We start from the raw sequence: 60948 nt of genomic DNA on the forward strand, positions 1-60948 counted from the left end.
GGCGTGTAGCCCTCTGAAGGTGAGGACATGCAGTCCTCTGAAGGCAAGCCAATAGGTACAAGTACCAAAGGACTTTAACCTTACAAGAAAGAAAGAGGTTGACTCTTTGAGAGGGCCTCTCATCTATTCACTTATTACCTAATATGAACATGATGATTTTTTGGGGATGCAAATGTATGCAACCTTCATCTTGAAATGCAGTAAATGCAGGCTTTGTATGCAATAATGCAATGTTATGGAAAATTGTACAATGTTCATGACATTCTTTCCCTATTTTGTGATTTTGATTTTGATTTGATTTTTTTTGGAAAACACAAATTGATTGTCCTTTTGAAAGAGGTGATAGTCCATGCAACCTTATCCTATCTTTTGCAAATCTCTCTGAGAACTCCCTCAGAGTGTGTGTTTTGTTTGATTTAGTCATTTGACCATTTTGGAGTGACGGCAATGGAGTCGTTTGATGTTTAATCAATCCATTGAAATCCTAGGGTTTGTCCCCCTTTTTTTGTTGAAAACATCGATGGGTGAGAACTTTTGATCGGCCCCTATGTTCACTTGAGGCTCATGCACGGTGCCCCTCATTGCCCCAGTGTAAGGCTTTGAGGTACCAATCGTTGTCTTTCTTCATGACCTTGTAGGAGGGAACCTATTGGGTGAGAACTTCTAATCTGCCCCTAGGTTCACTTGAGGCTCATGCACGATGCCCCTCATTGCCCCAGTGTAAGGCTTTGAGGTACCAATCATTGTCTTGTTTTCATAGCCTCGTAGTGAGGAAGAATGAAAGAAGCAGTTGATTCTTGCAAAAAGAATTTTCCAAGGACGAGAAATAGTTGAAGGATTTTTTCAGTTGATGGATTAAGTCAAATGACTCCTATGTAGAAGCAAGATGTTTTGATGTTTTGATGATGCCGAAGGATCAAGTGCTTCTAAGTTTTATTCGAGACAAGAAATCAAGATATATGATCAAGTTGATCTCTAGAATCATAGGAAGAAGTTTCCAAATTGAAAAACAAAAGGTTTGACCAAAGAATTCTATCATTTCAAATTGAGATTTGCTCTCTGGTAATCGATTACCAGCAGTTGAAAATGTTTTAATTCAAATTTTTAAAACCTGTAATCGTTTACACAAGTCTTGTAATCGATTACCAGAGGGGATTTTCGGAAAATAATTTCCAAGAGTCACATCTATTCAAATGGTTTATGAATGGCCATCAAAGGTCTATTTATATGTGACTTGGAAACACGAATTCAAAGAGAGCTTTTATTGCCCAAAAAGTTTATCCTCTCAAAAGATTAAGAGTTTTTCTGAACTGAACTGTCTTATCCTCTCAAAAAGATTCCTTGGTCAACCACTTGCATATTCAATAAGGAATTTTGATTGGTCTTCATTGTACAATCTATCCCTTTTAAGAGAGATTTCTTCTTCTCTTCTTCTTATTTCTAAAAAGGGATTAAGAGACCGTGGGTCTCTTGTTGTAAAGGATTCCTGAACACAAGGGAAGGGTTGTCCCTGTGTGGTTCAGGCTTTGTAAAAGGAGTTTTACAAAGAGAGTGAAAAATCTCAAGTGGGTTGCTTGAGGACTGGACGTAGGTACGGGAAGTGGCCGAATCAGTATAAATCAAGTTTGCATTCCTCTCTTCCCTTAAACTTCTTTTATTTATTGATATTTATCTTTTTCTTCAAAGAAGTTTATTTTGAATTGTCTTTTGAGTAATTCATGTTAAGGGTGCATTGTTAATCCAAAAAGAAAGAGTGATAGTTTAATTGGGGAATAGTCTTTGCATCTTAATTCAACCCCCCCCCCCCTTTCTTAAGATAACTGAGGCCATTTGTCCAACATCCTATTCTTGACAACTCGCTTCTCTAAGAAGACAAACTTTCCGGCATGATAAAATGAGGCCACATGAACGTCTATATTTTTACTTGAAAACACAGTCAATCAAATGCCTTTTTTTCTTTTTGAACCCCTTTTTTACTTTACTCGTCGTTTTACGACACCCCCACCAACGTGCAAGATGAGTAATCTCTGATTGAACGGTCTTGGAAGTCAACACTCAGGAGCGCAGGTTGCATGAGCAAACAGACCAATGGCTTACACTCACATTCCTGTGGAAGTTGAATAAGCAAAGATGTGTTTGTGAGAGGATGAGGGACAAAGATATCAACTTTATCCATTTCATTTAACATTGTAACTGTGGTTTACAATAATGGCATAAACTTGAAAATCCTGTGAGTCATTAGAGACACCTAACAACAGCCTTCAAAATTGCCCCATGTGTGGAATCTCTTGTCAATGTCAGGATTTACATGCGATTCTCCTCAAATTTCAGCCAGCCCGCATCAATTAGACCTTGCACCTTACACTTCAGAGCCCTACAATGCTCAATGGAACGCCCCGGGGCTTCTCCGTGACAAGCACACGTTGCGTTCGAGTTGTATTCTCGGAGAAATGGAGGTTGATGAACCTTGGCTAGGGTTATGGCTACCATTGAATTATCAAGTAGATATGGGAGCAAGTCAGCATAGGACACTGGAATTGGGGTGAATTCTACAGGCTTTCTCGCTGCAAAATTCATTTTTGGTTGGTGTTTTTGGTTTTGCTAAAGGTGGTCTTCGTCATTGGAAGTGCGGTAGACAGGCTTTGTGGTTGATTTAGGGATGGCCTTTGTGGATAACTGGGCGGTGGGTAAGGAGAAGGTTTGTTATTGGCTGAGTAATGACATTGTTGGGTTGGTGGGAAACTTGGCCGTATAGGAATGGCAGTCACAGCATGGGTTTCTCCCTCTTTCTCACCCTCTTTATTTGCCCCAGTTTTCTCAGTCGTCCTAGTAGGATGATCAAATTTGCCTCTTTTCGGATCCACATTGATCCTTTCACTGGCGAAGACCAAATCTGCAAAGCTTTGAGGGTGCGCAGCCAACCATCTTTTCATAGTAGAGTACCGATAATGTGTCTACCATCACGATTATCTTCTCCCTTTTTGCACATGTTCTGTAGTTGCATCCTATCCGGAACCATATCAGAATAGTAGTGATACTGCCTAACGAAGGCAACCATTAGGTCCTTCCAAGTATGGACTCGGGAAGGTTCCAAGTTAGTGTACCAGGTAACAGCTACCCCAGTAAGACTTTCTTGGAAGAAATGTATTAGCAATTCCTCATCTTTGCGTATGCCCTTATCTTCCGACAATACATCTTTGGATGGTTCTTGGGGCAAGTAGTCCCCTTGTACTTGTCAAAGTCCAGCACCTTGAACTTGGGAGGGGTGATGATATTGGGTACTAGGAACAACTCTTCTAGGTTAGCAAAGGCATAATCTTTACCTCCTTCAATGGCCCTGAGCCTTTCCTCTTTCCCATTTCTGCCATAGCATGAGGGTTTTTAACCGCTGTGGAATGTGAGGGTTGTGGTTGTGGGTGACACTGAGGGCCCTCCAAAGTGTTTTGCAGAGGTATACCACCAACTGCTTGCCCTTCAGTGGCATATCCGAGGCAAGGCTCAAAGTCAGCTAGATTGTGGTGGGGCATTCCATGTGTCTCCTCCATGGGTCGAGAGATATGTGCATGATCAGATTGAGGTTGTTGGCTCTTAATGAGTATGGGAGTGGAGTTATTGACATCCTCATTGCGAATGTACGCCACATTGGGTGGTGTATAGTTTGGGAGGCAAGCCATATGGCGGGAAGGCGTGCTTGTTTTGAATTTGGACATCATGGGGTCATCCGTACTTCCTAAATCTTTGCCTACCATATTTGAGGTTGGATGATTCATTTGCTTGAGGCCAGATGGGAGCATCGGGTTCACCTTAGCGACAACGCTAGTAGCGGCAACTATAACCGCATTGGCTTCCATTATCTTCTTCATGCTCATCATGGCCTCCATCATTGTGGCCATTTGCTCTTTCATGGCCTCCATGTCGGCCTTCATCTTCTCTTGCACCTCCTCTGCTTCACCCATTACTCTAGCTCTAGCACGAGTTCAGTAAGGGCGCCGTAAAGCGTGTCCTTTTATTTTTTATAACAATGATTAAGTTCATTTTATTTTATTTTATTTTATTTTTCAAGGAAAGAATGCAATGAGCAATGCAACCAATGAAAAGCATGGATGTATGTGAATGATGTACAGTTGAAGTATTGTGAATTTTTACGCAGGATATGGGGTTGAATCAATTTAGATTTTCAACATGATCCATGACATCTTTGTCAAGGTGAAACTGGAAGTAACAAGGACATCAACAATCCTAAATATGTTTGGCAGTAGACGAAGCAGTGATGTGACTCGATTCATCTTTTGCCCCAATTTTGCAAGATGGTTACTTCCATATTTCAACTTGACTTGATGAACCTTTTTGTAAAAGCATGAGCTTGGTTCAACCCTATAATCCAAGGAATGGCAATTCTGATCGCCAATACTTCAACAACATCTCATAGGGATGAATGACTCGGGCATACTTTAAGCTATGCATGGAAAATGTAATTATGAAATTGAGATGCCCGAAGAAACACCATTTCCTAGTTAGCCATGCATTAGGTACCATGTTCAATTATTTTGTTTTGTTGTTGTGTGTTTTTTTTTTTTTTAGAAATGGGTTTATGATCCCAACATGGTTGGCTCATGGTGCCTAACACATGCAACTAATAATGTAGTGTGAAGTTTCACGCTTCCCCTTTTTTGTTTTTGTTTTGTAGAGGAAAACGCAAGGATGAGCAAACATGAAAACAAATGGTATGCAATTTTGCAGATCAAAAAGTTTGTTGAACGCATATGCATGATGATGCCATGACTCATGCAAAATGTGAGGCTGTAATATGATAACAGACAAATGCAGGAACGATATGTTCATTATGATGCCATGAAGAGATGTTTATGCGATGCATGATATGAATGCATTTACGGACACGAGAGCCCGAAAAATTATCTCTTCTTACTTGCGCATTTGGGGGCGCAATGCCCTATGTGTACAGTTAAGAAGGTGATATGGACCTTCCGGCTTCCCGTGACAAAGGACGAGACCAACATACAATGCATGCTAGAGATAAAATGCGGGAGTGACTTGATTCGCACTAATTTTTGGAGTAAAAACGTGGGATAAATTCATCTTATTCAAAAAGTTATAACTAGTCAAGATCTGAGCGACAATACAAACTTCCTAGCGGTTTCTAATCATATGGTCCATTAAGTCTATCATATGCTGACAATAGCTGAGAAGTCTGTGGATCTCCTCGGGGGCAGAGTAGGTATCCGCCATTGCTTTGGCCTTGGCTAGCAATCGGGGAAGTTCTTGACTCCTGTTCAAAGTAAGAGCAAATCGGTCCATCCACATTGTTGCCTCTTGGTGCAATGAATCAATTACCCTTTCCCTTGCTTCCCTTTCTGCTGATATCTTGGCGTACTCATCCTCTAGCCTTTGCTCGTGAGTCGCCGCTAGATTTAGCTTCTCTTTGCACTCATCGATGATGGCCCACATATTCCCTTCAGTCTCGCTTAACTGCTGGGACAAATTTCTTTTCGACCTAAGGCAAGCCTTTATCTCGTCCTTCAAGATCATGCCTTTGACCCGTGATGATTCCTTTCACCTCTTCGGAGCTTGAGCTCACTATTGCTGCCCTATAAAGCCCCTCAAAACTTTGCTTTGGTCGTGTTCTTCCTTTCAGGCCTTCTTGGTTTCTCGTTCCAAGGCTTCAGCGGTGGCCATATTGACGTCCCTTAGTTCATCATACTCTTTTCAGACTTTGATGGCTATGGACTTGAACTTCTCTTCGACTACCCGGGCTCTTTCAAGCTCTGCCTTTAGGGCTTGTACCTCATCACTTTCTTCCGAAGCTTTAACCTCATCGTCTCTCACAGTCTTTAGATTTGGGAGCCAATCCAATCCTTGTGTTCGGACTCTCAGCCACTTATGATAGCCGCCGATGATCCCATTACTGCTTCCCCTAAGCTCTCTGTCCTTTCTTCACGCCGCATCCCATGCCTTGCGAACTCCTTGGAGTACCCTCGCGTTGTGGTCACTGAAACCCCGTGCAATGAAAGGCGTGATGCTTTCGTCTGATGGCACTCCTCTCATGGGGTAGCCAAGCTGTCTTATGGCGAGGACGGGATTATAATTAATACAACCCCTTGTTCCATCAAGGGAACATTTGGACATCCTTTGCATGAAGATAGAATCCTGATTCTTCCTTCCTTCTAGCGAGGGAACAAATTAACAGACGCCCCTCCATGCTAGCCAAGAGTTGGTCCCAATTCGCCTTTCCTTTTTCGACGCACGAGCGGTGACCTTGTAGCGGATAGACGGGCCTACCTTCTTGGAGAAAAGGGTGTGAAACCAGCCACACATAGAGAGCCAGTGCACAACAAAAAATTCTTGCGTCGCTCTTTTCACATCCCCGGTCGAACGTGTCATACATGGCCAAAATGGCGACGACCGGGCTTTCCTTGCCATGATGAAAGGCGAGGAAAGCGTCAATCACTGCTAGGTCCACTAACCCTTCCATATTCGGAAAGAGGACAACTCCAAAGATCAAAAGCGCCAAGATGTTAATAAAAGAAAGCCCATTCGCCTTGATTTTCCAAGGCCTTTGCCCTTTCCTCCAAACACTTCCTTGATACTCCGACTACCCCATTCCTATTTTGCTTTACCTGGTTCAACTCTTGTGCTGAGATTTTCACTACCTTGGCAACTCTTGTCGTGGAGGGATAGAACTAGAGAAAAGATATGGCTTCCTTCCTCCCAGTGGGCATCCCAGGATTTCTTCAAAATCTTTCACAGTCGGCACTAACTGGAAGTCCTCGAATGTGAAGCACCTTAGGGGCTAGTCATAATACTGGGAAAGGGATGCAATTGGTTCCATGGAGACTTCTACCCTAGCTAGGTCCCAAATCTTACCATAGGCTTTGCGGAAGGCTTGCTGTTGAAGTTGACCCATTAATTGCCCAACCTCTCGTAAACTAGTGACCTCTAAGCTCTTGATTTTGACTTGATAGAACCTCTTTTTAAGCGAAGGCTTTTGACTTGATCCCATGTTTTACTAAAGTGAAATAAAATCTAGTCCGAATCAAAACTCCGACATCTATCATGGGTGGAATGGATGAATGCATGAAGAAATGCATATGACACAGATGCAATTTACGAATACGGGAGCCCGAGAAATTGTTTCCTTGTTGGATACAACGTTTGGGCAGCGTGGCACCCAACGTATGTTTTTAAGAAGGCGACACGGACCCTCCGTCGGTTTGCTAAAGTGAGGGGATCAAAGACAAAACCCACTCATGATGCATATGCGAAAGGCACAACACGGGGATGTACATAGTACGACAATATTCACAAACAAATATAAGCAAGAGGGTATATGATACTTATGCATGGCAATGTGAAAAATGGCAAGCAGCGTGTTTGCTCCGTGCCTTTATTTAAGGGACCTATAAGGGAAAGAGCTAACTAGGCTTTTAGTGATAACCCCCATGGTAGTCATATCTCTCTTGATGGTTTCTAGAGGTATCATCCCCTTCGAAGAACATACTGCAGCAGTAGGGACTACTAGCAACAATATGTTTCCAAAGAGAAAAACTCTAGATGAGGGTTCACTGTAATCAAGCAAGTCGGAGACCTAGCATGATCACGGATTCACCTCCACTCCTTATGTTCCCACGAACCCGGGTATAGGGCCCCTTTCTCAACTCACCGTGTGTGCAAATAGTGTTAGTGTTTGTGTGCATCAAATGAATAAATATTTACCTCATGCATACAAAAAATGCACTAAAAGCATCAAAGAGTTATATATACAAGAACATAATAAAGGGAAACCAACAAAGGAATAAGTCATGGCAAACCTTTGCACAAGATTAAATGGCCTAACTCTCTAAAAACATTCCCCAGTGGAGTCGCCAACTGTCGCAACCTACCCTTCGGCGGGAGGGCGACGCGTGACTTGCGGGATGCGTGTTCCACGAAAGGAATACGCGCGGAGTCGCCACCAATGTTTATTTGAGGAAAACGTCGGAAAAACTGGAAAAGATGCGATCTACGAACTTTTAAGTGAAAGGCTCGGGAGTTGTATTTACGCGCGAGGAAGGTATTAGCACCCCACACGTCCGTCACAAGGGACGACAGCCTTTAATCGAATGTGCAAACATGACTTTGATTTTTACGTTCCCTTTTATGTCCTTATATCCTTTATACCCTTTTTATATTTTTTTTTCTCTTTTTGTGGTCGACAAGGGTGTTTCCCTTTGCTCCTACGTATTCCTCAATTGGGATGAGAAAATCAGACCTACGTAGTTCTTTCTTATGCGTGAATCAAGTGATTCTTTTTACTTGAAAGGTGATCATTTTAAGGCGTTGGACCTTAAAAATGACCCATTTTACTTAATAAGAAATTGAAGTGATAAACTTTCAAAAACCTATTTTTGTGGACGAGCTTGACTAGGCGAGTTGATTTTAGCCTTAGTTTCACCTTAGTTATTAGTCAATTCGATTAAGAATGAGAAATCCCAAAGAGAAAACGTCCGATTGATTTTTCGCTTTACTTTACTAAAAAATATTTTTTTGATTATTATATTATTATTTTACCTCTTTTTTTTATTTCCAACGTGGTTACGGCACGACCGAACGGTTGGAATTCATTTTAAACGAAATTAACGGATGATACAATTCAAACGATCGGTGGAAATTTATTTTATTTTTAGATTAAGCGAGAAATGACTTAAATAAATGGCTTAAGCACGTCAAAAGGGAAGAAAAGAAAATTGAAAGTAAACGAAATTAAAGTGAAAGTACACAAAACAAGAAATGAATTGAAAGTCTCGGATTCGAAAACTTACCCGTTGAAGAACGAAGAACGGATGAAGAACGGTGAAGAACGACAAAGAACGATGAAGAATTTCCACAGAATCGCTTACGGAAGCGTTACAGAAGCACTTCGACTCGATTTTTCTTCACGAAAACGTGTTTTTTGCCCAAAATATCCAAAATGCATAGCCAAAGGGGTCTTGAACATTTTGAAACAGCTCCCCCTCCCCTATTTATAGAAAAAAAGGGAGGTGCTTGCCGCCCAAAGACTTAATGAAGAAGATTTCTTAGCGCACCCGAATTACTAAGTTCACCCCCCTTTTCGTATTTTACGGAAGCCTTACGGAACTGTTTTCGAATTTGATTTTCATCTTTTTTCTCTTCCCTTTCACCAATGTTAAGTGGAATATGCTTACCCAAGGTTTTCGGAAATTTTACGGAAGCCCCGGAAACCATTTTTCAAAAACGTGGAGGAGCTTGCCGCCCAGTTGCTTCCTCCTTAAGCAACCCAACTTCCAAAATGTTCCGGAAGGGCCTAGATTTGAATTGCTATTTACACCCCTATCTTGATAAGTTCACCCCCCTTACCTTTTTTGGTGATTCTTTTTTCGTAAAGTTACAGAAACTTACGAATCTCGTAACGATACTTGTTTTCTTTCCGTAATGTTACGGAACCTTGCGGATTACATAATCATCCCCTCTTTTGACTTACGGAATGTTACAGAACCTCACTAATTATGCAACGATGCTTCCATTTGATTTCCGGTGTGTCACAGAACCTTACGGATTGTGCATCAGTATTTTCTTTTGATTTCTGGCATGTCCCAGAACTTCACAAATTTCCTAATGATGGGTGCCAAGCACCTCACAAGGATCAAACAAAAGTTGCATGTCATCAAGCAAAGGTCCCCGGACGAAATTAGGGTATGACAGTATGCAAACAATGTCAATGTTCCGCCACATCCTCTGAACGTCATGTCCGCCCCTTAACCCTTTTCCATGTGGGGGATAGATGTCATAGGGGCCATCAAACCCAAAGCTTCGAACGGTCATCGCTTCATTCTCGTGGCGATAGATTATTTCACCAAATGGGTTGAAACGGCTTCCTATACCAATGTCACGAGGAGTGTGGTGGTCAGATTCATAAAGAGGGAACTGATTTGTTGATATAGACTCCCTAGGAAAATCATTACTGACAATGGCACCAATCTAAATAACAAAATGATGCAGGAAATGTGCGAGGATTTCAAGATCCAACATCATAACTCCACCCCCTATCGGCCGAAGATGAATGAGGCTGTGGAGGCTGCAAATAAAAATATTAAGAAGATTATTCAGAAGATAACGGTGTCATACAAAGATTGGCATGAGATGTTGCCTTTTGCCCTGCATGGATATCGAACCTCGGTACGAACTTCTACTGGGGCAATGCCGTACTCCTTGGTTTATGGGATGGAAGCAGTACTCCCATTTCAAGTAGAGGTCCCTTCCCAGAAGATACTAGCGGAATTGGGCCTAGAAGAATCAGAGTGGGCTCAAACACGCTACGACCAACTCAACCTTATTGAAGGTAAGCGTTTGATGGCCATGAGCCATGGACACCTGTATCAACAAAGGATAAAGAACGCGTTCGACAAGAAGGTGCACCCGCACAAGTTCAACGAGGGGGACCTTGTGCTGAAAAAGATATCCCACGTGGTTAAAGATAGTCGAGGGAAGTGGGCCCCAAACTATGAAGGGCCTTTCATTGTGAAAAGGGTTTTTTCTGGAGGGGCTCTGGTGCTCACCAACATGGATGGCGAGGAGCTACCCTCGCCCGTGAACTCCGATGTTGTCAAGCGATATTACGCTTAAGATCTGGGGCAATTGAGGAAATCACTGCATGTTCTTTTATTTTTGTGTGTTCTTCTTGGTTTCCTCCAGGGATTCCTGTCCGCTGTAATTTTCTCGTCACAGTTCTTTAAAAGAAGAGAACATGGGTTTGAGGCTTCAGTCCTCATTTTGGTTTTAAACCATATGCAGTTTGTGATAACCTGAGCCCTTTCGCTCAGTTCATGGGGTGCCCCAAGCGCTTAATTAAAACTGAACCTAACTAGCTTTCACTAAGAAGATTATTGCATTTGAAAACACTCATACATAGGCATACGCATGCATATTTTGTGATAACCGGGGCAGAATCGTCTTAGGCAACGGTCAGATAACGAGACAAAGCTAAAGGCAGAAACCAATCAAGGTAAAACGGTGATGCGGCCACGGTTCGCCGCGCAATTTCGTTTCCTACTTTCAGGTACTTAGGGATGGATGCAAGTAGAGGCTAGGGTCACGATCGATGGATCGTCGTCCCTTGCCCGGCTCTGGAAAAACGGAAAGCACTGCCGCAAGGCAACCCAGTATCCTTTAAATTCCCAGTAATTATTACTGTTATGTCTTTAGAGTAAATATTGGATGCCTAATATACCCTGAGGGGGGTTCGAGTAAGCGAACACCGACCCATAGAAAGGCTTACTTATTTCCTCCCAAAAAAAATGCAGGTTAGCTCGCCTGGGCGAGCAACCCCTGCACGAAATGGGTTAAAAAGGGGGAGGGGGAAGGTTTCTGCACCAAAAACTCACCCCTCTCATTCAATAAACCAAGAGCTCACGGGACTCACGGATTTTGCAGCCCTTAGGTCACCATTTTTCGCATTTTTGATTCCGTTTTGCTCTATTATTCATCTCCAACAAGTAAGTACCTCATTCTTGGGCTCTCTAGCTTTCCATTGATGTATTTTGGTGCTCTAAATTGCATGTATTTGCTCAAAAACGTGAGGGATTTATCCTTGGATTGTTGCTTGTTTTTGATGAATTGAGGGGTTGTAGGGGATGGCCCTAGGCCTATGGTGCATTCTGAGATAATGAGGCATGCCACATTGTCCCTATTCCCTTGATTTTCATGCTTAAACATGCGCCCACCAAGTGTTCGGTGAAATGCCTCAATGGCATTTGCGCATGATTTTGTGGAACTTAGCTTGTGAAACAAATTGTGCACATGTGGCTGTCATTGTGAGTGTGTGGGCAGTTTTGTAGAAGCTAGACTAAAGTGCTGGAAGCATGACTTACACCTAGGAATCTAAGCTTTTCGTTTTGAATGTAAAAGATGCATGAATATTAGGACATGTTTGAGAGGTTTTTGACTAGAATTTGGGTTGGCTGCCTCATGAGGAATACCTTGCATCTAGGTAGCATGGAAAATACCTTTCAATGGTATGTATATATGTGAATATGTATAGCATGGAAATGCCTTGCAAAGTGTGTGAATATATAGCAAATAATGCCTTTCAAAAATTTGTATATGTTGGATCAGTAGCGTAAAAATGCCTTTCAAAATATGTATATTTGTGAGTAGGTAGCATAAGGAGCCTTTCAAAAAAAATGTACACATGTTGAATGTGGCACGAGAATGCTTCCCAAAATGAATATATATGATGGGGAATTGCCTTTCAAGTGTAGATAGATGACATGAAAATTCCTTGTCAAATAAATGCAAGTGTGTGTATGACATGAGATTGGCTCACCAATGGGCATATATATATAAATAAATGTGAATGAAACAACACAAATTTTTGTATGCTAATAAAATACTTCCAATGTGCGTATGTAATTTTTGGTAGCAAAATGCTTTGAATATGGACATGTGCAAATTTTGGCGCAATACCTTAAGCATGCATATATGAATTCTTTTCAAAAGAGTATGTGTGGTAGCTAGAATGTTTTGAATGTTCTTGTATATTGATATAAATAGCAAGATATTTTGCGCGTATGCACGTTCATAAATGTTCTTCTTTAAGGAAATGTGTGCACAAGTTTGTTCTAAATTGAAAAGATTAGCATGTCGTTTTTGCTTTAAAATAGCATTTCCTTGTAAACTAACTTTCCGAATGTTTGTCCTCGCAGGAAATGGCTCCGAAAAAGCTTTCCGCAAAGAGATCTAGGAGGGACGTCGCGGCTGAAGGGACCAGTGCCGCCCCTGAGTTTGATAGCCACCATTTCAGGAGCGCTGAGCACCAGCAGCGCTTCAAGGCCATCAAAGGATGGTCGTTCCATAGAGAGAGACACGTCCAGCTCAGGGATGATGAATACATGGATTTTCAGGAAGAGATAGCTCGTCGGCGTTGGACGTCGCTGGTCACTCCCATGGCTAAGTTTGACCCAGATATAGTCTTGGAGTTTTATGCTAATGCTTGGCCCACAGAGGAGGGAGTGCGGGATATGCGGTCATGGGTGAGGGGTCAGTGGATTCCCTTTAACGCAGATGCCCTCAGCCAGTTCCTAGGCGACCCGCTAGTGTTAGAGGAAGGCCAGGAGTACGAGTTTGGTCAGAGGATGAACAGGGCCGATGGGTTCGACGAAGAGGCCATTGCTCATCTCTTATGCATACCGGGTCAGGATTTCGCTCGGACCGCTGCGGGGAGGCGGGTGCGGATCATGCGCACCAGCAAGACCACCTTGACCCAGATGTGGATGACATTGCTGCTTAGCAATGTCTTGCCTAGTGATCATAACTCCGACCTTCCTCTGCCGAAGTGTCAGCTGGTGTATGCCATCCTGACACGGATGAGCGTCCATGTGGCTCAGTTGATTGCTGACGCCATCTATTTATTTGCAGGTATGCCACCCACCAGGCACCCTCTAGACTTGGATAAGTCTAACAGGGCCCTGGGATTTCCAGCATTGATCACGGGCCTCTGCCAGTCATTCGGGGTTCTCGTCACGCCTAGTAAGGTGATCCGACCGCCGATCACCACAGGCCGCAGACGCACCACTACCACCTCATCAGGCTGATCCTGTTGGGTCATTAGGCATGGAGCGGTATGATGCAAGCTCCATTGGAGCTTGTAGGCCTAGGATCTTCTTCATCAATGGATTCCTTTGCTCCTTGGAAGATGAATGGCAGCGGAATGGAGAAGGAAGAGAGAGAGGAGACACCACTTCAAGGAGAAGATGAGTCTAGAAGAAGCTCACCACCATAGGAGGCCATGGATAAGAGCTTGGAGGAAGAAGGAGATGAATGAAGGGAGAGGAAGAGAAGAGCACGAAATTTTGTGCTCTAAATGAGCTTTGAAATCTTAATTTTAATATTCAAATGATCAAAGTTGAAAAAAATGCACACACATGACCTCTATTTATAGCCTAAGTGTCACACAAAATTGGAGGGAAATTCAAATTTCACTTGAATTTGAAATTGAATTTGTGGAGCCAAACTTTGGAGCCAAAATTTCACTAATTATGATTAGTGAATTTTAGTTATGGTTCTGCCCACTAATCCAAGATCAATTCCAAGATTCTCCACTAAGTGTGCTTAGGTGTCATGAGGCATGAAAAGCATGAAGGACATGCACAAAGTGTGACTATATGATGTGGCAATGGGGTGTAGTAAGCAAATGCTCACCTCCCCCTCTAAAATTTAATTGGATTGGGCTTCTACCAATTCAATTAAATTTATTTCCAACCACACACATCAAATATCCACTTAGTTCATGTGAAATTACAAAACTACCCCTAATACAAATACTAGTCTAGGTGCCCTAAAATACAAGGGCTGAAAAATCCTATATTTCTAGGGTACCCTACCTACATTATGGAGCCCTAAATACAAGGACCAAAATTAATGAAACCTTAATCTAATATGTACAAAGATAAGTGGGCCCGTACTTATCCCATGGGCCCAAAATCTACCCTAAGACTCATAAGAACCCTAGGGCCTTATCTTGCATCTCTGGCCCAATATACTTGGAGTCTTCTATCCAATACCCTTGCGGGGTAGGATTGCATTATTCCCTCCCCCTTGAAAAGGATTTGACCTCAAATCCCGAGGTTCTTGAAACTCATTAATTCTTTCCTCAACACCTGTAAAAAGAATAAAAACATATGTATTAGTTATGTTGGGTATGTTAGAGTACGGTAAGGACTGAAAACCCCTTTCCTGGCCATCTTCCGATAAGAGAATATAGTTCCTCACCAACTCAATAAGTGGTGCTACAAGTATAGAAAAATATGGGACAAACCTTTTGTAAAAGTTTGTTAAGATATTGAAGCCCCAAATTTCCCTTATACTTGGTGGAGTAGGCCACTCAGGAATGACCTTTATTCTCTTAGGATCCATGGGAAGCCCTTGATCACTATTTAAAAAGTTAAGGAAAGTAATGGAATAAAACATACCTTTTTCATTATTTTCATGTTGATTATTCCTACAAAAAATTACGACAAACCTAAGGTGTCCCACATGAGCACCTAGGTTTGCATTGAAACAAAAAATAAGAAAAAACCTACCTAATGAGTTCATATGTACACAAATGATGAAGATGTTGGGTGCATGAGTGATTTTACAAAAGAGTGTTGCACCACTCAACACATTCATCATACCACCTATCATAGGGATTTGGTGCCTAATAATACCTATTTTAGACACCAACAAAGCACAAGGATTTAAGCTCTTGCGAACCAAATCCTCATCCAACAACTCCTTTACTTGAGGAATAACCTCAAGCTCAAGAGGTATGGTGGTGCTAAGGGATGTTTCCCTTGATAGGAGAAGGTAGAAAGATTGTTTAAGAAGGAGTGCTCTTTTAATATCACATTTTGTTGCAAAATGATTTTCCTTGTTAACAATATTCTTGGAGGAATCCTTTTCCTCCTTTTCCTTCCTCTTGGCCTTTGAAGACAAGGCCTTACTATCCTTCTTTTTCTTTTGTTTTTCAAGTTTTTCTTCCTCATCCCTCTTATCTTTCATAGTTAGTTGATCTTTGGCCACCTGTGAAGGTGTTTGGGAATGCATCACAAATTTAGTGCCAAGATGGGTGAGGGTAATTTCATTAGTTAGGCCATTATAAATGATCTTCCTATCAAATTGCCACGGCCTTCCTAAAAGAATATGTCCTGCCTCCATGGGAACTATATCACAATTAACTTCATCCTTATATCTCCCAATGGAGAAAGGTACCTTCACTTGTTGGTTAACTATCATTTCCCCTTGCTCATTGAGCCATTGAAGTTTATAAGGTTTCGGGTGGGGAATGATAGTGAGGTTCAACTTGGAAACTAATCTTGTGCTACAACAATTGCAACAAGATCCACTATCCACAATGAGAGAACAAGTTTTATCTAAAATTTTGCATCTTGTATGAAAGATGTTCTCTCTTTGGGATTGAGATAGATCACAAGATTGACCTCTAAGGAGCCTTCTAGCCATTAAGAAGTCACCTTCTTCATGGGGGTAGACTTCCTCACTAGACTCTTCACCCCTTACTTCATCTTCACTTCCACTAGAGGAAGGGCAAGAAGTAGTCTCCTCTTGACTACTATAAATGTCTTGACCCCTCATGATCATGGTTTTCTTTGTGGGGCATTGAGAGGCAATGTGACCTCTCCCAAGACATTTGAAGTATTTAATATTGCTAGTCCTTTCTTGGGAACTAGTCTTAGGGGTGTATTTCTCTATGGTCTTACCCTTATCTTCCTTAGGTTTTGAAGGTGCAGCCCCCAAAATTCCATGGGCTTGGTCCTTCCTTGGATAAGAGTGAGAGCCATAAGATTTTGAAGAAGGCTTTCTTTTAAGTTGTTGCTCCACTCTTATAAAAAGTTGGACTAGCTCATCTAGGTCCCTATATGGAAGGAGTTCAACCTTGTCCCTCACTTCCATATTAAGTCCACTAAGGAACCTAGCTATGCTTGTTCTTTCCTCTTCCCTAAGTCCAGCCCTTAAAAGGAGTAGTTCCATTTGTTGTCTATATTCTTCAACACTCATACTCCCTTGTCTAAGCCTTTGGAGCTTGTCCATAAGCTCCTTTTCATAGTAGGAGGGAATGTGCCTCTTCCTAAGGGCACTCTTAAGATCATTCCAATACTCTACTGGAGGATCCCCATGAATCCTACGTTCCCTAACAAGGGAAGTCCACCAATAGAGGGCATACCCTTGAAAGCTAAGGGTAGCCAATGGAACTTTTCTTTCTTCACTAATATGATGACAAGCAAAGAGTTGTTCAACCTTCATTTCCCAATCTAAGTAAGCCACAACATTATCTTTTCCATGGAAATATGGGAGGCTAATGTTAACCTCTTGAGGCCTTTTATCCTTTTCACTTCTTTGGGAGTGATGTTTAGTATGTGAACTATGACGCCCTCTATAATAGTCGCTAAGTTATTCACTTAAACTCTTGCAAGAGTCATGACTACTAAAAGAGGCATGTTTTTCTCTTTTCATTTCTTTCATTATTTTTCTTCTTTCTTCCTCTCTTATTTTCTCTCTTTCATCTTGACTTATTTCTTCCACTCTTTTTTTACCTTTTTCTTTTCTCTCTTGTTTTTCTTTCCACAACTTAAGGGATCTCAACTCATCTAATATCTTATACAAGGGGTCCTTAGGAGTAGAACCCTCACCATTAACACTAAATGAAGAATGAAGACTCATGTTGGTTCCTAAGTTATGGTTCTTTCTTGTTGGGGGTTTGAAAAAAAAAGGTAAAAGAAACTATGGTTGAAACTAGCCAAAATAAACACTAAAAGAGGTGTGAAAGATAAGGTAAAAACTAATTGGTAAAAGGCAAGCTATCTAGGCGGTTTGACAATGGAGGGTAAAGGAAATATGCTATGAAAGTAAGCAAGAAATTAAAGTGCAAGAAATGCAAACTAGGCGGATCCTAAGAGTGTTTGGATGACCTCATTTAAGGTTCCCAACAAAACACTCAGTATCCAAAGGGAAAATTGCCTAAAATTATTACACATAAATGGAAGTAGGGTGACCTATTGGAGCCTCCCAACTTACTTCCAATGAAAGGCCTTTTTGTTACAAAATTTGAAAGCAAAACAAATTGTCAATTACAAAATTACAAAAAAAAAAAGTCCTCAATTTTGGTGGCTATTCTCTCTTTAGTATTTCACTCAATTTGGAGTGCTTCTTAGTCCAATATCTCTTAAGGTGGTTGGCCCCTTGCTTCTTGACTCAAATTCTTCAAGATATGGCACCAATACTCCTTTCCAATTCCCTATATGGCAACTCACAAGCAAGGAAACAAAGAGACAAGCAATAACCAAAGACAAAAAAAATGAAATGAAAGTTAAACCAATAGAGTTTTAACAAGACAAATTTCCAATGATTATTCAACAATTAAAGCAATGAAAAGCACAAAAAAAAAGCAAGCTAGGACTCAAAGAGAAACCTAGAATGGCTCTAGAGTAGAGTAGAAAAACTAAACAAAAAAAAGACTCAAGAAACCTGTAGTTTTGGCACTTGTTTTCACAATAATTTTCAATTAAAATTTTAGAACTAGGATTGATATAAAATAGGAACCAATTATAGAGCAAATTTTGAGCCAAAACAACAAGCACACTTTCCTTTCACTTTTTTTTTTCTGGACACTGATTTTTCTGCCAACTTGTGCAATTTTTCTTATTTTTTCCTTTAATCCAAATCGCTTGGTTCTTTTTTTTATAATTTTTGTCCAGATGTCTAGAAAATTCAGTAAAACTTTAAGCTCAAAAAACGTAGTGACCAATTCCCAGTAATTTATACAAGTTCGTATGTTTAAGCTGCCAGCACCAACGATTTCAACCTAGAAATCAAGAGTAGTGTTTATGTTGCTTAAGGCTTGGATTGTTACAATTTGTGTTTGCTTATGCTCAATTATCTTGAATAACACAATTCAAGAGAGCTTAAGACTTATTTTGATTCACAAATCCAGCCACAACTCAGCACCACAACTCAACTTCATCATAGGCATCATGTAGGAAACTTAGAAAACAAAAAAAAGTTCAAGAACAAGACTACTTCTAGGAATTGATTTAGAACATGTTATGAACTAAATAACATGCATGAATTAGACTCAAAATTCAAAAGATAGGCAAAGAATGACAAGAATACATGAACAAATGTATCTAGAATTCAATCAACAAAATAAAAATTCAACACAAACTTAGAACATAATGTGACAATTACTATGACTAAACATGACTCTAAGACAACATGGATTAAGTGATTTACACTTAGATTTTTGTGTTTTTTTTTCAAATCAATATTTTGGAACAAAATTTAGATCTAAAGGTTCAGCACAAGAATATTATGAATGAAAATTGATAGAACCTAAAATCAACACAAAAACAAGATTCAAGAGTAGATCTACAAAATTTGAACCATAGAAATGCAAGAACAAGTGTAGATCTAAGATTTAATCGGTTTATTTTTTTTTTGAATCTACTCTAAACAGCACCAAACCATAAGACAATGGAGGATATACATGGAGAATAAGATGAAGAACAAGGAATTAAAGAGAATTCACCGAACAAAAAGATAGAGGAAGCAAAAGAACATCACCTAGATGAAGATGCTCTTGATACCACATGATGCAAGCTCCATTGGAGCTTGTAGGCCTAGGATCTTCTTCATCAATGGATTCCTTTGCTCCTTGGAAGATGAATGGCAGCGGAATGGAGAAGGAAGAGAGAGAGGAGACGCCACTTCAAGGAGAAGATGAGTCTAGAAGAAGCTCACCACCATAGGAGGTCATGGATAAGAGCTTGGAGGAAGAAAGAGATGAATGAAGGCAGAGGAAGAGAAGAGCATGAAATTTTGTGCTCTAAATGAGCTTTGAAATCTGAATTTTAATATTCAAATGATCAAAGTTAAAAAAAAAATGCACACACATGACCTCTATTTATAGCCTAAGTGTCACACAAAATTGGAGGGAAATTCAAATTTCACTTGAATTTGAAATTGAATTTGTGGAGCCAAAATTTCACTAATTATGATTAGTGAATTTTAGTTATGGTTCAGCCCACTAATCCAAGATCAATTCTAAGATTCTCCACTAAGTGTGTTTAGGTGTCATGAGGCATGAAAAGCATGAAGGACATGCACAAAGTGTGACTATATGATGTGGCAATGGGGTGTAGTAAGCAAATGCTCACCTCCCCCTCTAAAATTTAATTGGATTGGGCTTCTACCAATTCAATTAAATTTATTTCCAACCACACACATCAAATATCCACTTAGTGCATGTGAAATTACAAAACTACCCCTAATACAAAAACTAGTCTAGGTGCCCTAAAATACAAAGGCTGAAAAATCCTATATTTCTAGGGTACCTTACCTACATTATGGAGCCCTAAATACAAGGACCAAAATTAATGAAACCTTAATCTAATATGTACAAAGATAAGCGGGCCCGTACTTAGCCCATGGGCCCAAAATCTACCCTAAGACTCATAAGAACCCTAGGGCCTTCTCTTGCATCTCTGGCCCAATCTACTTGGAGTCTTCTATCCAATACCCTTGCGGGGTAGGATTGCATCACGGTATCTACAGCACTTGGTTCGCCAGCAGGCGGCCAACCACCGGGGGCAGGTGCAGATACATGATTGTCTCTACCAGCTCAGCCTCAGTCAGCAGGGCTAGGGTTTCGTTCCTTTTGCGTGCCCTACTCCAGATCAATTTAGGGCTGAGGTCGCATGGCCCAGAGATTGGCCCGAGGCCCAGGAAGGGGAGGCGCCTGCAGAGGCTTCCGGCGATGCAGAGGAGGCCCGCATAGATGAGGAGATGATGGATTTGCTCAATTTCTTGGGAGGGAGCAGAGCCACATGACCATGGGATCCCCAGATTCATATTCTTTTTATGTTTCATCCTTTATCATTTACATGTTATTTTATTTCTATGACTTGAGGGACTAACGTTTGTTTTTGTTGTTTTGATTGTCATTTGTTTTGTGCATACATTTTGTTTGGACTGTTGCATTAGTGCTTACTTCGTTATTGTCGATAATGTTTGTTGAAATCGCGAAACCGTGTAGAGTTTTCATTTAGGGACGTCGTCCTAAAATAAAATGTACAAACCTCATGATAACCCCAAGAATAGAAAAAGAAAGAGGTGTTGTGAACAAAATGTCATGTCTGTATATAAAGGAAAGAAAAGAGTTTTTGTATATAAAAAGTGTATGAAAAGATTTTGTGTATAAATAATGTGTGAAAAGAAATTCTTGTGTATGAGCAATGAGTGTATATAAAGGATTTTTTTTTTGTATAAACAACGAGTGTATGTTGGAAAAAGAGAAAAAAGAAATCTTTGAAAAGGAATAGAGGTTTTTATATGGACCATGTTGATATAAAGAGAAAGAGTTTTTAATAATACGTGTGTATACAAAAAAAGTTTTTCGTGTATAGGAATGTAGGTGTACAGAGAAAAAGCTTTTCTCATAGATAGCGATGGATGTATAGTTTTTGCAAACATGCATAAGAAAAATGAAAAAAAAGAAAAGAGAAAGAAAGACCTCGAAGGTCGGCATGTTATGGTCATAGGAAGCACAAATCATTCATAGAGAGCAAACATATCTTTTGGAAACAAGAAACTGACGCTAAGAGTTTATTTTCCAAAATAACCGAGATAAGAATGGATGGATTCGTTGAACCAATGAAAGAACATAATTTGGAAACGTTGGGTCTACTTGCGTAAATCCCAAGCCTTAGTATCACAATGCCATAAACTGGATGCTTGAGTACCCATCTAGCTGTATGCATGACTAATTTTGCACGTTATTTCCAAATCATCATTGTTACGCGTGCCTTGTGGAAATGATATGGAAGTTTAACCCGAAACCGACACCCTGACACATGAATCTGTTTTGCCCCAAATATCAAAGTCAGACACGCACGATGAAAAGACCATGTTGAGACACAACCTTAAGCTACTTTGAACCTTGGCCTATGATGAGAATCCTCATCCTTTCCCCCAAAGAAAAGCACAGCAGAATCTCATCAAGGGAGAGCGAATAACGAATGCTAAAATCCAAATCAAAGATCGGAAGAAAATGAAAGAAAGAAAAGGAAGAAATGAAAAGAAAGAAAAGGAAAAGAAGGATTCTCGATCAAAGATCGGAAGAAAGTAAAAAGGAAAAGATCGGAGGAAAACATAATAATTTTGGATCAATAAAGGAAAGCAAGAAAGAGAACAGAAGATCTTTGGACCAGATAAATTTTCGGCGAGGTAAATAATCGCCGGCAAAGGGAAAACTCATTTTTAAAGTGGTTTTTCCTTTGGGATTGCCATTCAAGGTCACTCCCGACTGGCGATGTCCCGCCCCACATAAACAAAGAGGAAAAGACCGAAACACCTAGCTTCCTCTCCAAAAACACTACCCTCGAGAAAATCCTATTGATCCGTGATCACGCGTGTAATCTTTTGGTTCGATAGGAAATCATGTGCAAAATAAAGTCATGGTACAGCTATGGTTTGGAATTAGGGTAAAACACTTACCTGTGTGAGTTTTTATACACCATGAGTGATTTTATTCCCAATTTCAGTGTGACCCGACGTTTCCCTTGAATGTTCATTTAAAAGCTAAACGTTGACATCCTATCCTTCATTTTCAGTTACAAGGAAAAATATTTTTGCATAAGCATATTGTTTCTCTAAAATATGGTGCTCTCATGAATGATTTGTTTTTCCTTGCTAAAGCATGTTCGCCTTTTAGGTGAAAGAACCCGGTGGACCATTCGGTCCTAAAAACAAATCTTATCCGGAGCCCCATGAATTGATTGTCATTCATGCATCCTCCACCAACGAGACCGGAGCCCTACGAATTGATTTCCTAGCACTATTCGTGCGTCCTCCATCATCAAATCTTATCCAGAGCCCCATGAATTGATTGCCATTCATGCATCCTCCACCATCGAGTCCGGAGCCCCACGAATTGATTGCCTAGCGCTGTTCTTGCGTCCTCCATAATCTTATTCGGAGCCCCATGAATTGATTACCATTCATGCATCCTCCACCATCGAGTCCGGAGCCCCACGAATTGATTGCCTAGCGCTATTCATGCATCCTCCACCATCAAATCTTATCCGGAGCCCCATGAATTGATTGTCATTCATGCATCCTCCACCATCGAGTCCGGAGCCCCACGAATTGATTGCCTAGCACTGTTCGTGCGTCCTACACCATCAAATCTTATTCGGAGCCCCATGAATTGATTGTCATTCATGCATCCTCCACCATCGAGTCTGAAGCCCCACGAATTGATTGCCTAGCGCTGTTCGTGCATCCTCCACCATCGTATTCGGAGCCCCATGAATTGATTGCCTACCGTTGTTCGTGCATCCTCCACCATCGTATTTGGAGCCCCACGAATTGATTGCCTAGCGCTGTTCGTGCATCCTCCACCATCGTATTCGGAGCTCCATGAATTGATTGCCTACCGTTGTTCATGCGTCCTCCATTATCAAGTACGGAGCCTCCGGTGAGGGGAAAATATGGTTTTTTGTTATTTTTCCAATCGGTTCCTTCACCAAACATGTGTATACGTATATATATTTTTGTTTGTTTGTTTTGTTTTGTGTTGTGCAGGGAAAGAAGAAGGAGAGACGGGAGTCACTTATTTCAAATCGTTTTGGGTTGGAACTATTGTGATTAAGATCAATTAAATCCCCATGATGGGCAAAGGATGGCCTTCAGGAGTCATCATAGATTAATTACGGAAAGGGCTAAGACGGACGAAATCAGTGTTTTATCTTTGCTTTCCTCCTATCTCCGATAAAAGGTAAGTAAAGAGGGGCAACTGTCATACCCTAATTTTGTCTGGGGACCATTGTTTGATGGCATACAACCTTTGCTTGATCACATAGAGGTACTTGGCACCCATCGTTGCACAATACGTGAAGTTCCGTAACATGCCGAAAATCAAAAGGAAGCATTGCTACACAATCCATGAGATTCTGTAACATGCCGGAAATCAAAAAGAAGCATTGTTACGCAATCCGTGAGGTTTCGTAACATTCCAAAAGCCAAAAAGGGAATAATTACGTAATCCGTAGGGTTCCGTAACGTTACGGAAGGAAAACAAGTATCGTTACGAAAAAGAATCAGCAAAAAAGGGGGGCAGGGGTGTATTTAGTAAATAAGGGGTGCAAATAGCAACCAGGCCCACTTGGGCCTTCCAAGATATTCCTCCAGAAGGCGGTTGCTTCTGGAGGAAGCAACCTAGCTCGCCTGGGCGAGCTGGGTGGCAAGCTCCTCCCCCATTTTCCTATAAATAGGGGGAGGAGTGAAGGAGAAAAACGTTCAGCTCTCCTAGTATCTTCGGATCACTTGAAATTAGTGAAAAAAATCGTTTCTGTGAAGAAAATCCGAGCCGAGGCGCTTCCGTAACGCGCCCGAAACGTTTCCGTGGGTAATTCCGTGAAGATTTTCTGCCATCTTTCGTTCGTTCTTCGTGTTCTTCGGTCTTCAACCGGTAAGTTCCCGAAATTGAGCTTTTTTCAATTCATTCTATGTACCCTTGGTGGTCCCCACTTGTTTCACGTACTTTTATTTTCATTTTGTTTACTTTCCATACCCCCTTTTGACATGCTTTAGTCATTTATTTAAGTCATTTTCTCGCCTAATCAAAAAATAAAATAAATTTCCACCGATCATTGGAATTGTAACATCCATTAATTTTTGTTAAACTAAAATTCGACCGTTCGGACATGCCATAACCACGTTGGAAACCCAAAAAGAGGTATAATAATAATATAATAATCAAAAAATATCTTTTAGTAAAATAAAATAAAAAAATCAATCGGACGTTTCTCTTTGGGATTTTTCTTTCTTAATTGAATTGACTAATAACTAAAGTGAAACTAAGGCTAAAATCGACTCACAAAATCAAGTTTTGTCCGCAAAAATCACTGAAAAAACGTTTTAAGGTCCAACACCTCAACTTTTCTCACCAAGTAAAAATGGATCATTTTAAGGTCCAACGCCTTAAATGTCCACCTTCCAAGTAAAATAAAAATCATTTGATTCGCCCCTTTTTGAAAGAACTGCGTAGGTCTGATTTCCTCTTCGATGGAGAATACGTAGGAGCAAGAGCCCCGCTTTTGTCGATCTCAAAAATAAAAAAGAAATAAAAGTTTAGATACATAATTTCACACAATTCTAATCTAAGGTTGTTGTTCTTTGGGACAAACGTGAGAGGTGCTAATACCTTCCTCAAACGTAAAGATAACTCCCGGATCTGGAATATTCTTCATGACCGGTTTTCTTTGGTTTTTCTAACGTTTTCCTTTCAATAAACGTTGGTGGCGACCCCGCGCATTTTCCTCCTTTGGAAGATGCACCCGGTGAGTCTCGTCTCGCTCACCCGCAAAAGGGTAAGTTGCGACACATGTTTATGAATTGTAAAGAAAAAGTGACATTCCAATTGTTAGCTTGGTTGGGATTTGTTACATGGTCTTGGTTCTTGCCTTTCGGTTTTATATATATATATATATATATATATATATATATATATATATATAATCAAAATAGTTATAAAATTATTGCTTAATAATGACTACTTTTGCTACAATTCAATTTAATTGTTGTAGAGACTCTTTTTAATTGAAAATAATATAGTTTGATTTAATATATACATGTTTTGTGTCATAGAAATATTACTATTGTGTGATGTGTATATGATTCATGAGGCGTGATAAATTGTTATATTGGGATCATGAAATTGTGATTGAGATTGTGTGTAAGTGATATATTGAGTATATGATGAATTGTGACATACATGTGTATTAAGATGTTGAATGTATTGAGTTGTGAGCTATGAACTATGCAGTCACACAACTGTAAGACCCTTTAAGGGCGATGAGTTAATGCGTGACGAGTTTTGTGATGGGCTTCATTATGGAAACCCGACGAGTTTAATCACTTGAGGCGCGACGAGTTAAAATGATTTTGAAAATAATTAAGATTTTGAAAACAATTGAGCAATTGTATGTATTGGATAGTTCATAGGTAGAGTCTATGTGTTGAAATGTTTTTTGGGTTGGACCTGAATCAGGAGCGAGAGGCCCTGATGGACTCCTTGGAGTCTAGGCCTTAGGGGTAAAACAGTTGGTTTGAGTGCTCCTTTAAGCTTGTGTCGATCTCACATAGTTGGAGTATTCTTGCAAAATAGAGTGATTCAGACTGGTCTTCCTATGATTTCTCTTAGTGAGAGTGACTTGACTTACCCATTGTAAGGCCTGTATTGTCAAGTACTCCTAAGCACCCGACAAGGTTTTTCACTGAAAGTGGTATCACATTGCATGTAGGCTTGAGTCTAGTATATCTATTGCATAACACTTGTGTTTGACTTTCATTAAATTAACAATTGAGATTTCAGTGTTGTTTTCTGGAGTGTATGAACTTGAATGAGTATGAATACGTGTGTGTGATTTTCTGAAGGGATGATGTTTATGTAACTTCAGCTCCATATATTTATATGTTTCGCATGCTCTAGTGTTTTATTATATACAAATGTGATAACTCATTTCCGGTGTGTGTTTGTATTTAGGTTGAATGCCATTTTGTTTCAGGTGAGCCAGCATATGATGAGTTTCATGCTGGAGATGGATAGACTTAGCCTTTCTCAAGGAAATACTCTGGTAGATGTGACATCGAGGCATGGAGTTTTTATTTCATATGTTATAGTTCCATGAACAATATAGTTGTTTTATATTTTCCGTTATTAATTTGACTTCTTTTCATTCATTTGGACAGTCTTGTTTTGAACCGAGATGATTTTATTATTTATTTGGACAAGTTCTATTATGATGTTCGAGGAGTGAATGTGAATCTTAAACCTTTTTGAAATGCTTTTATTTAAATGTTTTTTAAAACTTTTAATTATTTCCGCATTTATATTCCTTTTATTATTTGTACATATATGTGTGGGGTAGAGGCTGTCACAACGATGACGGTGGTGATCGATGGTTATGATGATAGGTTTGATCATATATTTGGATGTGATAAATTAGATATTTGATTTTTTATTTAATTAATCTTATAGAGATTTATGGTTACATGAAGTTTCATTTTAAATTTGAAATATTTTTTTAATTTAGTCCTGTTATTTTAATCTAACTATTGATATTAATCCTTCCCATTCTCGATCATTCTCATATTAGTCATCCTCAAATATAAACATATGCATTAGAAAGATGTGCACTTGAATATGAAATTTTAATACCATGATCCTCATTATCTACCAATACATAATAGACCACAATTCCAATTTTTTTTCATTTGCTTTCTCCATTCTACTAAGGTCGGGGATTGAAGAGAAGTCTTATCATTATCATGCTTTCTATTTCCACTAGTTTGAATTTTAAATTAGATTTGCTATTAATTATTATCTTAACTTGCTAGCTGTTAATTTCTATTTATCTTTGGATGGGACTTGTAAGGCTATATAAGGTTGTTGCCTCTGAATCAATTAACAAGTTATCTTAGTCAATATACGAGAATTGCAGTACTCTTCAGTTCCTAACACAGATTAGTAAGCAATGGCCAAAATCCCCTCTGAGAAGAACATTCCCTATCAACTTTTGGGTTGTTATCGATGGCATGAACCCTAAGACTTTCTGGAATTGGTGGAGAACCTTCTCCTCAGAGTTCCCAAAAAGCCTCAGGTTCTTTCCATCCATAACGATCCAAAAGTTCTTGAATTCATCAAGAACATGTGCAAAACGTATCATTATCAAGGTTAGATACTTAAGATTTATTTTGTTAAATATTGTTTTAGAGAAATAGATAGAATCCTTTTTTTTGTCAAGAACTATAGTTATCACATTCACTGAATTTGCATTGATGAGATCATCATGGAGGTTCACATGCCAAACACATGAATGGCTATGACCTTCTTCAGTATGTCAGCAAGGGAATTAATGTTCCTATTATCAGCAAGGAGAATGATAACTCTGAATTTGCTTCTTCTTATTATTAAGCCAAATTCTTCTTATTAAGGTCCACTGCACTAATACTTAAAATTGATGCACTTCTCTCGCAAGATACGTCAACTCATTGAATCGAATGTGTGAAGCGAAAGATCCTTGAACCAATGAACACCAATGTTCCATAATAATTTTAATGACAATAGAAATTTTTCTGAAAGATAGAGAGTTTTACATGAATGTTTATGCTATTGTATGGTTTCGTGTATCTGAGAGAAGAAAACTAAATATTTATAGGAAAAAAGATGCACTAGCGTTACCCACAAAAGTGCAACGTTCAGCAAAAGAAACCAACTCAACTCAACATGCAGTAACAACATTGAGAAGAAAATCATAACTGAAATTGTTGCATATGATATTTGTAATGTTCAAAAACAAAAACACGGAGCGAAAAACTCCCCCCAACATGCAAATTAAAATATTAACATACAATATAGGTAACGTATAATAATATTAATAAATAAATAACTAAACCATAAAAAACTCAACATTTTATTTTCTAAAAACAAAATATGATTAACTTTAAATTTTAAATTATAAAATAAACATTTTCTAACATTCCTCCACTAATTTAAGATTTAAAGAAAAAAATAAAAACATTTTTAATGGAGCATATTACATTGGGTTTTTAGTACAAGGAACCTTCTAGGTTTGAGTCTTATACCTAGTGCATATGAACTTCTCAGGTGGAGGATGCAATGACGTGATTGTCTTGAACTACATCTCCTTTAACCAAGCTTTAGAGCACAACACTATACAATGTAGGTGTTCATTTGAGTTATAATCAGTGGTTGCACGTTACACGACCCTACACATGTATCTTGTTTCGTGAGTGTTACTTAAAGAATAGCCCATATCTCACAGTGACGACCCCACCACCACACTTACTAGGTGAGCCCTCAAAGGGTGGTTTGTGACCCATACCCCTACAACTACTACCATTAGGTTCATTAAGAGATATTTTAAATTAAACAATAATTTATAAATCAATGTAAATACCTTAACCTTAATATTACCATAATTTATAGTACACCTCACCATAGGAATGAGACATACAAATTTACAAAATAAATTGGTGTACTTTAGCTAACAACAACTTTGTTGTTACCTATTGAACTCCATTCATGGGATCGTCATTCATTTGGAGTTGGGTGTCCATTGTTTCAACTAGTTAATGGACTATAATCTCATTCCCCTTGATGATTCAAGTACATGTTGACGCGTCAATCCTTTTGTGAGCAAATCTGCAATATTGTTTTCTAACCTGACAAAATCAAGAGAAATAACACCACAAGATATCAAATTTCTAATAGACTTATGTCTAACTTGTTAGACTAAACCTTTTAATCTGTGATGTTACAAACTACAAAAGAAATACAGGTCATTAACAAAATGCGGAAAATAAAAATCAAATCATACCTCCAGCTATTGCCATGAAAGAGTTGTTTTGTTTTGGTTCTTCCAAGCTCTCTCTCTTTCTCTCTAGATGGTGTATCAGATGAATTGGAAGAGATGAGCTCAAGGGCCAAATGCATGTGTTATATATAGGCATTCTACCATCAAGAATGCATTTAGTAGTCATTACCACTCATTATTGGTCATTACAACCCATTAATGGCCATTACCACCCATTAATAGCCATTCAACTTGGCTTCCAAAACTTACGAGCGTTTCATTTTTTCAAAATGTTAAGACAAAAAATTATTACATAACTCTCAAGTGTCTTCTTTTTTCATTAAAGTTCTTGCTAACAATTTTAGCAATAGCAACTTGACTATTACAATGCATAGAGATAGGAGGTATAGGCTTATTAAGCATTAGCAAATCACAAAAGATCTTTTAGAAATTCAACCTCATTATAACTAAAAATCTATAAGTAGTACTATACAAAGAATATCCAAGAAATGCACAACCAATAGTTTTTGGTTCAATTTTTTTCTTAATAATAGGAATATCACCTTTGCAAGACACCCCACACTTTGAGATATTTCAAATATGGTTTTCTATATATCCATAATACATAAGGGTTTTTTTTTCTAAATTTGTATAGGGAATGTTAAGAATATGACATGCAATATAAAGAGCATAGCATTTATCATGTCTAGCATAGTACGATGTTTTCTTTCAACTATGTCATAAGATAGAGGAGCATGAGGTGGAGTAACTACTTGAGTAATACCATTGCTAACATATATATCACTATGGATAATCTCAAGCAAACAAGTTTCCTTTTGTATAGAATTTTGAAAAGGTTTTCTAGGTTGTTTAGCTTGAACACAAGCTTCACAATTTTTTTTCAAATCAATAAAAGATCTAGGAATAAGATCAAGAGACATCATTCATCTAATAGAAATCAAGTTAACATGTCCAAGTCTACCATGCTAGGTATCACAACATTCAACATTTAAAACATATGAAGAAATGCTAGAATATTTATTCATAAAAAAGGACATAAGATTAAGTTTAAACAAACCATCACAAATGTAACCTTTACAAATAAAAGAACCATGTCTTGAAATAACACCTTTATTAGACTAAAAAACAACCTTAAAACCTTGTTGGACTAACAGAGAAGAAAAAATCAAAATTTTCCTGATATTAAAAACATGAAAAACTTCATCTAAAATGAGATGGTTATCAAATGACAACTCTAGCTCTACTCGGCCTAAACCCAGATCGCATGCTAAGCTCCCATTCCCCATGTATACAGTATGTGTGCTTGATTCATGATATAAAGAAAACATTTTTTTATCAGCACACATGAACATAGCCCAGAGTCTATAAACCAATCATTTGTGTTACCAACATAGCATAACTCCATACTAAAAACATGATACCAATCAGATGGGGAATTGGAGGTTGCACCAAAAGTAATAACATTAGCCTCTAGTTTAGGTGTAGACATATTGAAAAGACATGAATACTATTGCAAAAAGTACTACTAACGTTGAAAAAGCATATTGCTACTACTAAAGGAACAAACAAAACAAAAATATGATATTTTTCTCTCAAAGATTGTTAGAATAAAAAAATAGAAGCAAAAGAAGAAATATGATAGAGAGAATAAATTAATAGACAACAATGTTATTTATTAAGAACAATTAGTTAACAACAAACAATAAAGCAAATAAAGAGTAAAATTAAGTTCAAAAAATGAGTTTAGAATAACCTGGGTTGAAGCGTGTAAAGCGTTATCCTTAGAAAGAAAATGTCTCGGTCCATTGGTACTTAAAATTGATGTGTTACTCTCCCAAAATACGTCAACTTGTTGGATCAAACGTGTGCAACAAAAGATCCCCGAACCAATGAATACTAATGCTCCGAAGTAATTTTAATGAAAATAGAATTTTTGCTAAGAAAGAGAGCTTTATATGAACGTGTATGCTAGTGTACTGTTTGTTGTGTGGATTTGAGAGCAGGAAGTTGAATATTTATCGGAAAAAAGATGCACTAGTGTTGCCCACAAAAAGGGGAATGTGAAACAAAAGAAACTCAATGTGTAGTAATAACATTGAGAAGAAAATCATAATTGAAATTGATGCACAAATTAAAATCTTAACATATAATATATGTAACTTATCGCAACATCTATCTATTAATAAAATAAGCTTTTGCCTATACAGGTGCCAACCATTAGGAAATTTTTTCACACCTATTCCTTACCCAAATTTGCGACATTGATTTTTTTTTTTACATCAGTGTCATCCAATGACTCAAATCAAACCTTTTGAGAGAAGTTTCTTTCCTCACGTCACCTCTTTTATCTCTCTCTTTACCTAAAACCCGTTGTATTGAGAAAAAAATCTCTGCTCCATAACCTTCTTCTCTCCTTTTCCTTTTACTTTCATCACATTTCTGAAGGTTTCTTTTTTTTTTTTACAGAAATGCACCTTCTCTTTCCATTTTTTTCCATTCTACACTAGTCTGTTCCTTTTTTTCCCATACTACACTGCTTTTGGCATGCATATAGGAAGTCGGGTTCGGCTACCCTAACTTCCGTGCTTGGCCTTTTTTATGAAAAAAAATTAATATTATAAAATATAAATATTTATTATATAAATTTTTTTAATTGGTTTTAAAATTACTTATTTATTAAATTCATTTTTATAATTTTGTTTTAAATTAATTTTTTTAATAAGAAAATGATATTATTAAATATAATTATTTTTGTTTTATTATTTAATTTACTTAACATATTTTTTAGGTGAATATTTTTTTTAAATCTAAATTTTGTATAATACTATATTTATTTTAGTAAAAAATTTAAAATTTTTAATATAATTATTTTACTAAATATAATTAGTTTGTTTATGTCATTAGATTTAATTAAAAATGATAAGACTTTTTGTTTAACAATTTATTTATAGAAGAACATTATACTACATTATCAATAAAATACTTAAACAATCACATTTGGCTAAGGAAAAACTTAAGATGAAGATATGTTAGAACAATTGTTTATGTTATGACCATATTGCCGGCAAATTCCACATTTTTTTCTACTTTGCCGTTCATTTTCGTCTTCGTCCATCTCAGTAGGAATGTGAGTTGAAACGGGATGACCCTTTGCAGTCTTCTTTCTCCTTGGATCAGGACCCCACTGATCTCCTTCATATTCTTGCCACATTGATTCGTGTGGCAGTAAACCAAAGGAGTTGTCATAGATGTGCAAAATGTGTTGTAAAGTGAATAGTGTCAGCACATAGTTCATGGGATCAACATTGACAAATTTATAGACAGTCATGACGTGAGAACACGGTAAGTGTTTAGCCTGATATTCACCACAATCACACTTTTGGGATTGTAACATTACTCTAAACCTTCTAGGTGGTCTGGGTGTTTGAAGTGGGGATTGAGTCTCTGTTATAATAAAAGTGTGATTGTGTCCGTCGAATTCATTTACAATGTGTGTGTTAGATTCTTGTTGACCGCTATTCATTGCATCATATACGACTTCAGAATACTATGAGCCGGAGTTGATCATTGCCTAAGTTTGTCGACCTCTAATAGCAAAGAGTTGTGCAGTCTTGAAATATGTCTCCTCAACCAACGATGACATCGGCAAATGTCTTGTGTTTTTGAACATGGAATTAACAGACTCAGACAAATTGGTAGTCATATGTCCCTAACATTTCCCCTCATCGAAGCATTGTAACTAATTTTGTTTGGGTAATTGATCAAGCCATTCAGTTGTACTTGGCTTATTCGCACGGATATCCCCAAGATGTCGCCAGTGCATCTTTTTCGTGTATGCGTAACCTATAAATATTCAATCAATCTATTACGTTATAAAATTTGATTGAAAGTAAAGTTTAACGAATAAATAAAATAGATTCTCACCAGCCAGCATGAGTGGTTTCTTTAAATGTTTGCAGATTGAGTTACCTCGAAGAAAGTTTTGTGCAATGCAATATGGTGCAGGCAAAAGAAATGGGATGTGTCCTGAACCTATAAGTTACTTGGGTTGTTGTAGGCACTTATAATTGAGGGGTGTCTATCTGAAATGAGATAAATGTTCATTTGCAGAATAACATGTCTTCTCAAATTCTTTAGAAAAAAACCTCAAGCTGAAGTTGTCTCCCCTTCTACAATGACGTAGGCAATGGAGAATGTTAGACAAGTGGCCTCAGATATCTTAAGAAGGGGGGTTGAATTAAGATATTCCAAACTGTTTCCCCTAATTAAAAATCTATTTTACTTTTTACTCAAGTTATGAATTCCCTTAATGACAATCTTCTTAAATATTAATTCAAATGAAGCAACTTGAATATGAATATAACGCAATAATAAATAAAGGAGATCAAGGGAAGAGAAAATGCAAACTCAGTTTTATACTGGTTCGGCCACACCCTTGTGCCTACGTCCAGTCCCCAAGCAACCCGCTTGAGAGTTCCACTATCTTGTAAATTCCTTTTACAAGTTCTAAACACACAAGGACAATCCTTCCTTTGTGTTTAGAGATCCTTTACAACAAGAGACTCACAGTCTCTTAATCCCTTAGAGAATAAGAAGAAGAAGAGGAACAAATCTCTCTAGAAAGAGATGGATTTTACAGATTTAGCACTCAATTAATTCCTTAATGAATTGCAATTGAATTAGCCAAGGAATTCTTAAGAGGATAAAATGAAATTTCTCTTTGAGAGGATAAACACTTTGTTGTTCTGAAAATCTCTGAGCAATTTCGTGTTTAAGTCACATATATATATAGACCATTGGTGGTCATGAGTAAAGCCTTTGAAAAGTTGTGACTCTTGAAATTATTTTTCTGAAAATCCTGTCTGGTAATCGATTACAGTAATTGTGTAATCGATTACAGCTTTTAAAATTTGAATTAAAACGTTTACTAACTACTGGTAATCGATTACCAAAATTGTGTAATCGATTACAGCTTTTAAAATTTTGAATTCAAATTTTTATAGCTGTTATAAAACGTATTTGGCCACTGGTAATCGATTACATCCTCTGGTAATCGATTACCAGAGAGTAAAACCTTTGAGAAACACTTTTTATTTTAAATCACTTGGCCAAACCTTTGCTAATTCAATTAGGAATTCCCTTCCTAATATTCTAGTGATCATCTTGATGTTGTGACTTGTAATCTTGAAGTATTGTCTTGAATTTTAATCTTGAAAAGCCCATTTGCATCAATTGCAACACATCATCATGATCATCATCAAAACATCAAAGCCAATTGCATCTACAATCTCCCCCTTTTTGATGATGACAATACAATACCTGAAATCAAAATTCAAGCAAGCAACAAACAATTGTATATAGATAAAATGTGCATCCGTTTACTCCCCCTATATTTCGGAATTCATGATCACTTGATTTCTAAGTTTGTTAAGCTTTTTCTTAAGCTTTTTCTACAACCTTTTCTCCCCCTTTGGCAACATCAAAAAGCCAAAAACCTCGGAAGACAAAGGAGTAGAAAATATATAAATATCAGAGTATAAAACACAAGAAGCCAAACTCACAAAGAAGAAATAATCAAACCAGAATCCAAATAACTGAAAATGTCAACAATCACAAAACATCCATGACTGAAATTTAAAAACCACAAGATAAATAAGCAAAGTACTTAGCATAATAATGTAAATTCTAAGAAACTAAAAGCCAAAATACACGGCTTATAAAAGATAAATAATCAGAAACTAAAATCTAAGAAGACGGAGGTGGTGGTGGAAGATCGAAACTCTGACGAATGTATCCGACATCCTCTTCAAGCTGTGTAAGACGAATGTCCATACCGGCAAAGCGTGAATCTAACGAGTCGAAGCGGTCACCAACATAAGAACGAAGACCCCGTAATTCGGAGAGGACTTCATTCATGAGTGCGGAATCTTCACATTGAGGGGGAGGTGAAGGAGTACGTTCATCTTGAGGAGGGAGTGCATCCTTCTTCAGCCATTGTCCATTCCGATCTTTACGATACCCAAAGGAGGTCACTGCACCAGCACCAATTGCAAAGGAACGCTTGACTTGAACAAAGGGTTCATCATCAAGCGGAATTTGAAAATGACGCAAAAACAGAGTAATCAAATGTGGATAAGGAAGAGGTGCATTGGCCCGTAATGCCTTATGTATTCGGTACCGAACCAAATGGGCCCAGTCGATCTGACGACCGGTTAGAAAAGCCCACATAAGAATCAAATCCTCCTCAGAGGCTTGTGCTAAATTTAAAGACCGAGGAAGCAAAATTCTAACAATGATATAATGCATGATGCGATTATCAAAAGTTAATGACCCGGCCAACAATCTACCGGTCATTTCAGCTTGATCATTGCAGACCATGCGACGAGCATCATGACTCGAATAATCGAATTTCCAGTCATCAACAATGGTGCCCTCAAAAGGTGCACCTTGACTGGGTAAATGAGTCAAAGAAAAGAAAAGTGACTGATCAATGACCATAGAAGTACCATGCACCTCAGACATAATAATACCATCCTGAATTTTTAAATTGCAGTAGAAGACCTTTACAAGTTCAGGATAATATGGCAATTTAAATGACATGAAATCAACAAGACCAGAATTTTGAAACACTTGATAGCAATCAAACGTTTCATCATTAAAGAACTCTATGTCTAGGTACTTAGGGTCTAAGATTATTCTAGAAGAAAATTGAGAAAGGTACCGTAGACGTTGATCATCGGATGAAAACAGTGTTGATGATCTTGGAGATGACAAAGAAGGAGGAATAGGTGCTGTGGGTGCTCCGGATGGGCCGTGACGGCGATGGGCAGCAGCGGTAGCGGTGGAGGATGATCCCTTTCTCTTCTTTGATGGCTCTGCCATTTGATGAAGTTTTTCTGGATTTTGATCGGTGGAAGTGAAAGAGGAGTGAAAAAGAGGAAGATTGGGCTTTACGGGACGTGATTTGGTGAAGAATTGAGTGAGAATCGAAGGTTTGAAGTTCTAGGTATGGAGGAAAACGTGGAGGAAGCTTTGGCTGCGCAGCAGCTCTGATTTCGTGAGTATTTATAGAAGATGACGCATTGTAATCGATTACAGGTATTGGTAATCGATTACAGGCCCAATAAGCCTTCTGGTAATCGATTACAGGATGTTGTAATCGATTACAAGCTGCCTGTTCATGTGTAATCGATTACACTGGATGGTAATCGATTACCAGAGCCTATCCTAGGCTAGTTTCTAAGAGAATATCTATATTTATGCTCAAATACATCCTATATGACTAATTTTCACTACTAATACACTAAATTCAATCATTCAGTTACTATATACACAAGAAATCATAAATTCTATCATAAAAACAAGAATTCAAACAAGATCAAACAAAATAATCTACAATCAAAAGGTAAAAAGTAAATCAACCAATCAATCAACCAATCAATTTCTATTTTTCTAAATCTCTTACATCTAAGAGACCTAATTCTCTTCTAATAGAGAAAAACACTTCCTTGGGGAGAGGTTTAGTGAAAATATCAGCAAGTTGATTCTTAGTATCAACAAATTCTAATACACAATCTCCCTTTAAGACATGATCTCTAAGAAAGTGGTGTCTAATCTCTATATGTTTAGTTCTTGAATGTTGAACTGGGTTTTTGGATAGATTTATGGCACTAGTATTATCACACTTAATAGGTATGCGATCAAGAATGATGCCATAGTCAGATAATTGTTGCTTCATCCATAAAATTTGTGCACAACAACTACCGGCAGAGATATACTCCGCTTCAGCAGTAGATAAAGCAACACTGTTTTGTTTCTTACTATGCCATGAGACAAGAGCCGATCCAATAAATTGACAAGTTCCACTTGTACTTTTTCTATCAGTTTTAGATCCGGCAAAATCAAAATCAGAATATCCTATTAAGTTACATGTTGAATTCTTAGGATACCATAATCCTAAATTGATTGTTCCTAATAGATATCTCATGATTCTCTTTACTGCACTTAGATGTGATTGTTTGGGGTTGGATTGAAACCTAGCACACATGCATATACTAAACATAATATCAGGTCTACTAGCAGATAAATAAAGAAGAGATCCAATCATACCTCGATATTGTTTTATGTCTATAGACTGACCAGATTCATCTTTATCTAAGTAACAATTAGTGCTCATCGGTGTAGACATGTGTTTTGCACTATCCATCCCAAATCTTTTGATCAATTCCTTGCAGTATTTGGATTGATTGATGAATATACCTTCTTGAGTTTGCTTGATTTGTAATCCCAGAAAGTACTTTAGTTCTCCCATCATTGACATTTCAAATTCACTTTGCATATCAAGGGAAAACTCCTTGCACAATGAATCATTAGTGGATCCAAAAATTATATCATCAACATATATTTGAACCAACAAAATATCATTATGCTTTCTCTTTATGAATAATGTGGTATCCACTTTACCTCTGGAGAATTCTTTTTCAAGAAGAAAATTACTTAATCGTTCATACCATGCCCTAGGGGCTTGTTTCAAACCATAAAGAGCCTTTTGTAATTTATAAACATGGTTTGGTTTATCAGAAATTTCAAAACCAGGGGGTTGTTCAACATATACCTCTTCTTGAATTAAGCCATTTAGAAAGGCACTCTTAACATCCATTTGATAAAGTTTAAAGTTCATTATGGATGCATATGCCAAAAGCATTCTAATGGCTTCTAATCTTGCAACAGGAGCATATGTTTCTTCATAGTCTATTCCCTCTTCTTGATTATACCCTTTTGCTACTAACCTGGCTTTATTTCTAATGATTATACCATGTTCATCTAATTTATTTCTAAAAACCCATTTTGTTCCTATGATAGGATAATTTTCAGGTTTTTCTACTAATTTCCACACATTGTTTCTTTCAAATTGGTTTAGTTCTTCTTGCATGGCAATGATCCAATTATCATTTACTATGGCTTCTTTTATATTTTTAGGTTCAATCATAGATACAAAAGCCATATTATTGCATAAATCTTTAAGAGAGTGTCTAGTTGTTACCCCTTTTGAGATATCACCAATAATGTTGTCGAGGGGATGATCTCTTGAAGTTTTCCATTCTCTTGGGAGTGCATCATTGGATTTGCCTTCTTCTGGAGGATCTTCATTGTTTCCTTTGTCATTTCCTTTGGAATCTTGTTCATGAATGTTCATATGTTCTAAAGAATCTGCAATGTCATCTAGCATATTCTTTGTTGACAATATAGCATTAGATTCATCAAAGGTAACATGAATGGATTCCTCTATATTCATAGTTCTCTTATTATATATTCTATATGCTTTGCTTTGTAAAGAATATCCAAGAAAAATGCCTTCATCAGATTTTGCATCGAATTTTCCTAGATTATCTTTACCATTATTAAGTACAAAGCACTTGCAACCAAAAACATGTAGATGAGAAATATTAGGTTTTCTACCGTTAAATAACTCATATGGGGTTTTCTTTAAAATAGGTCTTATCAAGGCTCTATTCATGATGTAACATGCAGTATTGACAGCTTCAGCCCAAAAATACTTTGGAAGAGAAGTATCATTTAATAAAGTTCTTGCAATTTCTTCCAATGACCTATTTTTCCTCTCAACAACTCCATTTTGTTGAGGGGTTCTTGGTGCAGAAAAATTATGTTCAATACCATGTTCATCACAAAATAATTCAAAATCTTTATTTTCAAATTCACCCCCATGATCACTTCTAATGGATGCAATCTTGAGATTTTTCTTGTTTTGTATGACTTTAGCAAGTTTCCTAAATACTTGGAATGAATCACTTTTGTGTGTAATAAATAATGTCCAAGTATATCTAGAAAAATCATCAACTATAACTAAAGCATAGTAATTTCCTCCAAAACTCATGGTTCTAGATGGACCAAATAGATCCATATGCAATAACTGTAATGGTCGAGTGGTTGAAACAACATTTTTAGATTTGAATGAGACTCTTGTTTGTTTGCCCTTTTGACATGCATCGCATAGTTTATCTTTTTCAAATTTCAATTTAGGCAAACCAACTACTAAATCTTTTGAAATTAATTTATTTAAGTGATCCATGTTTATGTGAGCAATTCTTTTATGCCATAACCATGGATCATCATCTTTACTAAGAAAGCAATGATTGTTTTCTTGTTTTATGCTTAAGTCTATCATGTAAACATTATTGACTCTATGTCCTACATGCTTTACATTAATGTCATGCGTATGTTGTATAAGACATTTCTGAGAATCAAATGATACTAGATAGCCTTTGTCACATAGTTGACTAACGCTAAGCAGGTTGTGCTTAAGGCCTTCAACAAGTAGAACATTTTCAATGGAGTTTGAAGAATTTGTACCTATTTTACCCACTCCAAGAATTCTACCTTTGTTGTTGTCACCATATGTTACATGCCCGCTTTTCTTTGGAGATATGTGTGTAAAATTTGATGCATCTCCAGTCATATGTTTTGAGCATCCGCTATCTATGTACCACTTCTTTCTCAAAGATACCTGCATAATCAAGTTTTTGACTTAGGTACCCAAATTTTATTGGGTCCTTGCATGTTAGTATAACCTGAGGATCCTTTTGGGACCCATATCATTTTAATGTTACTGTAATTTTTCTTGAAGTAGCAAGTTGATATGCCATGTCCTCTTCTTCCACAGTAAAAACAAGTAATAGAATTAGAATTACATTTTTGTGTGGAAGTGAAAAAGTTTTTATGAACCTTTTGTCGTTTTTCAGATTTATACCCTAGTCCATTTTTATTAGACACATATCTTTGTTTACTTAATATAACATCTAAATTATTTCTACTATATGAAAATTTTGCAAGAGAATTTTTTAACTCTTTAATTTCTTTTACATATTTATCACAACAACTACAAGAATCTGTTATTTTCTTGTCATTAATAGTGGAGATATTAACTTTTTCATTTGTTTTAGAGATTGAAACTTCATTTCTAAGAAGATCTAATTCTTTGTTTAATTTTGAAATTTCATTTTCTAAATTTGAAATTGTTTTCTTTGATGATGAAACTAATTTTGCAAGTTTAATTGATTCTTTATGCAAATCAGCAAATGCATCTTGCAATTCATCAAAGGAAATAGATAAGTTGTTTGAAGATGTTACCTCTTCATCACTTTCGTAACTTTTTGCCATAAGGCAAAGATTTATCTCTTCATTTTCAGAATCATCAGAGGATTCCAAATCATTTTCATCCCATGTGATGTATGCTTTCTTTAGTTTCTTCTCACTATGATTTTTCTTTTCAGATTTTTCCATCTTTTTCTTGAAGATGGGACAATCAACCCTCAGATGTCCAGGTTAATTGCATTCAAAGCATTTTAGAGTAAAGGATGAATTTTCTGTCCTTCTCTTTGATTTAAAATTTGGTCGCCTCTGATTTCCTCTTACTTTAAGAAATTTGTTGAATCTTTTTACAAAGAAACTTAGATCATCATCATCATCTGCATCATTATCCTGATCACTTTCTTCTTGAATTGAGGATGATGCTTTAAGAGCAATTCCTTTCTTTTTCTTGTCATTTTCTTCATTTTGGTGCAATCTCAATAGTTCCATCTCGTGTTCCTGCAACTTACCAAATAAAGTGGCAAGAGACATGTTAGACAAATCTCTTGATTCAGAAATAGCCGTTACTTTGGGTTGCCATTCTCTATTTAAACATCTTAGCACCTTGTTTATAAGATCTTCATTTTGAAATTCTTTGCCTAAGGCTGCTAGATGATTTACTATATGTGTAAATCTCTTTTGCATACTCTGAATATTTTCATTTGCATTCATTCTAAATAATTCATACTCATGAGTTAGTGCATTTATCCTAGATCTTTTAACATCTGTAGTTCCTTCATGTGTTAATCGAAGAGTGTCCCACATTTCCTTAGCACTCTTACAATTTGAAACTCTGAAATATTCACCCATTCCTAGGGCAGATGTTATTATGTTTTTGGCTTTTAGGTTGTATTGTACTCGTTTTCTATCCTCTTCAGACCATCTATCTCTAGGTTTTTCTATGGTTATGCTTTCACTTGATGAACTACCATCTATTGAAACTCTTTCTACTGTGGTGGGTATATAAGGCCCTATTTCTATGGCTTCCCAGATATTTAGATCTATTGCCTCGATAAAAATTTGCATTCGGGTTTTCCAGTAGTGGTAACCCTCTCCATTAAAGATTGGAGGTCTGTTGATAGAATTTCCTTCTGGAAATAAGGAATTTGCTGAGGCCATCTTTTTCTTGAAGCTTCTAAACCTTGTACAAGAATGAAGCTCTGATACCACTTGTTAGACAAGTGGCCTCAGATATCTTAAGAAGGGGGGGTTGAATTAAGATATTCCAAACTGTTTCCCCTAATTAAAAATCTATTTTACTTTTTACTCAAGTTATGAATTCCCTTAATGACAATCTTCTTAAATATTAATTCAAATGAAGCAACTTGAATATGAATATAAAGCAATAATAAATAAAGGAGATTAAGGGAAGAGAAAATGCAAACTCAGTTTTATACTGGTTCGGCCACACCCTTGTGCCTACGTCCAGTCCCCAAGCAACCCGCTTGAGAGTTCCACTATCTTGTAAATTCCTTTTACAAGTTCTAAACACACAAGGACAATCCTTCCTTTGTGTTTAGAGATCCTTTACAACAAGAGACTCACAGTCTCTTAATCCCTTAGAGAATAAGAAGAAGAAGAGGAACAAATCTCTCTAGAAAGAGATGGATTTTACAGATTTAGCACTCAATTAATTCCTTAATGAATTGCAATTGAATTAGCCAAGGAATTCTTAAGAGGATAAAATGAAATTGCTCTTTGAGAGGATAAACACTTTGTTGTTCTGAAAATCTCTGAGCAATTTCGTGTTTAAGTCACATATATATATAGACCATTGGTGGTCATGAGTAAAGCCTTTGAAAAGTTGTGACTCTTGAAATTATTTTTCTGAAAATCCTGTCTGGTAATCGATTACAGTAATTGTGTAATCGATTACAGCTTTTAAAATTTGAATTAAAACGTTTACTAACTGCTGGTAATCGATTACCAAAATTGTGTAATCGATTACAACTTTTAAAATTTTGAATTCAAATTTTTATAGCTGTTATAAAACGTATTTGGCCACTGGTAATCGATTACATCCTTTGGTAATCGATTACCAGAGAGTAAAACCTTTGAGAAACACTTTTTATTTTAAATCACTTGGCCAAACCTTTGCTAATTCAATTAGGAATTCCCTTCCTAATATTCTAGTGATCATCTTGATGTTGTGACTTGTAATCTTGAAGTATTGTCTTGAATTTTAATCTTGAAAAGCCCATTTGCATCAATTGCAACACATCATCATGATCATCATCAAAACATCAAAGCCAATTGCATCTACAGAGAAGATATGGTTAGCTCCATCTTGTGCGGTAGCTATCAACAGTGTGCCAGTATACTTCCCGTAAAGTCATGTACCATCTACTTGTACTATGGGTTTGCAATATGCAAAGTCATTAATGCATGGACCAAATGACCAAAAGACACGTTTAAACATTCTTTTGCCCGATACGATTTCTCCTCCCTCATACACGGATTCTGTTTGAGCAGTGGCCACAGTCCCGGGAACACAAGATTGCAAAGCTCCCAAAAGTTTTGGCAGGTTGGCATATGATTCTTCCCATTTTCCATGAATCATCTCCAACGCTCTTTGCTTTGCTAACCATGTCTTCTTGTAGGATGGGGTATAATTCATGAACATTTTGATCTCTACAATCAACGTCTTGATGCAGACGGTTGGGTTTGTTTTGACAATTGGTTGGATGATCTGTGCTATGACGTGTTTGTCGAGTTGCTGATGATCTTGTCTGAGCATTAGCGCGAGACAAGTGTGATGACCTCTGATACTTTTGATAATCCATTTGTTATGCCTCTTTGAATTGCATGCACCTAAGCTCTATGTACAACCATTTTCATGTAACTTACACACGAAGTTTAGCCTTCTCTGGTCAGAGTAAATTGTTCTGCAATCAAAATGATTTCTGATGTTGTATTCTTTGACTGCTCGAATACATTGTGTTTTTTCATCGAAGGCCATGCCAACCTCGAGTGCACCGGTTGGTGGTTGTACATTATGTTGTTGCTAAACAAAATGGTGTCGATCAATGTAGTGTGGTAGGTGGTCAAAGTTCAAGTCTATTGGACACCTAGGTTGGTGATAGTGCAACGGAGGTGTCGTTGGTCTGCCAACACCCTTGTCATCGCTTTGGTCATCACTTTGGTGATTGATGTGATCAAAGAACTGTTGATCCTCATCCTCACTAAAATCATCCATGTTTTCGTCATGAAATCGTATAACGGGATCTTCATTAGCGATGGGATGTTCATTTTGGTTTGATGTTTGTGTTTGTGGTTGTTGTGAAGGTGGCGTAAAGGGGGATGAAGGATGATTTTGTTGGTCAAAGGAGGTTTGTTGGACATCAAAAAAAGAATCATTTTCGGATAATAGTTGTGTGTATGAAGTATAAATGTCAAAGGGGTCTTGTGTTTCAAGGTTGTTGTATGGAGATACTGGATTATTGAGGTCTATGTTGTTGTACGGTAATTGTTGTGGAGGCGGTAGTTGTAGTTGTGGACATGAGGGTTGTGGAGACGATGGTTGTGGTTGAGGAATAAGTTCTGCATTTTTTTCAAATTATGTCCAACACATTAATAATATTCGTGACACACTTTTTCCATGGTTTGAACATTAAAGAATCCAAAAAAAATATATCGTGCACCAGTTTCATGGAATACCGCCTCAAAGTAGAAGCACAAAATAAAAAAAAAACTATGATATGGACCCTTGCAACTATGCTTAAGTGTCCATGTTCTGCATTTTTTTTCAAATTATATCCAACACATTAATGATATTCGTGACACACTTTTTCCATGGTTTGAATATCAAAGAATCCAAAAAAAAAATATATCATGCACCAGTTCCATAGAATACCACCTCAAAAATAGAAGCACAAAATAAAAGAAACTATGATTTGGACCTTTACAACTATGCATAAGTGCCCATGTTCTGCATTTTTTTCAAATTATGTCCAACACATTAATGATATTTGTGACACACTTTTTCCATGGTTTGAACGTCAAAGAATCCAAAAAAAATATATCATGTACTAGTTCCATGGAATACCACCTCAAAATAGAAACACAAAATAAAAAAAAAAACTATGATTTGGACACTTTTTTCATGGTAATAACGTCAAAGAATCCAAAAAAATATATATTCGTAACACACTCTGCAATTTGCACAACTCAGTTTTTTTTTTCACTCTGAAAATTATAATGGACTTCTATTGCATCAGTTAACAGCGATAAATCACAGTCCAAATTGACAACACTCGACAATTTGCACACGTCTCTAAAAAAATAAATGTCGCACCAGTAAAACTGACATGAGATGGACAACTCAGTTTTTTTTTCACTCTGAAAATTATAATGGACTTCTGCTCCATCAATTACCAGGGATAAATCACAATCCAAATTGAAAACACTCTGTAATTTGTACACGTCTCTAAAAAATTAAATGTCTCACCAGCAACACTCTGCAATTTGCACATTATGAACCCTTGCAAATATGCTTAAGTGTTCATTTACCCGTTCATCTAAATGCACAATTAACTAGTGACTCACCCAACTATAACCAAATTCTATAAATACCACTATAGCTAAAGACATTCGTAACAATTTCAAATTTTCGTCTCAATCCCTACCACAATGTGTCACCTAACTGCATATGTTTGTGTTTACTACAACGACCAAATTTGCAAAACTAATGAGGGCACCACCTTTGTTAGTAACAACACAAAAAAAACTTTCATGGTCAACAAGGTCATAACCTTTACACAATTGTTTGAACTTGCTCACCAAAAACTAAATATTGACCCACAACAACATATCCAACATCTCCACTTTCGGTGCCCTATATTTGAGTCATCCACCAAAAACTTTTATTCTGCGAAATGATGTTGATGTTTGACAAATGTTCAACATTTTTTACAATAACCCATCACTACCATTTGTGGAGTTATTTGCCATAATCTGTCACAATAATAACCCACCAAACAACCAACATGGCTCAACCTCCAATCTTGAGGACTTATTAGATGAATACAAGACTTGTTGGGTCAAAAACCATGATAGTGATACTGACTCCTCTTTCGGGCCCGAAGGAAGTAACATGTCTCCATCCCACGAAACAATATTCAAACGGGATTGGTAATCTACGGATCATTAATGTCTTAGTTATTTCTGCTATGAGGTTTTCACGAAATGTCTTATGTTTGTGTTTAGTTATCACTTTACTTATTGAAATAATTTTTTTCTTTAAATTTAAATTAGCAATTTTCAGTTTATCCACTTTTACTGCAGTAGGTGACATGGTAACATAACTGTCAAAATTCACAACACTTTGCAATTTACATTACACTATTTCTAAAAATTAAATGTCTCGCCGGTAAAACTGACATGAAATGGACAACTCATAATCTCTTTTTTCACTCTGAAAATCATCATGGACGTCTACTGCATTTATTACATTGGAAAATTCACAGTCCAAATTGACAATACTCTGCAATTTGCATTAGTCTCTAAAAAATTAAATGTCTCACCAGCAAAACTGACACGAGATGGACAACTCATAATCTCTTTTTTCACTCTGAAAATCATCATGGATGTCTGCTGCATTAGTTACATGGGAAAATCACAATCCAAATTGACAACACTCTTCCATTTGCACTAGTCTCTAAAAAAAATTAAATGTCTCACCAACATAACTGACATGAAATGGATAACTCATAATCTTTTTTTCACTCTAAAATTATGATGGACGTATGCTACATCAGTTACTAGGGATAAAGAAACATTAGATTCCAATACACATCATCAACGTGGTAAAATGCTCATACAATTATAAATAACACAAAACAAACTTAATACAAACGCACAATTTCACACAACATACCTTCATAAACCAAATTCAATCGTGTTACTATGTCATTTTTGGGAAAAACAAGCAACCAAACAATTACTAACTCTAGATTAGCCTTCATTTTTCCAAATGGATCAATCACTCACAACCAAATTGGTGTTTATTTTCAAAGTCCCACTCCAACACCAATGCGAGTTCCTAATGACTATTTTTTTTATACACTCAAGCGTAGAATGCACAACACCATTCAACTAACCAACAATCAATTAGTGGATTACTACCGACAACCATTCATAGATGCAGGTCAACAATATTTTTTCAATCTCTACAATTGAAAAATGATGATGATGTTTACACAATGTTAATGTGCAATGAGCAATACTCGTGTGTTGGCCCTGTAGAATTATTATGTACCATCATTAGAACACCACATGTTGTACTCAACTTGCTTCAATCAACTATCACTCCTACTTATGATGCAATTATGTATTAGAATGGGAAGTGGAACATACCACGTCAAGGTGGATTTTTGGGTTACTCCTTTACTGAAACAAATCCAATAAGATTTGGCATTCCTTCAGGATGTAGCATGGACAAACTCAAGCATGGTTAAACGATTGTTCTTTCGACAACCTGGTCAGGCCAGGCTAAGTATTCAGAAAATTTAATTGAATATGAAATAACAGAATTGAAAAATGACGAAAACGTGCTAAAGGTGTTAGCACAATCCAACTATTGGAAAGGATACTGCACAATAGAAATTTTGACTATTTTTAACAAATCAGTAATTGAAATAGAAGAAGACATGTATCCTGCACAACATATTTTAGATCATTAGTTTTGTCATATTTACATTGTAATTGTATTTTTTTAATATATTTCATTATTCTCGACTATCATCTCAGTTATTACACTTTGAAATTTTATATCTATAGTATAAAACAGATGTATCAATTATTTTTTCAATGTGTTTTTTAATTTGTTTTAATACTACTAACTAATTTTCTTATTTTTTAATTAACGAACATAACAAAAAAAAAACATCAACAACACATAAATTTAACTACAAAAATTACATACAACATAACTAAAAAATTATACTATAATTTTATTCAATTTTTTTATTTTTCTTTATTTATATATTTATTTTTTAAAAAAATTAAAAACAAAATTTAAAAAATTAATTTAATAAATAAATAATTTTAAAATCAATTAACAAAATTTTATATAATATAATATTTATATTTTAAAATATTTTAAATTCTTTTTTTTTTTTTAAAAAAAAAAAAGGCAAGCACGAAAGTGGGGTGACCAAACCCGACTTCCTACATGCATGCCAAAAGCAGTTCTGGGAAAAAAAGAACAAACTAGTGTAGAATGGGAAAGAATTGTGTCTCTGCCTGCAAAGAATTGTGTCTCTGTTCTTCTCCATTGGCTCAATCTTCGACAAAGCTGAACATTGTGTAGGTATGTATCGGTTCTCTCTTTTTTTCCTTCGCATCTTCTTTGATTTATGGTTTTCTGCAAGTTGAATGCCAATAGTTAATCATATTTTCGCATTCAAGAATCAAACCTCGGCTGCAGGTGGCTTGTCTTCTCCACCTCTCCGACGAAAACGCAAACTTGGTAAGAAAGTTCTTTTTTTAATATGTGATTTTGAATCTCTGACATTTGATATTCGCCTCCTTTCCTTCTTCTCATTCTTGCTGAAAAATGCAAGCCTTTATTGTGGTAACTGCTACTGGTAAGCTAAGGTTTTTGAATTTCCCTTGGTATTTGAGATTATCTTCTTCTCAACACTGGTAAAAAAAATTTCTTCTTCTTAGAATTGATAAAATATTGTTTGGGTATTTTGCATTTCAGGGAAATTTTTGCCTCTGTTGTGCCGTGACCTAGTTTTGTTAGCATTGTCACTTTTGATTTTCTTTTTTGAATATGCGTTGTGTTGGGTAGTAAAGGTAGAGAGACTTGTGTTGTCAGCGTCTTTTTGTGTTTCGGTGCGCCTCTGATTTGTTTCATTACCTATTGTGGATGTATTTTTTCCTTCGTTTGAGTTTAACTGACTTTTTAAAGTTAGATGTTTCTCTTCGTCTGTCATTTTGATCTTTTGCTTATTGTGTTGTGGAAGTATTTCTTTGATTGTGTTGGACAGTTTGTCTGAATGTGTACTCCTTATGGCCTTCCTTTCATTTCTATTTTATGGCTTACTTTCTTGCAACACGTCTTACTGTTGTTGGAAAATGTATTTTCTATGTCTTCTGGACTCTAGAGCATCATAACTAAGGATGACTCACAAACTCAACTCTTCCAAGGACATAAATGACTCGTGAGAAACATGGAAAATAGTTGTCAAAATTGTTAATACTTGGAGTAGGGAGAATACATCAAGGCCAATACCGGACATGATTTTTATGGATAAAGATGTAAGATTTCTTATTTTGATTGTTATTGCCATTTGCATTTGGTGATCATTACATTGGCTAACAAATTTCCTCTAACAGAATATGTTTCTAGAACTATCTATATTTGTATTCCCCATAATAACCTTTATTTGTAATATATAAAATCAGAGTTTCTGTTAGGCCTAACATTGGCCCTTTTGGTTTATCAGCAGAAACTTATTTTTCTTCAATTGGATTCTCATCTGGACTCTTCTGCATAATGGGCTTGTTCGTATCATTATTCTCTCTCTTACATTTTATAGATATAATTAAGATATGTTACTCTAGCCAAGGGTTTGATAAGCTTTAGATGTTATTAACAAGATAAAACATAATCTTGACAATCAAAGAATCATTCTCTCTGCATGGAATCCAGCCAATCTTAAAACGATGGCACTTCTGCCCTGCACATGTTTGCACAGGCCAACATCAATAATGAGATAGTGGTAGTTTTTTTTTGTCTCCTTTATATTGACAATTTGTATTGATTCTAAAGTTGGTTTGTTTTGATTAAGTTGGTGGCAAACAACATCAACATGGAGGGGTGGCAAGCACGAATTGGGAGAATGGTAGGAAACAAATATTATATCTTGGAAGCTGCCCTGGTTACTCTTTTTCCCAGTTATGTTATTAAATTTTCTTTTACTAGCCAACATTGTATTTTCCTCTAACATGTTTGTTCAATAAATATAATGCATTGTTGTTTTTCCATTTCAATAACATGTAAACTCTCTATGCTTATTTACAATGGATACAGTCATTTGATCTTTTGGTTTGAAGAGGTCAGTCTATTTTTGCTTCAATACACACCCTTCTATATTTTGGAAGATTATGATTACATGAGATATTGTTGAGATTTGTCAAAGCAAAGTTCTTCGGGTGGTTAGGTAGTGATCCTTTAAGGCATCTGTGTTACTACATCAGTGTGTGCCTGAGTAAGAGAGATAGAGTGTGTGGTTGTTTGTGTGAAGTTTGAAGATTAAGCTGCAATTGTTTGGCCTTCTCAATTACATAAAAGGATGGTTGGTCCCTATTTCATTAATTATTATTTTCAGGTTGTTGCTTTGATATGATTTCTTACTTTTGGAAAGAAAAGTAGCATTTTTTTAATATATTTTTTTTATAGCTCATTAGAATAGCAAATAGAATGTACTAGCAAGAGTGTGTCGTAGTTTGATTCATCTTGTTATTGGTATTCCAGGTTTCACACTAGGTTACTTTGTTTCTTTTGGAAAAATGTGAACAATAGGTTGATGAATTTAGTCCTCTAAATTGTTCTTGCTTAAGCGATTTTTTAGTTAGTGCTTGAACTCAAGACAGTGTTTGAATAATGAGAAAGTCTATGATCTTCATATTTGTATTGGGTGTTCTGTTAGAAGTCTGCCAATAATTTTGTACGATGCGAGTTGAAGTGTCTAGAAGAGGGATGACAGATTGTAAGAGGTCTTATATTCAAGTATTTGGTGTGCGAGTTATGTGGAAGGAAGATATATATGTTTTGAAATGGATACTAATAACAACAAATCAAAGCAGCTGACATTGTTTTCAGATTGCGTCAGAGTTCAAAACATATGCCAAGGTTGTTAGCACAATAATAATGTGTGGCAATAATTTGGTCTTGGTGGTTCGGTCAGCGTGGTTGTAATTGCTTTGTAAACATAGCTAGGTTTGGTGTAGTCTCCAATTAATTGTGGTTTATTCATGTAGGGGATAGGGTGAACATTTACTTGCGGGTGTTGGCAGCATACTATGCTTGCAATTTCTCTGTAATATCGAATTACACTATATCACTTGCGGTTGTGGAAAGGAAACTTCTTTCAATTTTCAAAAGGCATAAGAATAAGAATGTGTGATCGCCATGATGATAATGTGGACGTGTTATTTTTTTTTGGGTGATGATAAATGTGGAACTTGCATTCCTTATTTTGGGTGGTTAAGTCGTAGATGCATGAATTTGTATTAAATGATAAAATTATTAATTTTTAATTAACAATTATATGTTATGAAAAACAAAAATGCAAAATAAAAATAATAAAAGGGATGAGTCTTGATCGTCCACGCTGAATGGTAATTTTAGAATATGTATATGTAATTATGTATAATTCTCATTTTTAAAACCTATGGTATTTAAACACTATAAATATATAATTAATTTAAATCAAATTACATAAAGGACTATAATGAGAAATTTATTTATTTTTTGAAATATGAAGAGAAATTTAAACTTAACTCATCATCAACAATTTATTTTAAATCTCTTGAAGATTTGAAATGGAACAAATTATGTTCTATTATAGTTTTAAAACTTTTTAATTATAGTTAGAATTATTTCAATATAAATTTATTTTTCTCTTACTATCTCTTAACTAATTTAATCAATGTTTTCTTTTATCTAATCAAATTTAATTTTTCTTTTGCTTACGTTTACCTAAATGACACAAACAAAAAGTTAATAAAAAATCATTTCATTTTTTACATGATATTTAAATAAAATCTTAAAAAATTGTAGATAAATCATTGTTCTTTTCTTATATTAAGAAAAAGAAACTAAATAAATATAATGATTATTATATTCTCCATGCAATCCTAATGTATAAAATCATTTTTTAGTCAAATTGTTATTCATTTTTTATTTATTATCTTCTTATTTAACTAAATTATTATTCATTTTTTATATATCATTTAAACCATGCTTTATTCATATAAAATCATTCTTAGTGACTCTATTCGGTGAGATTGTATGTTTGAAATGAAAATAACATACACATCACTTATAGGATAAAATGTATTAGGAAGCGGGTATAGGACAATAGCCATGTTGTGACATTAAACAAACATCTATAAAGGCTTTACATTCTATCGGAAGGTTGGATAGAAATGGATTCTCTGCATTCACACATTTGTGAATTTGAACCTTTGAATGAATATTGATATTTAAAATTAAATTTATTGAGATAAATTATGAGTGGTCCGATCTACATTTAATGGTTGCAATCAACTGAATGCTGGAATTTCCCAATTGCAAGAAATACAGATCTAGGTTGAACTGACTTAAGGAAATTTTATGGGCTGACAGAACATCATCAAATATGGTTGGAGTATTTAAGGGATAACACATTTCAAATCACTATTTTTAGAGGAATTTGTTGAGTAAACAATTTTCTTGGTTTTCATTCCATGCACCCTTGGCATGAATATTGTGTTGTTTTCAAACTCACCCTATCAAAATACAATACATTTGCGAGTCAACTAGTTAGAAAAAATTGTTGACTTTAATTTTTGTTATTAATATTACTCTAATACAAATATTTATTACAATATTACATTTTATATTACTCTAATACTAATATCAACAAGTCATTGATAGGTGTGGTCATAGACTCGGTCCCCTTAACTAAGTTCTAGTCGAGTCACCCATGGGAACACATGGATATGGTGCGCTAGTTAATAAATAATTAATTGAACCATAAAAAACTAAATATTTTATTTTCTTAAAATAAAATTTGATAACTTTAAATTTTAAATTATAAAATAAATATTTTCTAACAACAACACCCAGAAAGATTCATTCAATGATGACAAATTTGGATAACTTTTATAAAGTTCTAAATTTTAACTTGAGTAAATAACCACTTTAGAGTTAAAATTGAAATTTTTTATCATGTTAGTCATTGAATTAAAGGAAATTAAATTTATTGAGAGTACAAATCAATAATTACATTAGTTTAAAATAAAATAAAAACTATAATTTAAGAGATTTATTTGATATTTTAAGAGTTTATTTAATAATGTCTTAATTTCATATACTAACGTGATAATACCATTTACTTCTGGGGATTTCATTGCCATTTTATTAAGTGTGGCCATAGGTTGGGTTGGTTTGAATTTGGAAAATATTTTGATCAAAATTGATAAAAGTTAATTGATTTGGATTGATTTGATTATTTTTAAAAAAATTGACAACCTAAACCAAACCAATCCTTTCACCTTTAGGCTGATTCAGATCATCTTATAAAATATTAAAATTATAAAATAAAAAAAAATCATTATAAAATAAAACAAAACTAACGGATACATAAAATTATAGAATTATAAAATATTATACTACCTAAAGAATTATTGAATTTTTCTAAAATAATATGATTTCATGTTTGATTCTGATTAGATTGAATTTTACAAGCTCAAATTCAATACTCAAACCAACGTATTGAATTTGAACTTGATGTAGTTGACTTTAATGATATAAAGAATGATCGGTTTATTGGTTTCGATTGAACCCCAAACAATCCTTACTTTTTTATTTACTTATTTTAACCACATTTCCAATATTGTATAAAAAAATTACATGATTTTCACCAAAAAAAAATTACATTATACAATAATATTTTGTTTTTCCAAGAAAAATTAGCACTTTGTTAGGTGCGTTGATTACTGATCCTAATAAAAATTTAAAATTATATTAAAGTTATGTTTGATAAAATTAGTTGGAAGCTGAAAAATTAATTAATAATTTAGAGCTAAAACCTGTCAAGCGGTACGTTTTTAAGCCAATTTTTTAAATTATAAGTATTTGATAAAATTAATTATTAAAATAACAAAAAATATAAATGGTATATTTAAAAAATTTAATAAGAAATTGAATAAATATCTTAAAAGTAAAAAATAAATAAAATATAAAAAATTAGATGTCAGATGTTCATGTTTTAAAAAATCTTACTTTAATTAATAAAAAATACTAAAAAATAATAGAAAGTACCGAAAAGAATTATTTACCAGAGAAATAATTTTTTTAACTAATAAAAAAACTAAAATTAACTCAAATGTCTCGCCCAAACCCACACATTACAGGGCATGACTTTTTCTTGAACCCGCTAAAATATATATACAACAAGTTCCCTCATTTTAGGGCTTTTGAAAGGGTTTAAGCGTTTCTTTACTAATGGCATTCGGCAACTACAAACAAAAGCAACAACAAGAAGAAGAAGAACAAGAACACAGAATGGAAGAAGACGAGGACGAAAGCGAAGAAGAAGAGGAACAATTTTGGGACGATTGGGAAGGAGAAGACGAAGAAGGAGAGCAGCGAGACTCTGAATTCGTGTGTCTCTTCTGTGAATCCCGGTACAGCTCGTGCGGTTCCTTGTTCGACCACTGCGCCTCCCTTCACCGCTTTGATTTCCACGCGATTAGAACAACTCTTAGCTTGGATTTCTATGCCTCCTTCAAGCTCATTAACTTCATCCGCTCTCTGGTAAATGTTACTGTTCTCTTCTATGCCTTTTTCTGAATGGGCAAAGTTGCAAAATTGGATTAGGATCTTGAGAAAGGCTACCTGTCTTATTAAAATTTATTAGAAATCGTGTAATTTTGTGGGTCTTACTCCGCCGTTTAATGAGTTTTCAATAAATTTTAGGGAGAGAATGTTACTAGCACAGTAGCACTCTTAGGATCTTATCCTAAAGAGAATGACGCAAAGCAATCATACTAGTACTCACTGACTCACTCTTATTTTCTTAAAATATAACAAACATGACATTGTTTTACTTACCAAAGAGAATCCAAATTGTTGTTATGAATGTTTCTTGAGGTTGGGATTTTTGGGAATGATGAAGTGGGGTTAAGGGGAATTGTGTATTTTGGATTTTAGATTTGAAAATTGCAGTTTGTCTTTTTCATGATTTTGGCATTTGTCAGTGTTACTTGTTCCTTTCGTTGTCAATTTAGGGATTGTTTATGCAGCAGATTTCCGTCTTTTAATCTGTTACTTTGGTTTATGAAAAAAAAAATGGAAAAGGTAATGAGCAAAGTATGTAAGTTACACACACTAGCTATATGTAGACATTTTAACATTGTCGTTTCTGTCTTTATAATTTTGTTTAGTTTTGTTGTTCCCTTCTGGTAAATAATCCTTCAACATTATTTTGTACGTGGACTATTTATAAAATTTCAATTGTGTACTTATTTTCTCGTGCATCTTGCTAACTGGTGTTTTCTTCTGCTATTTTTTGTTTTTTCTAGGTGGCAGAGAACAGATGTTGGAGTTGTGGATTAACATGCCAGTCCAACCGTGATCTTCAGAATCATTTGCATGATTTAGTTGACTTTAATGAGATAAAGACTTTGTGGAATGATGATAGGTATCTGATACCTTTCATGGAAGATGATTCACTGTTGTACAGTTTTGGTGATTGTGACGAAGAAGGTGAAGATGAACAAATTACTCCAATTGATGAAGATCTTATAAAGGATCTAATGAACATTGAAGAGAGTATCCATGACGATCAAGATGTTGTGAATAAAATGGTAGTTGATGATGACAAACATGAGATTGCTTCTGTCTCTAATGATCATTTGAACAAGGCTAGTTCTTCAAAGGAACTTATTAATGGGAAGGACTTGTGCTGTGATAAGGATCCAGAAGGACATTTGATGGTTAATTCTCAAAATCACATTGCAAAGCATATTAAGAAGATCAATGAAAGTTATTTTGGCTCTTACAGTTCATTTGGTATCCATCGAGAGATGTTAAGTGACAAGGTATAGGATGTGCTTCTCATTTGTTGGCTTTAAATTTAACTAAATTGTTGTGTCCCTGCAATAAATTGACAAACTGAAGCTCTTTAACCATGCTATCACCATTTTATTAAAGTAATATCTATCTTTATCTAGGTGAGAATGGATGCTTATGGCCAAGCAATTTTGAAGAATCCGTCTCTACTAAATAGTGCTGTGGTTATGGATGTAGGTTGTGGAACTGGAATTCTCAGGTGAGAAATATCCTTGATTTTTGTCAGTGTAGAATATCATGCAGTCTATACTCTAGCAAAATCCTGGATTATATCTTTTATGGAGTTTTATATTCATACAATAATACAATGAAACATATGATAATTAATGGTGGAAGGATGATGTCTTAGTGAAAACATTAGGAAAAGAAAATTCCTTCAGATTACCAATGTTGTGTATAGAACTTGGGTGTGCTAGTTTACTGTCCCATCAACCTTAGATTGTGTATATATATATGTGTGTATGTGTGTGAGAAAGCTACCCTTTTTTGTAAATTAATTCATTTGAAGAGTGTTAAGATGTCCCACATTGACTAGGAACATGGCTAGAATAAAAAACATACCTTCCCTTTTTCATCTTTTCATCATTGAGGGTGAGTCTTGGCGCAATGGTAAGTTTGTTGTTGTGTTCAAATCAGTGGTGGATCTAGAAATTTTTCTTAGTGGGGACAAGAAATAATTTCTAATATTTTTACAAAAGTAAAATGTCACAAGGTACTACAAAATATATATCAAGATAAAAGAAATCTAAAGTTTTGAAATGCAAATAAGCGAAATTCCGAAAACCAATCTTTTGATTTCCAATGTTAGGTCTCATAAGATAACAATACAAACATAATGCAGCATCTTTTGATACACTATATTCCAACCAATTGCTAAAATCCGAAAACCAATCAGGTTAAACTTTCAAAATTTAGTCCCAAATTGTCGTTTTGGAAAATCATGCTCTCTTGGTTGACAAGGTCCTTTTTGCAAATAAGCTCTTTGAATGTTATTCCGATCATTAGGATGATAACATGATATTTGAGAATTGGGAGGGTCAGAGTGAGGGACGATTCACATTGTAATCAAACGTGTGTGATAAGTTACTAATTTAGTGTGTGAAATGTAATGCCCTTCATTAAAATAACCAACACTAAAACACCATTAATCCTAATTTCTTTATATCAAGAACACAGTAAAAGAAAAATGCTCCTAAAAGAATTATACAATGAATGTTTTGAAAAGTTGCGTGTTTTACTTATCTCTTGAAGCAAGTAATTCGAGATCTTTGTTATCTTTGCCTCGAGAATTTTTTCGTTTTTTTCTTTTTTCTTAATCCTTGAGCAACTCACTAATGCCAAGAAAGACGGTTTATTTGTGTGATTCTAGGAAAAGGAACTGTCTATGCTTGTATAAGCGTTGTACGTAATTTTGGAATTATATCTTTTGAGATTTGTTTAACCAATCTTTCTTTATCTGTTATTTTTATCATCTTTATTCAACTTAATATATTATTATACTAATATCTTTTCAAAAAATATAACAATTTAATATATTAAAACAATTTAATATATCTTTTCCTTTACTAAAAGATATATTTAGATAATATTTATCTAAATAATTATTGGATTATTTTTTAGATGTTACATGAAACAATGTGCTCTATGGCTCTATGCAGTGTGGTGTGTTTTTTAGTTACCGTAACAATAATGAGAATTGGGCTAAATGGTTTGGGCTTGAGCATGTAATTTTTGTATTTGAATGTCTTGTTTTGTTTGGGCTTTTGGGTTTAAAAAAATCCAATGGGGACAATATATAATTTTTTATGGGGGCAATTTTTTTATATATATTAACAAATAAAAAAAAAATCTGGTGGGGGCAATTGCCCCACAGCACATAACGTGCATCTGCCACTGGTTCAAATCCTAGAAATAACCTCTCCACTTGTGAGGGTAAGGCTGTGCACTTCTATACTCCCCCTAGGCCCTTCTTATTCTTGGATGAAATTAGTTGATGCATGCTTGGTGGTCCTGTATGTAGGATAATAATCTGTATATAATACCCTGCATATGCATAAGTAGTTTCTAAGTGAAGTAGTTCTCTTCATGGCCCTCTTTTCTTCTGAATATTGAATATTTCATCTTCACTTAATGCTTGGTAGAAGTAGAAGCCATTAATCATGTTCCATTATCCATATGCTTCCTCAAATTGATAGGCTACATGTGAGCTCTTTCTGTTTGTTCATTTTTTGGCTGTAGTGGTTATGATGCCTATGGCTGTTATTAAGTGCATATTCCTGATTTTATCGATCTCTGCATATAAGTTTTTTTTGGGAGGCTACATATTTTCCTACGATATCTGATTGCTCTGTCGTTTGTAAGTTTGTGACATTCTTTGTCATTATTTTTCTTTAGCCTATTTTCAGCAAAAGCTGGTGCTTCAAGGGTTATTGCAGTCGAGGCTAGTGCCAAGATGGCAGCAGTAGCATCTCAGGTATAGGTTTTCTGCTCTTTGGCTTCTATAATTACCACTTCAATTACATGTGTAGTTCTGTGTTCATTTTCTTCATTATTTTTTTAAATTTAGATTGCAAAAGATAATGGTCTTTTGCTGAGTAAAAGCCAAAATGGAGTTGATGGCTTCCAAAAGGGAGTCATAGAAGTGGTTCATGGTATGGTTGAAGAGATTGATAAAACAGTTGAAGTTCAACCTCACAGTGTTGATGTACTGCTAAGTGAATGGATGGGATATTGCCTGCTGTATGAATCCATGCTTGGTTCAGTACTTTATGCACGAGACCGGTGGTTGAAGCCTGGCGGTGCCATTCTTCCTGACACAGCAACTATTGTAAGTCTCTCCTCTGTCCTCTTCTTGGCTATTTTGTTTTCAGAATACCAATCCTCAAGGGTTGTCTGTACTGTGAGTTTATGTAGTATATATTAATTACTCCAGTTTCTCTTCTAGTTTGTTGCAGGATTTGGAAAAGGAGCCACAAGTCTTCCTTTTTGGGAAAATGTGTGTGATTTTGACATGTCTTGCATTGGGAAGGAGCTTGTCATAGATGCTGCCCGAATTCCTATAGTTGATGTTGTGGACTCTCAAGATTTAGTTACCTGTTCTGCTATTCTTCAGGTTGGTGCTTTTTGGCATATATGTGGATGTTTTGCAAGACATTGTTTACAGTACTGAATTTCTTATTCCATTTTGGTAATCAAGTCTTCAATAATTTAGCAATCACTGCAAGGCCAAGGATAATGTCAGTTTGTTATCTTTGGCTATAGTTTCTAACTGGTTATCTTGTAATTCGAAAATAGCTGAAGTGGTCCTTTTGTGAACTGCATGTAATTGTGTTGAAATCAAATATTATTTGTAGATAATGATTTTTTTGGAATAATCAGTTGAAATGAACAAAAGGACCTTGGCAATTTACAACCCAGTTTATAGTTGCATGCTGACTGTTGAAATGGTTTTTTCCTTTTTGTCTCCAGTCCTTTGACTTGGCAACCATGAAGCCTAATGAAGTGGATTTCACTGCAACTGCTACTTTGGAATTGAAACCAAGTTATTCAGGAACATGCTGCTGGTGTTATGGGGTTGTCCTATGGTTTGATACTGGATTTACAAGCAGATTTTGCCAAGAAACACCAGCTGTGTTATCCACATCCCCTTACATGCCAAGAACACATTGGTCACAGACAATCTTAACCTTTCGAGAACCTATTGCAATGGGATTTGGAAAAGGAAACAGGGGTAAACCAGAAGCAATCGGCACTGAGGTGTATCCTGCTACGAAGATTGATTTACGTGTCAGCATTGTGCGTTCTACTGAGCATCGCAGCATTGATATATCTTTAGAAGCTGCTGGTGTTGAACCTGATGGTCAGAAACGTAGTTGGCCTGCTCAGCTTTTTAATCTGCAGTAGGATGCATGACACCAGTCGCCACAGCACCAAAGATCATTGTGCAGCAGTTTTTCTTGTTGGCTGCTAGTTAAAATCAGTTTTGGAATGTTACAGCTGTAATTGCTAACATTTAGGTTCCTATTTTTGTTCACTAGAAATAGCTACTTTTGCTTGCTCGTTGAATGCTAGGCTCTACCCGGCCGGTCCTATTACATAGAAAATGTAATGTTTCTCCAATTCATATTTATGTATTTGACAAAACTTGCGAGCAGTACTGTTTTCCAATTAAAATCGGTCATTCATTTCAGCAACCCGTATGATAAAGTTTGATCAATTATCCCAAAGGAAAATATTAAGGGTATATACTATTTTGGTCCCTAAAAGTGAGATGATGATAAAGTGATTTCTGGAAGTTAAAAAATTTAAATTTAATCTCTAAATGTACAAAAAAAAATGCGATTCATTAGTCTTGCAAACCGAGTTTCTGGTATATTTTTTGAGCAGAATTTTGGTTTCAATTTTCGGAACAATTCAGTTACTGAAGTTGTAACTTCCAAGGATAGCAAAAGTTTTTATGTCGATGTTTTGCGATGCAAGAATGTCACTTTTATAAACTTCTCTATAGCTGCTTCATCAACAAGTCCAAACACTGATGGAATTCACATTGGAAGATCAAGTGGAATTAACATAACCAACTCCTTTATTGGTACTTGTGATGATTGCATTTCACTAGGGGATGACAACAAACACATAACAATATTAAATGTGACAAGTGGACCAGGACATGACATCAATGTAGGAAGGCTTGGAAAGTACCCAAACGAAAAACCCGTGGAAAGTTTAACGGTTCGAAATTGTACATTGAACAACACAAATAATGGTTTAAGGATCAAGACTTGGCTTGGTACTCCAATAAAGTCTCGTGTCTGATTTTTATTTTGAAGATATTATAATGGTTAATGTCAGCAAACCAGTGATTATAGATCAAGAGTATTGTCCATGTAATCAGTGCAACAAACAGGTATTCAAATAATAAAAAAAAAATTCTTTCTATTGATTCACATTTAACACAAACTTCACCTAGGTAGTTTTTAAATACATGTTCATATGCATATTACACGTGCTAACCTTTATTTATTTATTTTATATGTTTCGATGGTTACAGACTCCTTCAAAAATAAAGATAAGTGAGGTTACCTTCAAGGATATCAAGGGGACTTCGGCAACTCCAAACGGTGTCACCCTTATTTGTACACGTGAGGATGTGAACTTAGTGACATTGATCTCATTTTCAATGGTGTTCCTACAATGGCTGCATGTACTGATGTTAAAGTCCACAATTTTGGGGAAAACATCTACTAGTAACACATAGACAACTAGAAGTTTCTTTGAAGATCAATTATCTAATGTATAATGAGTACTTAGTTTATTGTCACAGCCAGGTATGATAAGAAAAAGCTGTTTACATCTATTAAATTTTATACTTTGTGTACTACTGAGTGCGTGGATCTATTGGAACAGGATCACTCTTTCAGCTTAACCAGAATGCTTTTGTTTAACTTTCTATTACTTAATCGAAAATCATAAATTCTTTTATATTCAATGATTTAGTTTATTATTTTTTCCTCAATATTGTACACGTAACCACCTCAAGACTGGATTTTAAATTGATATTTGGGTTAGCCATGAAAAATTAACAAATAATAGTCTCTCTTTATTTAAAACTATTGAATTACAAAATTGTATACCCCATCAACTTTGATTTTCCTTTCTTCTAACCATTATACAATTTGGGTAGTATGTTTTATATATAGAGTTAAAAATATATTATTAGAAACCAAGTTTTTTAATCCAGGTTCAATTGTAAATACGATTTATTAAATTAAAGTGAAATCTTTCATATCTTTGAATTTGACTTATGTAGAAAGTTTTGCATCTTTGAAAGATTTAGTTTCTACAAATTTCATGTTGTTTGCTTTTGGTCCCTGGAGTCAATCTCCATTATGTAAAACATGATGTGGCTAACAAAATAAAGATGCCATTTTGTTATATCACTAACTTTGTGATGTCATGATCATATCATTATGTCACGCGTACGTTAAC

At 36.0% G+C, this 60948-nt stretch overlaps 1 protein-coding gene, 1 long non-coding RNA gene and 1 pseudogene across 4 annotated transcripts; all 3 read left to right on the forward strand.

Moving 5' to 3' along the window:
• Positions 1–47243: 47243 nt before the first annotated feature.
• Positions 47244–49162, forward strand: LOC102666871 (uncharacterized). 3 transcript variants are annotated; one of them, XR_001383493.3, is made up of 3 exons: positions 47261–47421; positions 47520–48377; positions 48911–49162. It is a non-coding gene; the product is annotated as an uncharacterized lncRNA (long non-coding RNA). The 3 variants fall into 3 exon arrangements; XR_001383494.3 differs by having other exon boundaries at positions 47539–48377; XR_005887308.1 differs by having other exon boundaries at positions 47244–48377.
• A 4132-nt stretch (positions 49163–53294) lies between these two features.
• Positions 53295–59136, forward strand: LOC100778113 (probable protein arginine N-methyltransferase 3). Its single transcript, XM_003538220.5, has 7 exons — positions 53295–53646; positions 54414–54932; positions 55065–55162; positions 57358–57436; positions 57530–57790; positions 57908–58075; positions 58432–59136. The coding sequence occupies exons 1-7, from the start codon at positions 53335–53337 to the stop codon at positions 58864–58866; spliced, it is 1872 nt and encodes a 623-aa protein (XP_003538268.1). The 5' UTR covers positions 53295–53334; the 3' UTR covers positions 58867–59136.
• A 162-nt stretch (positions 59137–59298) lies between these two features.
• Positions 59299–60207, forward strand: LOC106795035 (polygalacturonase-like; annotated as a pseudogene).
• The last annotated feature ends 741 nt before the right edge of the window (positions 60208–60948 follow it).

This window comes from Glycine max, chromosome 11 (assembly GCF_000004515.6).
Source record: "Glycine max cultivar Williams 82 chromosome 11, Glycine_max_v4.0, whole genome shotgun sequence".
In the NCBI taxonomy this organism is placed as follows: Eukaryota; Viridiplantae; Streptophyta; class Magnoliopsida; order Fabales; family Fabaceae; genus Glycine; species Glycine max.

Coding starts and splice junctions, on each gene's coding strand:
- LOC100778113 (XM_003538220.5), top strand. CDS start 53,335: ATGGCATTCGGCAACTACAAACAAAAGCAACAACAAGAAGAAGAAGAA. Junction 53,647..54,413: donor TTAACTTCATCCGCTCTCTG/GTAAATGTTACT, acceptor TGTTTTTTCTAG/GTGGCAGAGAACAGATGTTG. Junction 58,076..58,431: donor CCTGTTCTGCTATTCTTCAG/GTTGGTGCTTTT, acceptor TTTTGTCTCCAG/TCCTTTGACTTGGCAACCAT.